The sequence below is a fragment of the Chenopodium album genome, chromosome 14 (genome assembly GCF_948465745.1).
Source record: "Chenopodium album chromosome 14, dcCheAlbu1.1, whole genome shotgun sequence".
Classification (NCBI taxonomy): Eukaryota; Viridiplantae; Streptophyta; class Magnoliopsida; order Caryophyllales; family Amaranthaceae; genus Chenopodium; species Chenopodium album.
Window position 1 is genome coordinate 47,000,858 of NC_137847.1, and position 72,089 is coordinate 47,072,946.

Below are 72,089 nucleotides of genomic sequence, written 5' to 3' on the forward strand. Positions count from 1 at the left end.
CCATTTATAAATTAACCTGCCTATTGAAACTAAGCCTAAACACCAATTCTTATCTTTCGAATCTCGAATCAATATTGCATAACTCATATAATTAAACCAGGCCTAATCTAATTGCATAGCATTAAATCAATTAATAGGAAATTAATCAAGCATTAACAATCAACAATAATAAATTACCCCTTCATATTACTTATGGATCCCCACAACCCTAGAAAATAATCTACTCATACATAATTAAATCTAAACTAATCAAAGCAATTAAGCAAAACATGATGAACAAAAGCAAATAAATTACTGAAATAAAAAGGGAAGAAATTGTTACTAAAGTTAACGGAAATAATGAATTGAATTAAAACCAAGAGTTATAGAAAAAGAAAACAAGAGAGAAGTCTAAGCTTAAGAAAGAATTTAGCTAATGAAAAAGAGGTAATTGTATCAAAACAACTAAAACGTATTTATACAAAATATAAAAAACATCCTAATTAAAATCTAAGTAAAAGAACGTCGTCATCCTCCTCTAAAACACGCGCCCAGTCGAGCGCCATCTCACCCGGCTGAGCCTGCCTTTTTCCTCGATGGGCATCTCTCGCGCCCGGTCGGGCGCGAGACAAGGCGAAGGGCTGCTCTTCCTTCTTCCCCCCCCCCCCCGGTCGGGCGCGCCTCAGGGCGAGGGCCTGCCCGATCGGGCAGGGTACTTGGACACTTCTCCTTGGATTTCAATTGGGCTTCAATACTTAGCCCAATCCGGATTTCCTCTTTGGGGCTTGATAACTCGGTCCAATGCCTTGGCTTCTCATATGTCGAGCCCTTAATCACCAGTTTGATGACTCTAACCGACCTTGGGCTATGAAAGATGGTCGTACTCCTCCAATGTTCGTAGTTGCTCCAAATAATCCCAGGAAAAATGCTCCAAATATGCAATTTCCTACAAAACACTACCAAAACTACGAAAACACTAGAAAATACATATGTAGTAATAAAAGTGGCTCTAAAGAGCCAAAAATACTCCTAATTATGACCAAGGGACGGGGGTAAATTACTATATAAAATAGACATATTAATACTCCAAAAGTTGTTCTGTTTTTCCTACAGAATACAAGATATGTAGTAAGATATTTTTTTTATATCTCCTTACTTTACCTTGCATGTGCATATGTATAAAATATTTTGAGAATTTTAAAACCTTTTTTTTACATTATATTGTATGTAGATGACGTAGTATCATCAAGAGGTCGATTAGTAGTATCATGTAATTCTAAATATAATTCTTTCCTTTGCTCACTACTAAATATAATTATTTTATACATATGAAAACATAAATATATAATAATAAAAAAAATTAATAGAAGACATCGAATCATGATGAGACATTTGTCAGTCTCTCATTGAGTTGCTTATCTTTTAGTATAGTATATAGATTAAATAACCTAAAACTATGTGCCGATCAAAATATAACACTTAAAAAATAAAGAAGGGAGTGTAAAGCAATACTCTCTTTCTGTTTTGATAAGTGTTACACTTACCAAACACAACCGTGTTTTAATAAGTGTTACATTTCTTTTTTTTTTGTTTTTTTTGCTAATTTGAACATATTTTTTCTTATATGATAAGTAATACTTCCTCCGTTCTTTTTTACTTGATCTGTTTTGACTTTTATACTATTCATCATCTCTCCTTTGACGGTCTTTTGTGACAAGCATGTAATGAAAAAACATATTCATGTGAGGTCTTGTTAAATTTGTCTCAATAAGTATTATCATAATATATAACTTTTATAATTTTTACTTAAGAAGAATTAAAGTTATTGATCGTTAAACTTTTGCATTGATAAGTGTGATAAAAGAAACAGATCAAGTAAAAAGAATAGAGGAAGTAAGATATTTGGTAAAACCGTAAATCGCCGGAACCCAATTACTAATTTTATTCTTGAGTCGTTTGAAGTTGAAAGTAATAGACTATAGACGACAAGCTTACTCTTAATGGGCTTGATGATACCTTCACATAAATGGGCTTTTCATAAAACAATGCATGCTTAGGCCTTGCAAGACCCAAATGTTTGAGTTTTTTTTTTTTTATTGTTATCAATCAATTGGGCCTTGCAAGACTCATTTTCCCCTTGTTATACTCTTGCAAATCCATCAATCATCATAACCTTAACACACACTATCATCTTTCATCAATTATTACATTTATCTGCCCTTTATTTCTTTAATCATCACAAAAAAAAAAAAAAAAATCTCATCAACATGCATCATTTCAGGGTAAAAAAAAAATTATTGGCATGTATGAATACGCATGGTAGATTTGTCGTTGTGGTATCTAATCAACTATAGTAAACATTTTTTTACTTGTTCTACTAACTACAATCTACCTCATATAGCCATTTTTTCGGAGTAGGAGATAGATAGATGTAGCAATGTCTATCAAATTAAACAATTTTTTTCAACTAACAATATTAATTGGTAGAAGCTAAAAAACACCCACACACAGTCACACAGACCTTGGATAAGATCACTAAAAATGGAATTATTAATCGAAATAAACATTAATTATCCCGATCAACGTATGATTTGAGAATACATTCTCAAATTAATGCCCCCTTCGTTTTTTTATGTGTCCCACTTTCCAAAACGGCGATTGTTATTTAAATACTCCATAAATTTAGAAACCTCATTTACAATATACTCATATATTATTTTTCTCTCTTTCTTTTGACCTCATCATCATGTTATAATATTTCTCTTCCTCACATTATATCTAGTGGTCCTACATTTATATTTCTCTCTTACTTTTCCAAAATTTTTATTCCTAACTATACCCACTTATATACTACTTCTTCCGTTTTTTTATAATTGCAATAGTTTGACTTTTATACTATTCATGTATTTTATTTTGACAAGCTTTGATGAATTAATTACGTAAAAATATAGTCATGTGAGATCCTGTTAGATTTGGCTCGATTTAACCTATTTAAATGTCAAATATTTGTAATTTTTACATATTGGTAATTAAAGATTTTAACAATTGAAATCATGGATCGACAAGCGTAAAAAGAGAAGTGTTGCCACTATAAAAAAGATAGTGAAAGTATTATTTTACTCTTTTGCCGAAAACTCCAAGAGTCCACACACATCCCCTAATAGGATCGGACACTTTAAAAAAAACAGATCGAGAGAGTGCCATTTTAGGAAATATTTTTAATTGTTATCAAATTCCCCAGGGCATTCATTAGTAAGACACTTACTATTAAAAAGCTCACAAATATTGCGTATTGTTTTACACTTTTATAGGCAAAATTAAGCCAAAAAAAAGTCATACAAGCAATTTTTAAAAGACGTGAAATGTAAAAGTGGACAATGAGTATGTTCATGAAATCTAGTTCAAATTTAACTCTATAATTTGGTTTTAAATTGTCTACAATTGAGTTGTATTTATGGCATATGATGTGTGCCTTAAACTTAACAATTCAACTATTTACTATCACCTTCTTTTTCTTTTTCTTTTTACAAGATACTATCACCTTCTTTAATCTTAAGTTTTGCAATGGTGTCCAAGGCATCAAGTCAATATACATCATTAACATTTGTGATTTGTACAAGGAGAAAAAAAAAAATAATTAAAGATCAATTGATGATAATTGCTTGGTGGATTAATATCAAACATAAGTCATATAGCGCATTTTATCATTTTATGTGCGGCTAGCCACACCATGTGGCCACTTGTTAAGAAAAAAATAAAAACTATGTAACCCCTATTATACTGATAGAGTATCCAATTTCTTAGCTTTATCATAAATATTGTGTAACCCTTAAATAATAAAGTAATTCCTATATTACTTAGGGTTGACAAAAGTTGACCCGACTAGACAACCCGACCTGAACCCAACCCGAAATAATTGGATTTTGATTAAAATTTTCAACCCGTTTATGTAATTGAGTCAACTCGAACCCGACCCGAATATAAACGGGTCAGATTCGGGTTGGAAATCCCAACCCAAAAATAACCTGCCTAACCCGTTTAACTAATTTGGGTCAGATACAGGTTGGGTCAACCTGATCATGACTCGTTTAACCCATTAGCATATTCAATTTTTTGGGCCTAGCCCAATGCAATACATCAATAAATCTATACTAAAGGCGAAATCAGGAATGACATTTGTCATTTCCTGGTTAAAAATTTTCCCGTCTTTTTTTTCCTTTCCTTTTTAGTTTTTTGACAACATATTTAATTTAATCCAATTATATTCAAAAAAAAAAATTTACATATATTTTATATACTAGGAAACTTTTAGTTACAATAGTACTAACATTGATTAAAAATAATGTATTGGAATATATTCTTTTCCAAAATTGTTATAATATTATCAATATCAATTTTTTTTCACCAACTTTTATCATTTGATGATAAAATTTATTTTAATTAAAAAAAGAAAAACCATTTTGGTAGCATACTTTGTATTAATCTTAAAATTATACTTAACATTTATAAGAACAAAATAAGTTTGTTATAGTATACTTTGTACACAACATATATAATTGGAATATTATTTAATTATTCTAAACATTTATGTCATTATTTAAAAAATAAAAACCCCTACTACTCACTAAAGATATATTTAAAAAGTTGATTATTGAATACTAATTATCCTAAAGTAAAATGAACTCAACTAAATTTTCATATTATGTTGATCAAAGTGTGTCAACAATTTAAGGACAAATGTATATGAGTTCGTATATGGGTACTAACCTAAGCTAATATTTTAATTTTCTTATATAAAACCTTATAGCTTCTAAGTTTCTATTACTATATTTATTTATTTAAACAATCCAATTCAATAACCTTTACGTATTTAGTATTAGTATAAACTAATTAAAATTCAAGTTATTTTATTCCAAATAATTTTTTTGGATAAATTATCGTTGAATTAACACCATAATTTATTGTTTATTTGTTGTAAAATTTAATTATGAACGTGCATGGCACGGGATTTAACCTAGTAGTCATATAAGTATAATCTAAACCCTAAATCAAATTGATCCCACATTTCTACAGCCTCTCCTCTCCTCATTCTCGCTCTCTCCTCACTGGGCTCATTCTCTCTACTGATCTCCTCTATGGTGGCTCACTCAATGTCACTTTCCTCTAACTTTATTCTTTTTCACTTTTTAGAGAGGGTTCAAAATACACTTATTGAGGTAGTCAGGTAGTAGATGAGGTGAGGGTTTATTTTTAACTTCTCTTCTTCAATTTCTTAGCTACCCATGAAAGAAGAATCGATGGAACTAAGAAAAGCCAGAGAATATTGATTGCTGGTTTCTGCAAAAGTTAATTTTTGTTGAAAATTGTAATACTAAAAAATTATACGAAGTAGTACAAGTATTTGATTGTGATTGTAAATATGTATAAAATGATTTAATTTTTTAAGAATATTAACCGTTACAGTATGTTAATTCGAGTTGGGTAAATAAAGATTTTGTTTGATTTTAACTTTTAAGACTCATAAATAAGCTTTAAAAAAATTCAGGTTAAATAGGTTGGGTTCAGATCAACCCGTTTACAAACAGGTTGGGTCAGGATAGAATTTCTGGCCTGTATATGTAAACAGGTCGGGTTCAGGTTTGGGGGTGTTGACCCGTTTATCTAAACATATTAATCTGAACCCGACCCGACCCAACTTGATTGCTAGCCCTAATATTACTAACTAATAAACCTTATAATCCTAACAAAATAACCCCTATAATTGGTTAACTTCAAGCTAAGCTAAGGTGATTGACTACACGGTATGGCTAGCCATAGATAAAAATTAGTGTAAGTTATAACATATTTGAGTAACTTTTGGTCTATAAAACCTCAATAAGAATGGACAATTTTATTTATTTAATAAATCAATTCATGTCAAAATTTATCTCCATATGATCTCACAAGAACCTCATTATATAGTCGTAAAACCAAGACAGCAAAAATTTCCAAGACTAACCAATTCCGAGGAATTATTTATTAATGTATAAAGTCCGTTAAAATCTAGTTATATAAACTCTAGTAATTGTCAAAAGATGTTGCTTCGTTAAACAACCACCATTTCCTTTTTATCATCATTTTTTCTACCTTTCAATCACTTTAACCACCAAAAAAAGCCCTACTTTAGTTTTTATTGGATAGTACTAGCAACTATCAAGCCTTGCACTTAAAGGAAAGCAAAGTCATTGGTGTTATAATCATCAATTAGAAACAAAACTTTATATTATAATTTTTTTTTTTTATAATAAATCTACCTATAATCCTATATAGTGGTGGTTGTTTAAGTTGTTAGAACCATCAAACTCCACCAACACTTCTTCTTATAAACATGATATTATATATCAAGTTATAATATGATTCTTAATTAAATAAAAATATATGTGATAATTTTTGTTACATTTTTCCTAGGATTCTCTTTTTTGAAATGGGTTGGAATATATACAAGATCTTACTCTTAGGAAGTTTGGCTTAGTTTTTTAGTAGCTTAGGTTACATTGATTTGTTCTTTCAATATAGATTTACCCAAAGAAATTAATTACAAGGTAACTAATATGAGTACTGCTAGATTTATCAAGTGTGTTACTGTTGGAGATGGAGCTGTGGGAAAAACTTGCATGCTTATTTCCTATACTAGCAACACTTTTCCTACGGTACGTTTGTCATTTTTGACGAAATTTATTTATATCCTGTTTTACGCCTAGTTAGTCCTTATAATTAACTTAATAAGTGAGGAGGATCGGGTGTTGTAAAGACTACTTTTTACTTAAAAAAAATAGTAATTTTTATGATCAACCAAACAAGCAGCTAGTGTCGTTAGAGACATTCTAATGAGCTTTCGTCGCATGCATTTAAAAATCGATCATAGAAAGATTTTCAATTTCATATTCTTCATACTTATTCTTTTTACAGGATTATGTGCCAACAGTTTTTGACAACTTTAGCGCAAATGTGGTGGTGGATGGTAACACTGTGAACCTTGGCCTTTGGGATACTGCTGGTTAGTCCATTTCTTCATATTTTTGATATGATGATTAATAATTAAGTATATTTGCTAAATCATAAAATTGGGTTATGTAATATTAGGACAAGAAGACTATAACAGATTAAGGCCTCTAAGTTACAGAGGAGCTGATGTGTTTCTCTTGGCTTTTTCTCTGATCAGTAAGGCTAGTTATGAAAATATCTATAAGAAGGTACATTTCAAACTTTTTGCAATTCTCTATCTCAACCAATATTCTATCATATGTATTAGCCGCGTAATTGTGATGGAGTAATTAGCAAATTAATTAACTACTTCATTTTTTTCATATTTTTTTTCTTTCATTTTCTCTAAATATTTCATGAAAAATAATTTCAGATAAAATTTGAAGGATTTAAATATGGAGTAAGATAAATTTACTAAAAATAATATTTAAAAGGGCCGGGGTTATATAACATGAATGCACAAGTTTGGAATTTTTTTTTAAAAAAAAATGAATGCACAAGTTTGGAATTAATTATTTGCATCTAACATTAATTTAAACAACCTTTTCAAAAAAAAAAAAAAAAATCATGTAAAGTTTAAATATGTTTGAATACATTAAGGGTCTGTTCTCTTCATCTTATTTTCAGTTCAATTTAGTTCCTAATTTCATCCTCTCATAAAATATTCACTTCATTCAGCTCAGCTCAATTCAATAAATCAAATTAGGCCCTAAGATAAGTGAAAGTCGGGTGAATAAAATACACCTAATTAATAAGCAATTACACAACTATTTATGCTATTACTATCTTTATTCCATGTTATTTCATGTGACATATTGACTCTAAAATGAACCAAGGTAAACAAAGCCTTATAATTCATATTAGACAGATCGATGAAGTATCATATACATGAGTATAAAACTCACATTATGCATGCATGTTTAATAACTAATACTACCTCCGTTTTTTTTAGTTGACACGCTTTGACTTTATCACTATTCACACATCCACTTTTAACCGAGTTTTGTGATTTATACGTAATGAAAAACATATTCATGTGGGATTTTGTTAGATTCGTCACGGTAGATATTTTAAAAATATCAACTTTTTATAATTTTTGCTTATCAATAATTAAAGATATTAACGTTTGAATTTGTGCATTGACAAACACGACTAAAGAAACGTGTTAGTTAAAAAGAAACGGAGGAAGTACATTATATAGTCGAAGGACGCATATTTTAAAGAGAAATTTGATCTAAGATTAATTTTAAGTCAAATCAGTTCAGTCTTTACCTTTTTATTTTTTTGTATTTCGTGTTGCTATAAATAATGGCATGTAACAACTTGTTCTAGTGTATTTTCCAAGAAATTTTGTTTTAAGTGATAATCATTAGTATAATTTTCAATTTGGAAATCTATATAATTATTACTATAATCTTCCATGCAAACCATGAACAGTGGATTCCAGAGCTGAAACACTACGCCCCAAATGTGCCAATTGTGCTAGTTGGAACCAAATTGGGTAAGTTAAACACAACAACCTTTAAATCAGGTTATAAGCTTTTGTTAATTGATAGCTTAAGTAAGCTATAATAATGTTGTTCAATACAATAATAATGATATATAGATTTGAGAGAGGACCAGCAATTCTTAAAGGATCATCCAGGGACAGCAGCTATTACTACTGCTCAGGCAAGTTGGTTTTTTAATTGTAGTACAAGTTACTCCAATTATCATTACTTGTACAAAACCAATGTTTGATAAACAATTATCTCTAGTTGTATTATATATACTTATTTTTAGGCAAAGGGAAAAAGTCAAATCTTTTTGGGATTTCAAAACAATTTTGTACAAATAGCATTTTTTTTTTTTTTTAAAGTCGACCACAACTAATTATTATTAAGCAAAAATCGGAAGCAACTAAATGCTCCACCATACTTGGAAAACCCCCCACCCACACTCGAGTCACATAATTGAGTTGTACAAATAATTTTGTACAAATAGCATTGTTATCCTGTAAATTCTTTAATTTAACTTCTATTAATCTTTAATTAACTTCGTTCTATTGACAAGTTTTAACATGGTCAAGCAGGGTGAGGAGCTAAAGAAGATGATCGGGGCCGTTGTTTACATTGAATGTAGTGCCAAGACTCAACAGGTATTACTATGATATGATCGAGTTACAAGCTAACATGCACTCCGTATCCAATTATCCAACATGTTAAACTAGAAGTCTAGAACATTGTTCAAATTTATTTGATATCTATATTGACCTATAATTTGACCTAATCCAAATTGAAATACTCATTTCTTCATCATGATTAAAACTTGATTTAGTAGATCCAAAAACTTATGTGTAAGGTCTTGTTTTAAATTTGACATAGGAGTATCTGAATATTTTCCCCTTTAAGAATGATCTAGTAGGTTGGCAGTTTGGCACCTTTAAACATGAAGGTAAAAAAAAAAAAGTTAAGTGCTGTATTTCTTTGGGCTATTTGGTTTGGTAATACTACCAAGCATCAAATAAATTTATCCTGAAAACATTCCATTTCTTAAAAAAATACAAACTAAAGGCCCAATTTGAGATTTGATAAATGGACTTGATCAGATGTGGGCCTATGTAGCATGTGCTACTCTAGAAAGCGAGTCAATAAAATGATTTTATCAACAACTTGAAAGAGACTCCAAAATTAATTTCAGTTTCAAGACTGTGAAATACTTCTTCCGTTCTGGATTAGTCGAATAGTCCCACTAGTTGGTAGTAGTGTAGAATTTAGTTACCGGAATTTGTCAAAAAAACTTGAAAAATCAGGTTAAACGGATCGGGTTTAGGTTTGAATTTTTGACCTATTTATAGAAACAGGTCGAGTTCGAATTTAGGGTGCTGACTCATTTATATAAACAGGTTGACTTGAATCCAACCCAACCTGATTGCCACCTCTAAGAATTTAGGTCGTCATAGCTTTTATATAGTGAGTGAATATAATTTAATTTTTTTAAAGTAATAATTAAAGTGCCCTAAGGATATGAAAAAAAAATAATAATAAATAAATAAATAAATAAATAAATAGTGGGTCGATTTCTTTTATGAAAGTGTCGCTAAAAATTTAACACAATTTTTACAAGAAAATTTTGGTGCAACCGTGAAACTTATCGAAAATGGAAGAAGTATATTTTTATTAATAGTTGCACTATTTTGACTTTTACACTATTTAGTAGAATAGTATAGCTATTAAAAAATGATTATGAGAAGTAATTAGTTAATTATAAAGTGTCTCTAATGGAGGGGCATTATTAGAGCCTTTAGAGGTTAGATCAATGAAAAGAGGTTGTTAAAAGAGAGCCTCACATTTGATGAGTCAACAAAAATGAGAACATTTGGTAGTAATGAGAATTCATACTTTTTTTTTTTTTTAAGTATACATATACGATGTATAAGTTTATTACAAGGGAGTAGTAGATGATTAATTAATACTTAACGAATGATAAATTTGAAAGTGAAAATGAGATTTATTATTTAATCAAGAAATGTTCACTGTTGCTTAAGAACTTTGTATAAAAAAAACCCTAGAAATTAAATAGTTGATCGATTACAAACTCCTAATAATATGTTTTATTGGGTTTTAAAATTTCAGAATGTGAAAGCAGTGTTTGATTCAGCAATAAAGGTAGCATTGAGGCCACCTAAAATGAAGAAGAAGCATGTAGGTCGGAGGTTCAAAGCATGCACGTTCCTTTGATACTAAACATTGCTTTTATATATCTTCTTATTATTGTTCGTCTCCTATAGTCAAGAACATTGTAAACAAGCAATATTATTTTTGCTAGTAAAATACCTTATTATTCATCACTTTTTATTTTTATTTACTTAATAAACATGGCTCTTAGCATTTTAGTCCTTAAGTGATGAAATTAATTAATAGAGAAATATTATATATTATTATAATAGATGTGTTTTTGTTTTTGTTAGTTTGTAGTAGTATTAAAGAAATGTTAATTAGGAATTTCCCTCTTATAGCTATAATTGAAATTAGGTAGCCGTTTTATACAAATTCAAATTTTGATCTCTTTAATTTTATAAAATGCAAGGATCTAAATAGAATTCTACAAAACTATATTCCTTCAAAATAACAATACTTAGCAACCAATAAAGTCTGAACATACGAGATAGATTATGATGAATTTATTACAATGAGGATACGTACATGTCAACCATGGAAACTAAGGGTAAGTTTATCACTTTATCCCCAGATCCAAATACATTATTCAAACTCTACCACGTCAGTTTTTCACTAAGGTTAAATTAGTTTTTTATTATTTAGACTCACACCAGACTTTCTTCACTTTAACACATTATTCCAAGAGTCTGTCCAAATTTACTATTTGTACATCTATTTCTTATAAAAATCAACAACTTTTTAAGCTAATGAGTTGGCAGCTCCTCATTGGCTAACAAAAAAAAAATCAGATTGCTTTTTGTGAATTTGTGAGTCTTAAGATAACTTTTGGATTCCAAAACTCACCTCAAGACTACCTATAGTCTTGCATCACTTTATTGCAAAAAACATATAGTCTTGTATGTGAGTCTTGAGTCAAGACTCCACTCAAAACTCACCAATAAACTCACCCCAACCTTGAAGCTTGATGTAGAGAACAATAGAGGATAAACTATGGTACAAATTTAGCAAATAAAAAATATTAAGATAACAATATGCATAGAACAACTTAATAATAGAGAAAAGGAAATTTTGACATTTGCTACCCGCAAAAACACCTTGTGTCACATTTGCTACTCGTTTAATTTTTTATTTTACTTTACTACCTCCCAAATTCCCTAATTATATATTTCACTACTAGGTAACGGTTTCTGGCAATGTCACCGTTAAGTGGGGCCTAATTTATCCATCACCACACAAATTATTAACCTACACCACACTAACCACTCGCCAACACTCCCATGCTCCCAACTCTCATGCAAACACCTCACTAACCCCTGCCAGCTACATCTCTAGCATTACCACCATTCACACCATCGCTGACATCACATCAAACCACCGCAACTGCCACTAACGCACCCACATCACCGAACCACTGCAACTCCCCTGCTCTTTCCAACATCACCAAGCTCATCCTACACTTCAATCCCCGCCGCAATGCTGCAGCGAGTACTGCCTGAACCAACACTGCCGCCAGCAGCACCACCGCAAGAAGCGCGCTCCATCAGCAGCCCTGCACCATCATCAATGGAATCCAACGGCCCAATCGAACAAATAGCATCCCGTAAGAAGCTCTAATTCAGCTCGCAATTTCAGCATTTGGAGCCCCGTAATTGGCAATTTACGCCCCAATTCAGCCAAAGAATCAGTAACTCTCTAAAGCGATATTAATGAAATTGGGCGGCTGAGATGCATTGAATCGAATCAATGGCTGCGATTTGATGATGATTGAAGGTATAGCATTTGAAGCCGTTGATTTTAGTTGATGGTGGATGATGAAGAAGTGAATCAAAGTAGCCAAAGAAAACAAACAGGGGAGAGCAGTTGATGATGTAGCGGTGGTAGTCGCCAGCAGGTAGAGGCTTAGCGCCGGCGACGGGAAGAGGCTGGCCGGTCGTCAACGAGGGGAGAGGGTGGCAGTGAGGCCAGGTTTCAGGGTAGAGTTGATGGGGAAAGGGAGGTTGGAAGGTGGCAGTGAGGTGGCTTTGGTGGCAGTGAGGTGGTTGAACAATGGTTCATATGCACTCTTCTTTTCAGTAACGGCCATTGAACCTCTAATCTCATGGTTGATATGCACTCTTCTTTCCAGTAGATCAGACCCAGCTTGATGACTTGGTAAGAAAATTATACTAGTAACGTATGTAGTAAAATTATACAAAATATATAATATGTATTCGCTTTGAGAAATGGATAACTCCAAAGTTGTACGTGGCATATACTTTTTCTGTTTTTTTTTATAGTTGACACCTTTCTATTATCACGCTTGCCAACACATGTTTTTAACGATTAATATCTTTAATTATCAACATTGTAAAATTATAAAAAGTGGATATTAATAAATATACATTGAAACGATTCAAACAAAATCTCACATGAATATGTTTTATCGTATCTATAAATCAAAAAAGCGAGTCAAAGCGTGTCGTGTGAATAGTGTAAAAATCAAATGGCGTCAACTAAAAAAACAGAGAGAAGTATATGTACCCCGTAACAATTTTATCTCCACAAGACCACAACACAACTTACTCATTGATTAATTCATGATGCACTTATTATCAAAAAGTTAGACCATGTCGATTTGTTAGGTACGCTAAATCATTTATAACCATTAATAGTTCCTCTCAATAAATGCTTCACAATATATGGTGAAAGCTAAGAAAAATATTTCAAAGCATTAGTCATGGTCATTAGTGTAAATTTAGCATAATTCATCTATTTTCTGATAGATGGATCATTTTTTTTTCTTTTTAAATAGAATTTAACACATCTAAGTTATTTAATTATGAGAGTGAGGAATAACTCAAGTAGGGGTGTCAGTTCGGATGATCGAATCGGGTCTGATAAAGTCGGGTCGGGTCGGGTAAATTTTTGAAGTTGAATTATGCTAAATTATTATGTCCACACCAATCTAAATCTAAATCTGATATTTTTCGGGTCGGTTTCGGATCGGGTCGGTCAGATGTGCTTTTGACACCTCTAAACTCAAGTGGTGTTCCAGGAGATCTTGGAATCGATTCTCACCCCGCCCTTGTGGCTCTCTAAACACACAAAAAAATAAATAAATAAAAATAAAATATTTACCTATTATTATTCTGTACTATATAAAAAAAACAAAAAAAAAAGAATTTTCATAATTTTAATTGTTGTATGTTAGGTATATCTCAAAAAAATAATAAAAGATTTATTTTATTTTATTTTTCTTATAATGTTTACTTATCATAAGAGTAGATATACTAATGGTCAAAATAATATATTTTCACACATATCTTATACAAGTATTAAATATATGATGCAATTATTGAAAGATAGAATAAGTAATTACATATATATTACGGAGTACAAATATGCATGGCTTGCATTGTATTTAAAAAAAAAATTCTTAATACAAAATTTTTAAAAAAAATATTATAATTGTAAGAAACTAGCAGCATGATTTAAATAGAACTTAATCTCGTGTATGAGATATTGAATACCACCCTTGATATCTTTGGGACTCATGCACTATCTCAGTTTTTTAAACTATGCAGTTGCAGCTTATATAGGTGTCAATTTGATATGATCGGGGTAGGGACAGTCGGGTCTAATCAGGTTTGTATGCTAAATTATTAGTCTTCATATTGATTTTGGTCACTTTCGGATAAAGTTGTCATGTCTAGTTTATTTTGATTAGTTTTTTACCGAAAAGGGTACACATATAGACCTCTATGTGTACCCTACATAAACAATCACCTTTTTCAATTTCTATTGGCTAAAAATTAACCCCACTGTTATTTCATCTAAAAATTTTACTTTGAAACTTTTCAGAATTTTTAATTTGAATTTTAAATTTGAAAATTTAATTTAAGTGGTGCAAAGGTCAGTAATTGTGAATTTGTATTGAGTAACACCTTCACTTAGTAATTAAAGCTTGCTTTGGTGAAGAACATGAACTCCTGTTAGCCATGGAAAATTTGGCATACTCAGCTATGATAAATGGGCCTAGGCCACACTCGATACACCTGTCCACTTTATACGATCAAGGAGGTTTCACCTCAAAACCATATGACAATGAGAGGAGTAGCCCCTTAGCCTTATAAAGTGGACACAACTTTCTTAATTCTTCAATGTGGGATACACATCCCAATACAAACTCTCACTTATAAACTCAACCAATGTGGGACAACACACCATTCACATGTTGGTTTTCTCATGGGCTCAACACAAATATTGGCCCAGATCACAACACAACTTAACCTAACTCTGATACCATGTTAAACTCAAGAATATTGTGGAGAAAACGGCTTAACCTTTACATTGATAATAATCACAAATATATACTCAATACAATAGGAAATCTAACTTGCCTAAAACTTCTAATAAGATAAACTTAATATAAATACAATATTAACAAATATAACCAAACCAACTCTAATACTCCCCCTCAAGTTGGAGCATGTAAATCGCGAATGTCCAACTTGCGTAACAGAAAACCAAACTGCTGATGTCCAAGAGTCTTAGTGAGAATATCTACCAATTGATGACCTGTCGAAACATATGAGGTAGTAATATTACCGTTTAACAACTCATCACGAACAAAATGACAATCTACCTCAATATGCTTCGTACGTTCATGAAACATCGGATTGTTAGCTATATGTAAGGCCGACTGACTATCACAAAACAACTGCATAGGCTTAGAGTGATTGACACCAAGAACAAACAACTACTGCTTCAACCATTTCAACTCACGAGTAGTGAAAGCCTTAGACCGGTATTTAGCTTCTGCCGAGGATGTGGATACGGTAGGTTGTTTCTTAGTATTCCAAGAAACAGGGGAACGGCCTAAGAACACGAATAACCTGACAAGGAACGCCGAGTCAACGGGCACGCAGCCCAATCACTGTCACTAAACGCCGTCAAGCGTAAATCCTTCAAAGGTTGCAACAAAATACCTTATCCCAGACTACCCTTAAGGTAGCACAAGAAACGAATGGCCGCATCCCAATGAGAAACATGTGGAACCCTCAAAAACTGTGCCAAAACATGCACTGAGTAACTCAACTCTGGTCGAGTGATCGACAAATAGACCAACCGGCCAACCAAACGACGATACTGTTCTGGTTGAGAAAATGGCTCACCAGAAGCATGTGCAAGACGATCATTCTGCTCCAACAAAGTGTCAATGGGTTTACAACCCAACATTCCTGGCTCGGTCAACATATCAATAGCATACTTTCATTGAGAAAGAAAGATGCCCTCCGAATTCTGAGCAACCTCAATGCCTAAGAAATAGTTAAGCAAACCCAAATCCTTCATATAGAAGCATTTGCACAAATAGGCTTTGAACCTAACAATAGCATCATGAGAGGAGCCTGCAATAATGAAGTCATCGACATATACAAGAACATGCAAAGAGACACTGCCTTGTACATAACTAAATAGGGAGTAATCAACATATGAGTTTTTAAACCCAAAAACTCGCAGAGCACTAGGCAACTTTGAGAACCACTGTTTCGGGGCTTGTTTCAAGCCATATAAAGACTTCGCAACCTGCAAACTTTGCCAGGTGTTGGAGTACCGTACCCTGGAAGGAACTGTATATACACTTCTTCATCCAAATCACCATGAATAAAAGCATTATGAACATCCATCTGATGTAACTCCCAATTCAAAGATACAGCAACTGCTAACAAAATATGTACCATACCTATCTTTGCAATAGGAGCAAACGTCTCATTATAATCAACACCTTTAACCTGTCGGTTGCCATGAACAACCAAACGAGCCTTGAGACGTTCCACCTTCGATTTCTCGATGTACTTGATTTTGTACACCCAACCACTACCACTAGCCCTCTTGCCGGGAGGAAGATCCTCAACGGTCCATGTGCCATTACGCTCTAGAGCGTCAATCTCACCTTGCATCACCTTACGCCAACCGACGTCTTTAACCGCTTCTTTGAATGAAGACAGTTCCTTTCCCTTAGTAATCGTCGCCAGAAAACACCTGTGTCTCATAGAAAAACGATTATATTCAACATGACAAGTTATAGGGAAAGGTTTACCTGAGAAACGTGATTGAGGAGGGACGACAGTTGATGTAGAAGGGTCTATATTTTCAGTAATAATATTATGAGTAACATAATTCTAATACCACGAAGGAGGACGTTTTTCACGATGACCACGACCCAAACTATCCGACGAACTCGCCCTCAAATATTCCGGCGAAATATTCTTGCTCAACAATATTGGACGGTCGCGCCTTATTAAATAAAACATCGGAAGACGGTGAACCACCATCGAGAACCACCGCCGGCTGCCGGACCACCGTGGACTGGGGTGGTGGCTGCCTGGCACTGGCAGCAGGCTCAGACTGCCCAGCCAAGCCAGCCTGGGGCGCTGCCTGCCCAGCACTGGCTAGCTGGGTGCTGCGGCAGCGTGGGTTGCTGCCTCGCTGCTGTTGCTACGCTACTGGCCAGCGAGCGCTGGTATTCCAGCGGGCTGACCAGCAGCTCTTGCTGGAATACCAGCGTGTGACTGCTCGGGCGCTGGCTGCCCTATAGGGGGTTGATGGGCAGCAGACTCCACAGCCCGGTTGTGGTCGTGCTACTGCTCCCACAGTTGGGTTGTGGGGTGGACTGTTGTATCCGCAACTCCCCTATCATATACATAATTCCTAATTCCCACTAACTCCAAATCATCATCCCAAACTGGTGGGTTTGAAAAATATTTTTCCCAAAGCAATCGTCGTTCATCGAGAAGCGAATCTAGATACGGAAACTTGTCATCAAAAAATTGAACATCCCGACTAATAAAAAACTCATTGGTATCCAAATCAAACAAACGCCAACCTTTCTTACCATGTGGATACCCTACAAAAATGCACTTTCGGGAACGGGAATCAAACTTATCTTTAATGCGAGGACGATTCGCAGCATAAGCAAGGCAACCAAAAACACGCAAACTATCATATAAAGGAGACTGACCAAACAAACACTCATGAAGGGTTTTGCCTTTCAAAATCGGAGTAGGTATGCAATTAATGAGATGTACAGCCGTCATAACACACTCGCCCCAAAAATAATTGGGCAACTTTTCCTGAAACCGAAGAGCTCGTGCCACATTTAAAATGTGACGACGTTTACGCTCAACTCTACCATTCTGTTGAACCGTGTCAACACACGAAGTTTGATGCAAAATGCCTTTCTTAGCAAAGAAAGAACCCAAATTGAGAAACTCCTGACCATTATCACTACAAACCAGCTTGACCTTACCGCCAAATTGAGTCTTAGCCATAGCACAAAACTCACGAACCAACTGAGAAGCTTCATATTTACCAACCATTAAGAACACCCAAGTAGAACGCGGAAAATCATCAACAATGGTAAAAAAAAATCGAGCATCACAACTAGAAAAAATCTTATTCGGACCCCAAATATCACAATGAATTAAATCAAACATACCAGATGCTCTATTCGTACTCAAAGGAAAAGTGTTGCGGGGTTGCTTCCCCATAAAACAAATATCACAGTCAAACGAACAACCAGAAGAACTACTATGACCATGAGTACTACGAGAAACTCCCGGAAGAGAACTAACCACTTGCATCGATGTATGACCAAGACGTTTGTGCTACAACAAACTTGCATCTGAAATTACCACTTTATTTGCATGAGAATTCCGAGCACGAACCGGATGGAAAATATAGACCCCATCACACTGCTCCCCCGCTCCAATCAAGTTCCTCAAATTGCGGTCCTGAATAATGCATAGCTTGGCAGTGAACATAACAGAATAGTATTGTTTTTCTAACAACTGAGACACAGACAACAAGTTGCATTTAAGAGCAGGAACATAAAGAACATTATCAAGAGTTAAATTATCAGACAGAATAACTCTCCCTTCTTTTGTAGCAGTAGTGCTCTTCCCATTGGGCAAACCAACAGGAGACGAAATATCAACTAAATTGGTAAATAATGCAATATTACCAGACATATGATTTGAAGCACCAGTATCAATAAGGCAATCGACAGAATTATAGATGCGATGAGACGAAGAGCTCGAGCGCTGAACGACAGCTAGAAGATTTTTCCAATGCTCATCAGTGATAGTAGGAACACTCCTACGATCTTCTTCAGTAATATGCTCAAAGGTACGAGTAGATTGAGCCCCCATTGTAAGAGAACACTGGGCCAAATCAAGAAAACGACAAACCTAGCACCAACCAAAAATAGACCACCAAACTAGCTCAATCAACAAACTAGAACTCGAGCTATTGAACCACAAAACAATAGCTCAACAATAAACCAAGGCACAAATACCACCAAATTGCACCACCAAAAACAAATAAATACACCAAACTAGCTCAACAATAAGCCAAGGCAAGATACGAGCTATTAGACCACAACACAAGGATGAGACGTATTGAAGCACAAATACGACCAAATAATGTACCACCACAGTACAAAAACCAAGGCAAGAATATAAGTAAACCAAGGCAAGATGAAAAGGCAAGCCACGTACCAATTCGTCCCTCGAAGTGATAAAGAGCAATAACTGTTTCTTCCTCTAATAAAGGAAAAAAAATAGCACAAACCAAACCTCACAATAACAGGAATACAGCACGACAACACCACACAATTGCCGCACCACACACGCCTCACAACCACACCACACACGCTGCCTAGACCAAGCTACCGCAACAACATAACAGCAACCAACACCACAGCCGCAACAACGCAGCAGCTAGCACAAACCAACAAGTGCAACAACACTATAACCCAATACCATGTTAAACTCAAGAACGATTGGAGAAAACGGTTTAACCTTTGTATTGATATTAGTCACTTATATATACACAATACAAAATATAACCCAACTTGCCTAAAACTCCTAACAAGATAAACTTGCCAAATATACAAACATAACATAAATACACCAAACCGACTCTAATACAGCTCATGTCCCGATACAAAGGCTATTCCGACTTGTGGGGAGTTTTGTATGTGAAGATCTTCTCGTCACATACCCTTCATATAATAACAATCTCATTAAGATCTGGATCCTTTCTAAAATACACCCTCTAGGTTTTCCATTAGATTAAGATCCTCTGCAATTATCACAAAAATACTTTATAGTTTACGGTCCTCATATTAAAAAAATAAAAAAATAAATAAAAAAAAACCCTCATGGATACCAAATTACATACCCAGTTAATCAAATTGATACTAAAAATATTCATATAAAACTAAAATAAGTGCAACATGTTTTAAAAAATACTTCTATATAATTTGACTACATTATATTAATCATGTTTTAACCCATTATCATCAATCGACACTATAAACTTTTATCTTGAACTACCTTTAACTAAAATCAGTCACCATTCATTGCAAAGCTCTAGTTCAGCAACAATGTCAAATTCCAGAACTGAATGACAATTAATTCCTTATTACAACCATGCAAATTAAAGGTAAGCAAGTAATTCAAGCTAATCGATCGCATGCTAAATTATATTACTCCGTATCTCTAATTTCACTTAAATTATACCTGAAACAAGAAGATGATTATTGCCTACCTCCAATTCTAACTACTATGGAAATATTTTCACACAGTTTCAATTACCATTAATGACCGCTCAAAAGATTAACATACTAGATTGCTAAGGAGTATTATTTTCATTAATTTTCAACGAAATTTTTATCCCTCCAATAGAGCGCCAAATTTCCCTCTATTTCCTCTGTAAAAGCGGGTTCTACCAGAAAATTATACCGCCATAATCTCCCGCTTATCTTTTTCAAGTAATGATGTGTTGTCACCATTTTAGTGTTTGTCTATGTGGGGATACACATAGACTAAGTCTATGTGTATCATCTCCCGTTTTTTACACATCTGCAATAATTATGTGCACTTGGATAACATACATATTTATATTTAATTTAATTAATATTCCCTTCTTTTTAAATACTTGCTCCATTTCTCTATGCACGAAATTTTAGGAGAAATTGAAAAAAGTCATAAAATATAGAGGTAGCGGGGTAGGTAAAAGAATAAAAATTGTCAAAAAGCAAAAGTAGTGGAGAGAATTGGAGGAAAGAAAATATGAAATTAATAAAATATAATTTATGGTGGATCCACTAGGTGAGAGAAATGAATAAAATATTATAAAAACTTTCTAAATAAGGAAATGGAACAAGTATTTAAAAACGGTTGAAAATGAAAAGTGGAGCAAATATTTAAAAATGGAGGGAGTACTACAAAGTCTCATGTACTAAAATAATACTCCCTTTGTTTTTAAATACTTGCTCCACTTTTATTTTACGGCCGTTTTTAAAAACTTGCTTCATTTTCTTATTTGAAAAGCTTTTATAATATTTAATTCATTTCTCTCAACTAGTGGAACCCAATTTTATTATTTTTAGATTCTCTCCCATCCAATTTACCTTCCACTAACCCCACTAGGCCACTATCTCTATATTTTATTACTTTATCTAATTTCTCTTTAAACTCCGCGCATAGAGAAATGGAACAAATATTTAAAAACGAAGAGAGTATTGATATGTCTCTCAACACACAGTGTATATGTACTAGTATAGTATACTAGTACCCAAGTTCTGATGAGCTTTGATCCATAATACGCACGAATGAGGAGTTTACAAGAGACCGAGAAAAATCGGTAAATCTTTGATATGAGAAATAGTGTAACATCTGCAGCTATTTTCAACTCCAGTTTGGTAAAAAAATATCGACCAAAACAACTAATATCCCTCCATTTTGTTAGCTTCTTGTACCATTTGATATGACTAGAGATCCATCGATCAGCTATTTTGATTAGATGTTAGATATTAGATGTTATTCCATGTGTGGTTGAGTGATGCAGCATATGTTTTTACGTGCTTACTTCTAACAACAGTTTATGTCTCTAGTCTTTTTAGATTGCATTTATAGCTACCAAACGGTCCAAGTTAAACCTACGTCTATCAAACTCTTTTCATTTATTGTAATAGCACTAGTATCTCGAATATGTACCCGTGTTTATCGGATCTCTTCATCTAACTCCGATCATTGGTTTGGACACTTAACGTTTCATTTTTTATTAAACATAAATATGAAATACTTGAGTCGTATGAACTCAGTCCGAATAAGGCCCAGTTCTTTTGACTTTTTGGGCAAGCCGAGCAGAGCAAATTGAATTAGCAAACCAGCGCAGATTGAACAACTTAAAACAACAGAGCCTAACACAGATGAATACAAATAGCTAAAGGTGACATTGGGCCATACCGGCCCATAGCATGACATAACACAATACGAAAATAAATTGTACAACAAGTGAATACAATATGTAATCATAACATGTTATTTTATATCATGGGCTTTTTTTAATAGCTCACAGCCAGAACTATATAGCACAACAAAGTACATTAAAAGTTAGTTAATCAAATTTAGGCACATAAGTATAGTGCAACACAATATAATGCCGTGTGGCTGAGACGACACACACTAAGTGTGAGTTCGGCTATGACCAAGTTAACCTATTAAAATCCAAGGCACGCAAGCTCAACACAATCAAGTGAGTCAACAGTAGTCATCTATACAAATGGCGGGTTCTAAAAAGGGAAGTAGAAAAATAAAGGTATGATTGATGGAAGTTATATTAGAAGCTAAGCTTAGGGAGACAGATAGATGGGTAGGGTGTTGAGTGATGGGAGATGGGAGATCTATCGAAATGAGATAGCACTGCAAAGAGTTAAGTCAAAATATTAACACCAAATTGCTTCACTCTTTGTCACGTTTCGTTACTGTTTTGCATGAACCGTCACGTTTCACAAACATAATTTATGTTCATGCCTCCACCACTACGTCCCCTCAATCAATACTCCTCTCGTACCACTATTCTTTCCACCAAGAATAAGCATATCCAATTTTATAATTGCATAATATGGTCATATGGAGATGATAATATTCAAATCATGTACATGAAGCTAAGATGTTTAGGATAAGCTTTAACCACATTTATAATACTTGTTTGGGACAAATCTTAGAAAGGGTTTTCTAGGAATTTGTTAAAGGTTTTACGGGTTTTAGTAATCAAATCTATTAAAAGAAAATAAACACAATCTACAAAATGAACGAGTTAAGAGCAATAAATAATAGAACTATAATAATAATAATATTATAAATCAAAAAAATAAAAACCAGCGTAAAAGAGGCATTTCTGATTAAGGACGAAATATTTCTGAGCAAGGCTTAATAATATCAGATATTTTAATATAAAAGTGTTAGAAATTGTATTAGACCATGTATGAATGAATTCTATTACAAAGAGCATCCTATTTATAATAACCTGTAAAATCTTATAAAGGTAATTATTAAGGAATCTTTGTTGTTTTGACAATTAATACTAATAATACTGATTGGCCTTTTTATCTGTTAGAAAATATTGACTTACTTGTTTTCTTTAGCTTAATTTTAGTTTAGTTCAGTTCCTAATTTTCTTCTCTCTTAAACAATTCAGTTCAGCTCAGTTCATTTCAGTTCAGTTCAGCTCAGTTCAGTAAATCGGAACTGACCCTTAGTTGATTGATATTTCCTTGATTCGTTCCTTCATTTATAGGACGTTATTCTGCTTGTTGCCCAAGCATTCATTACACGTCATCAAATGGTCCGAGCTTTGAAGGCAAGCTGACTTCATTTCTTAGAAAGGCTCAGAAAGGCGGCCGACTTACTTAGAAAGGTGCAGTTAAGTCTATACAGTCCGTACTTAGTTAAGACCACTGCGCGAATAATATTTCGCCAATCAAGTGATTCGTTTTCTGATTTAGCTTTGATTGATTGATTTTAAAGTCTTAATTGATTACATAAGATCTTTAATTAATTGTTGACTTCTTGATTGGACCAATCAATCCTTGATTGATGAGTTATGATTCCGTTTGATATCTTTGACTATGCATATTTTGCTTTTTCAACTTATTTTCTTATTATGTATAAGTGAAGTCATATTTTGTATTCTATAATTGATCATTTAATAATCTTTTCCTAATTTGTAGGTTTATAGAATTTGCTCCCAACAATATTGAGTTTTAACTACCTGCTATATTTAAGAAGTTTTCCAAGTTGTGGCAAAAATATGTTACGTACGTACTTCTTCCATTCCTTTTTGTTTTTATGTTTTGACAGTCATTTTTAGTTTCTCTTTCAAAAAGATTCTAAATATTAAACATAACACACAAATTAAATAATACAATCCTAAATATATTTATATACACAACCACTTTTTCCAAACTTCAACTTTAACTAACCTTATACTTTGTAGTTGGTACTATACTATGTATTATTTTCTATAAAATTAAATAAATAAATAAAATACAATTAGGCAATTTATAATTTATGAGATCTATAGAATATGTCAAGCAAAAACTATCAGTATAATAATGATGATTAATCAGCTATTTAGGGCATCTCCAATAGATAAGCAATACGTACCACTTATAAGTGTTATAACCTGAGTTGACACTTGACACATCATGTGTTTCAATCACTAGGTGAAAAAACGAAATAGGCACCGGTTCAAAACCCCTAAATACCACCGGTTTTGAACCGGTGTCAATGTGGGGGGTGCCAATTACTTGAATGAAAAGCCACCGGTTCAAACTGGTGGCAAAAATGGTTATTGGCACCGGTTAACCGGTGCCAAAAATGACCCAAAAAATTTTTTCATTGCTTTTGGCACCGGTTAACCGGTGCCAAAAATGCCCAAAATATTATATTTTTTTTTTTTGGTACTTTTTCACTTAATCGAATATCAATCAATTTTAATCGAATCTCTACAATATATAATCAAAAAATTTTTACAATATAGATCAATAAAATAGATCAATTACAACATATAAATAAAAAAAAATACAATATAAATCAAAAAAAAAAATTTACAACATCAAAATAAAAAATAACCCCATACAACATCTAAATAAAAAATAACCCCATACTTGCATCTTGATTCTTGCATCAATATACCTGCACCAATTAAAACAAAAAAATCGATTAAAAGAAATTACAGTAAACACCCAGAAAATAAAAAAAAAATCAAAAAAATCGATTAAAAAAAAGAAAATAGACTATGCTCCGAATTAAAATAACCCAGAAAATAAAAAACAAAAACGAATTAAAATCCAAAAAATAAAAAAAAACGAGTAAAATAAAGAAAAAACCCAGAAAATAAAAAAAACGAATTAAAATCGATTAAAACAAAAACGAAATAAAATCGATTAAATTTGAAAAAAAATCGATTAAAATAAAAATAACCCAGAAAAAAAAACGAATTAAAATCAATTAAAATAAAAAAGAATCGATTAAAAAATCGATTAAAACAAAAACCCAGAAAATAAAAAACAAAAATGAAATAAAATCGATTAACATAAAAAAAACATCGATTAAAATAAAAAAAAAAAAAAAACCCAGAAAATAAAAAATAAAAAAAAACGAATTAAAATGGATTAACATAAAAAAAATCGATTAAAAAACTGATTAAAACAAAAACCCAGAAAAAAAAAACGATTAAAATCGATTAAACCTCGAATAATTTTGGACTACACCCTAACCTTGCTCATGCATGTGTTCGTGGTGGTCTTGGTGGTGGTGGAAAAGTCGGTGTTGCATGTGGTGGTTTTCGTGGTGGTGAAAGTGGTGGTCTTCGAATGAAAGAAAGAAGGAGGACACGAGGGAGAAGGAGGTGAGGGAGAAGGAGATCGAGAAAGAGAAAGAGAAGGAGGAGATCCAGAAAGAGAAGGAGGAGATCGGGGAGCAGGAGAAGGAAGGAGGAGGAGAGGAGAGAGAATCGGCTAGAAGAAGAAATAGGGTTGGGGCTAAGAAGAAATAGGGAGAGAGAAAGGGCTGCGTTTTTTTTTTTAATAAATAAAAGGGCCGGTTCACAAAGGCACCGGTTCAAACCGGTGGCCTTTATGTTTTTGCCACCGGTTTGAAGCTAGTGAACCGGTGCCTCATATCCTGGTTCAGCTTCCCATCAATTTTTTAGGCCATTTTTGCCACCGGTTTGGACTGAACCGGTGGCAATTAGGGGGTGCCTTTTTGATATTTTCTACTAGTGAATAGTGAACTACAATACTTATAGTTTTATAACCTGAGTAGTAATTTGATTGACTTTACATTCAAGAAATACTCCAAAGTTTATTGGCATTTCATTTCTCAAATAACTGTTCGAGGTATATTTTTGTGAAAATGGCTTCAAAATAGACTTTAATTTGAACATATAACCTTTGTATGGTTATAGATTGGATTTAGTCGTACTAACAACTACTACTAATAATTCAATATAAGTTAGCTAGGTTTAAACCCAAGAACAACATCAATTTACATTCTTCAACAAATTAATTAGGTCAGCAATAACAAATATCACGGATTTGGCTATTAAAATGAAGGGCTAGCTAAGATAAGCCAAACTCACCATCCCCCTCCCGACCTTTTAAGTTTATATTAATTTATCTTTTATATTTCCTCTGTTTCCTTATAGCTGCAACACTCCTCTTATCACGCTTGTCGATACATGATATCAATCATTAATATCTTTAATTACCAATATGTAAAAATTATTAACATTTGATATTAAATTAGTATAAATCGAGACGAATCTAATAAGATACCACATAACTATATTTTTGCATAGTTATAAATCATCAAAGCTAGTCAAGATAAAAGACATGAATAGTGTAAAAGTCAAACTGTTACAACTATAAAAAAAAAACCGAAAAAAGTAGTAAAAAAGGAAATTTCAATCAAGTTCTAAGTCCGAAGGAATAGAGAAGTAAATTTAGTCCATATAAGAGATGTATAACGTCAATCGGCAATCACTATATTAGGTATCCCCAATACATTGGAAAATGGAGAGTGCGAATCTATTCCTATAAGTCCATCATACCATCTTTACACTAGCTACTTGATAGATAATGTGATCTTTATACAACAACTATCGTCCACAATAATAAATATTATGTACAAGTAAACGAGTACAACATTCGAATGTTTAGAACTAAATAAAATTATACAATTAAATAGAATTAAGTACATGGTATATCTTCTAATAACAAAACCTATTGTAACTTTCAAGTTTAAACTTTTATTAGCCAACTCTAAACCAAGTTTTTGCTTAGCAATGAGGTAAACTAGATAATTTATTCTATTGAAATTATTTAAATAATTAATTAACATCCAAAGAGTAAGATTTCTGTGAAAATATGAGATGGATAGAGTAGATCAGTGATCGGATCTCCACCCTTTTCTCTACACCACAAGTCCGCAACAATATAGATGATCTAAGCTAATTACTGTAAAATAAATAAATAAATAAATAAATGCCCAAACATAAAAAGCACCCGCCCCACAAAAAGAAGTGAAAACGTACCAAAAAAGCAAGGAAACGTATAAGTTGCCCTAAAATACTGGCATGCATCAAGATAGTGATATCACCCAAGTCTGTTGGAATTGAATGTTTGACGTTTCACACACATCAGTCATGAGTTCATCACAAAACACACTCCATCCCAATATCTATTGTCGTATTGATAGTGTAATTTCAATTTGTACGTGACAGTTAAATCTAAACAAAACAATATCTGAATATTTGCTACTTGTTGATTTGTAATGTTGTTTCAACTAATAACGTAAATTTAAATAGGAACCAAAGTAAAACGTATGAAAACTTATAAGTAATCAACTTGTCAATCTCAATTTAGGGCAAGAAAGTGTAGCAATCACTTTATTAAACAAGATTATATGTACTAGCTGTCTAGCTCACAAGAAAGGGAAAAAAGTTCATTGATCCATACATAATTATCTCAAATTACACAAACTAGCTATAATAAGAAACTTGTAAAACTAAATTAAATCTATAATAGTCTAATACTAGTTCCAAAGGGGGTGAAGTTCTTTCCATCTTTATAGTATTGATCCTCATTCGTCGCCGGTGTCGAAAAGTTCCTCTAGATCTGCACAAGATGAGAAGAAAAACATTGTTCTCAAATAAATGGCGCATCATAGCTACGGAGTACTTAGCTAGCTAGCTAGCTATGTCCAATTCATTGTATTCCACTGCAAATGAAGATGGCAACAATAATAAGCGTAAATTAAATATTGATTACTTAATCAAAACTAATTAATATACCCAAATATATGATTGAATTGCAAGCTGGAAACTATGGGATGAAATTAAACAGATATAGTATTGTATACAAAAATAGAAAGCAATCAAAACCTGACAAATTCGACTTCAAGTTTACATGCACTGTTTCATTCAACGTACCAAAGAATTTTGAACCTTTGATGTAAGTTTTTTTGCCTAAATCATTGAATAAATTTATTGCTAATTTAGATTGTTCTTTTTTCACTTCATAAAAAAATAAATAAATATTAGTCTTTTATACCATAAGAATTTAAGATGTTCCTATAGTTAATGTTTCAAGCAAATTAAAGTATTTTAAATTTAATTACTAATAAAAATAAACTGTGATCATTATAGTTACACATAAATATAAAAATTATTTTGATTCGATAATATTGGAGAAACTATGATCATCTACAATAAAATTTAACTTTACCATATGAAAGAAAAAAAATGAATTTGAATGATGTGTTCCATTGTTTTAATCAATAGAGTATCCCTTCAATCATAAGTAAATTACTTATCAAATTAAGACGTGTTATAAACAGCATTAAATTTTCCCACATGGTAAAAAAATATATATAGTGATCGATATGTGTTCCATTGTTTTCAACACTAGAGATATACCCTTCCATTATAAGAAAACTCCTTACTAATTTAAGACGTTTCATAAGCCGCATTTATTTTGTCCATATGGTTAAAAAATGAATTGAATGATATGTGTTCCATAGTTTTCATCATTACATAATCCCTTAGATCATAAGTAAACCTACTCCTTATGAATTTAAGACGCGTGTGAAAAAAGTTGCCACTTTTCATATTAACGCCTATAAAAATTTAGGAATAACATGTGAAAATATTTTGGGGTGGAAGGAGTTGACATAATTATATAATATACTTCGTAAGTAAATCGACAAAGTCACAAAATTGATTATATATGTACTTGTGGTAGTACATTCATAAATCACATTATAAATCAGTAACATACTAAAAATGCAAGTAAAAACACATAGCACTATGGTTTTATTAATACCTGGTAAGGAAACCCCGGAGCAAGAAGATCCGAGGTGGAATCGAGCTTATGAAGCAACGGGGAGGCGGCAACACTACCAACAAGGTAGTAAGACGCACCATGCTGAAGTGGATGAACCGTAACACCCCACTCATTAGTCATAACCGGGTGTCCGGAACCAGAATGAACAAGAACAGCATTCTCCCCAAACTCCTCCTTAACATTAAACGGTCCAACCGGAAGCTCGAACACCATCCCGTTAATAAACACCGTTGATTTCCCTAAAAGTCCACCAGACTCACCTACACCTACAAACACACAAACATTTTTCCATTGAAAAATTTAAGCAAACAAATCAATTATAACAGTCAATCATAAAAACTGGCCATGCACACGTCCGGAGTTAGGAAGAGGGTGTTCAGTCTGCTGATTTTCTGTTGGGAAAAGACAAATTTAGCCCCTATTTGAAGTTACTATGACAAATTTGTCCTTAGTTTTTATAGGTGTGTTACATAAGTTTCAGTTCAACTTATATGTTATGTTACATTACATCAATCATGTCGTATCACATTCAATATTCTTATAGTTGTCTACCCAAATTTATTGGATACATATAATTATGAAATGATAAGTCTAACTAATAAATTTCCTAGCTTTTCATTTACCTGTCAAATCTCTCTAATAATAGAGTCAATAGTTTTATGGTCAATGTAAATTACTCTATCCTACCTAGTTTCTAGTTAGATTAAATACTCTCTTCGTTCGTTCTTTAATAACCGTCTTCTGAAATTGTACACACGAATTAAGATGTTACATGTTCTTTTTATACAAGTTAAAGCAATGTTGATTCTTTATATGCAAAAAGAGAAATTATTAGTTATTGCATGGATATTCAAAATCAAGTAATAATATTTCATAGCGATCTTAATTTCAAATATAAAACAAATTAAACAATGCATTAGTATTATTAGTGACACATATCATGTGACCAAATACAAAACAATAAAGATTAGGGCTGAGCAAAATTACTCGAAAACCCGAAAAACTAATCCGTAACCGTTTCGAAAATTAGGGTACTCGATCCGATAACCATAACAGTTCGGGTACCCGTTTCAATAATTTGTTATCAGGTATGGTTATTAAGTATCATTTTAAAATTAACGGTTACTCGATCCGATCCGATAAGCATTTTTTTGCTTTTTTTCCCTACTTGAATCTATTTTTTTTAAATCTGAACTCTTACTTTACTTCATAATATCAATGATTAGTAATATTATTAATAATTTGGTCAAAATTATATGATATTGTTGTTAATTAGTGATAAATTATGTCATAACAACTACATAATTAAGTTTAATTATCATTATTGGATATCTTATTGGTTACCCGATAACCGATCCGAAAATACGGGTATCCGAACTTATCGGTTTGGGTTATAGATATTACTTTTAGGGATTTTGGTTATCGGATACCCGAACCATTAGTACTAACGGTGCGGGTACCTGTCCCATGCTCACCCATAATAAAGATAACAGATTAATTAAGTGATTAGTACTCTATAATCGTTACAAACTACAATTAAGGTCAAGCATTCAAATAATGTGTAAGTTTTGTTAATTTCAACTAAGCAAATATCATGTGAAAAAAAGTATACTAAGAAACGAAAATAAAAACGCAGTCAATTAATGTGCAAGTTTTGTTAATTTCAACTAAGCAAGCTATGCAAATATCATGTAAAATTAAAATTTCTTTTTTTAAAAAAAAAAAAAATGTATTGAAGTTAATAGCAACTTTCATGAAAAAAATGCATCAAAAAAAAATTTAAGCGTTACCTAGCAATTGACCAAGACTACCCGAAATCGCGTTAGGAACAACAGGAGAAGAGGAAGTAACAGCACAAGTAGAAGTATTAGGAGGATTAGTCACCAAGAACCTCAACTCTTGTTGAAACTTAAGCTTCTCAACTTCATGGTCTTTCTTGGAATGATCACCACCAAACATATCTCCTAGCAAGAGAGACGAGAACCCGCCTACGGCTTGATCGGAACTAGCCGGGACATTGATTGTAGCCGAGGCATCGTCGTGGTGGTGTGTAGGTCCAAAGCATAACCCTTGACTAAAACTATTACCACCACCACTTTGGTGCAAGGGAAAAAACAAAGGATCTTGAGGAACAAATTCATGAGTAGTAATATTAGTAGTAGTAGGAGGAATAAGTTGGTGGAAATAAGGGTTACATTGGTTAACACTAGTAGGAGAATTTCCAAATTGATCAACAACAACATTATTAGTATTGTTACTATTATTATTATTATTATTATTATTATTATTATTATTATTATTATTATTATTAGTAATGCTATTGGTACTACTACTATTACCACCATAAGATGATGAGCCTCCTCCTGACCTAGAAGGCGGCACCTTACGAGGTGATGCCTTATCGGAGGAGGACGAGGAGGAGGAGGCTGGCATTGGTTGCGGCGGGCTGTGGTGGTGATGGATACTAGTAATGACATTATTGTTGGTGGCAGCGGCAGCGGCAGCGGTGGCGGCAGTGGTTTTAGCTTGGAGTGTGCGTTGCTTATGCTTACTTCGGGACTTACGGTTTTGGAACCAATAGAACACGTTGGCGTCACCAACTTGACCATACTCTTGGAGTTGTGCTCGGATCCTCCGAATCTCGTCTCGTGGCGGGTTAACCATACCCGAGTTGAATATCGCCTCTAGGATCCGAATTTGTTCCGGTTTCGGGTTCCACCTCGGCTTTGGCTCCGGACTCCTCTCTTCACAACCTATATCAAAAAATAAAATTCATAAAGAAAACTACACATATAAAACCCTAGAGAAATGATGAATATAATCAACATATATTTTTTGTTAGGACGAATACTTCTATTGTCCAAATTTAATTTTCGGTATTCATTTTAAATTAAACTATTAACGTGACTATTAATTTCAAGTAGACGGAGAAAATATAATACCGGAAGAGAAAGGGGAATTACTCGAAGATGATCGGCCACATGAATTGGAGAGAAGAGACGATTGGTGATGATTCGAGTCATGTTGTTGTGACCATGGTTGATTATTACACGGCTTGGACTTGAACATGCTCGGCCAGTGTCTATTCGACGACGCCATTTTTTATGATGATTTTTTTGTAAGAAAATTATAAAAGAAAGCAACAAAGGACTTGAAATAGTTGTTGTTGATGAAGTTGCACTTGAAGTAGTTGCTAGGTTTATAACAACCCTTTATATAGTACTCCTTGTATGTACCTTCAATTATACATCAACAAATTAATTAGACAAAGAACCGCCTGTAAATTGATTAATAATTAAGCAAATAAAATACAAGATTAATCAAACTATATATTAAAAAAATTGTTATGGGAAGAGAAGAGGAAACCCATCATTTTTTTGAAAAAAAAAAAAAAATAGAAAAAATTGAAGAAAATATGTACCTTTTTAGTTCATATATTTGGATCTATATTTTTGTGTTTGTAAGTATTTTTATTTTCTCTCTCCTAAGTTTGGTTTTGGTTGCAGAAGGAAGAGGTTATTGATTGAGGGGTGGGATTATTCTAATGAAGTGGAAGAGGTTGTTGCAGGAATAAATAGGGGGTGTGAAGAGTTATTGCATTTTGCAAACATAACACTAATATTGTTTTTATTTTATTTATTTTTTAAAATTTTTTATTTAAATTTTTTTTAAATAAAAAGTTGGGAGTTGAAAGCCTTTTGGATTGACTCGAGAGGAAAGATTAAATTCTTCAAAGATGACAGTTATAATCCTTTCTTTTTAAACAAAAATAAATAAAATTGTAATTTTAATGTTTGAAACTAATAGTAGAAATTGCGTAATTAGGTGAAAAAAAGAGGTAAAAGGAGAGAAGTAAAGTGTGATGAGTAGGATTAGATTCTCTTACTTCAAAAGAGTAAAAGAAGAAAGACTTTTCGAGTTTTCAAAATCAATAGAAGTTCATTGAATAGAATGAATGACAAATCGATCAATACTATACTTGTTACTTTTGACTCAAATGTGAAAAAGAATAATTTGTTCTTTCTTCATAACTAGTCATTTGTTCATAATTAGGGAGTAATTATGATACATGCATGGTTTTTTTCAATTTTTGGTCAAGTTAGTTGAATACAAATGGAATGTTAATTAAATGTAATTCTTAAGGTTATGCTAATATAGTAATATGTCCTTCAAAACAATAAAAAGTAATACTCCGTATGTCTTTCTTCAAAAAAAAAAAAGAAATAATGTAATACAAGTATTTATATTTATAGAACAATATTAAGAAGTTCGAATATTCTAAGAATTATACTCGTGTGATAGAGTAAATTTTGTATTAATTGGTGATAGACTATTAGAAATGCCATACATGTGTTTTAGTTTTGAAAATTCAAGTATGAACCGTGTGAATATGTAGTTATAATACGGGGCATTAAATATAGACTCATACTTTTTATAATATCTATCAAAAAAAAAATGTGAAGATATTATTAGTAGAAAGGTACTTTCATTTATATTTGACATAATCAGAATAATTAACAACTTTTATCAATTAATAAGAGAAGTATTATCAATTAAAACTTAAATGTGAAAAATGGATTAGTGTTTGAATGGTATGTTTTGATGTGTTGAATGAATAGTTTGTACTCGTACATATAGTAAACAATAATACGACTATTAAACTATTCATATTTTAGACTTAAAGCTATTAGTAAATTCAATTTAGTGACTTTTGTCCAAAAGTATGGTACATTACAATCATCTGATTAGTCCTATTCTATATACAAAATTTTCACTTAACCAAATTGATCTAGACTTACTTTAATTATCCTTTTAACTGAATTTTTTAAAACTAGCTTATCTCGCTATTGTATTATTCTATAAGTTATCTATCTTATCCGAACCTTTTATTTTTTTATTTTTTTGTTGTTTAGAGTCACAAAGACGGATGATGAGAATCAATCCCGAATTTAACTAAAACAAAGGGAAGCTCTACCAAGTAAGTTATCCCTTACTCTCTCCAAATCTATTAACCTTTATATGAATCATTGAATCTAGTGGACCTAAGTGAAAATAGGATGAACAAAATAAGAACTAATTGAACTTATTGTAATTTATATAGGAAAATGCTATAAATAGTCCTTAGGGCTACATAATACACACTAGGAAATCGTATAAATTTAGAAAATCGTAAAAATATAAACACTGATTATACTGATTTACTAGTGTTTTTGTCATGAATTCCTAATTTTATACAATTTTCAAGAGTGTATTTAATGCTTATATGTAGCCATTAGGACTACAACTACATATACCCATTTATAAAAGACCCTGTTCACTTCACCTGAAAAAAAAAAAAATATTCAGTAAAAATAGTTTAAGTTCAATAAAAATAAGTTTAGCAAAAATAATTTCAGTTCAGTAAAAATAATTTCATTTCAATAAAAATCAGTAAATTTAAAGAAGAAATATAATAGCAAATCCGTAAAAATAATTTCAGTTCAGCAAAAATAATTTCAGTTCAATAAAAATAATTTAAGTTTAGCAATAATAATTTCACTTCAGTAAAAATAATTTTAGTTAATAAAAATAAAGTGAAATGAATGGGGCCTAAACATAATTAATTAATAGGCGGTAATTTTGTATAGCGTTATTAATCCTAAAGTAACAAACACCCAAAAAAATGTTATACAGAGAAACTAAAGACAAATAAAAGAATATAATAAAGAGGCAATAAAGCCAAAAAATATGGTTAACGTTCATCAAAGACAGGAAAAGAGAGACTAAAAAGGAATAAGGAAATATACAAATACCAGAAATTTTGTTACAGAGTACAATTCAATTTATGAAGGAGAAAAATGTGACTGAAAATTATCATGTGACTAGATCATTAGATTAAGAAAACAAAGGATCGATTCAAAGTTGCACCCATGCTAATTATATTAATTGGCCAATATCAATAATACGGGATTTAACGGTCTTAACTTATGCACTTGGCTGGTCTTTTAATTTAATGTTTAATCGCAATGAATTTTTAATCGGATTGAATTTTGGAGATAGTAAGTAAGTTGATATTTATACCAAATAAGCAACTTTATTATGGTGAAAAGTGAAGAACAAGTATATATTTAAGTCCTATATATATGGTATTGTACTCTGTAGAAAAAAAAAAAAAAATCATTATTTGTGATTTACTCCACATTATCTGATTCAAAGTTATATCAAGATGAAATTTTGTAACTTAGAGCTTGTTCTCTTCAGCTTAATTTCAATTCAGTTCTGTTTAGCTCCAATCAGTTTATTTCAATTCCAATCAGTCCAGTTCCTAATTTCCTTCTCTCATAAATAATTTAGTTCAGTCCAGCTTCAATCAGTTCAGTTCAGCTCAATTCAGTAAAATCAGAACAAGCCCTTAATTTAACTTACAAACATACAAATTAAAACTTTGTCTACTGTCTTGAAGTTTACTTCTCATCTCTTTCTTTTTTTTTTTTTTTTTGAAACATCTCATCTCTTTCTTTAGCGGGGTGAGTTTAGACCTCAAATTCAACCTTGCTACACACCGATCAAAAGTGTTATGTAGAGAATGTTTAAGATTGGTTGCTTTCCTACGGGTAGTGGAATTTTCCTTAAGAAATACTTATATCTAAGGATATGTAAGTAAACAACTCCCTATAGTTTGTGAGAAGTTTATATTCCTATAAAGTACGGTTTCTTTCCATTATTTTGCTAACCAAATTAAACAAATATACATAACATACTTTTCTACTTCATAAGAAATTGGACTTTCATGATATTTGGTGTTAATGAAACAAGCATAGAGTATACAATTAGTATATAAGTCAAAATGTTGTTTAAAATAATCAAATGTAGTATCCCCAAATAATTGCATGTCGGTTTTAACCAATAGTGGTTATTATATTTACTTCTAATTTATTTTTTCCTGGTGAAGGGAAGAAAACTTCTTCACATATTACTGAATACTCGCAACAATTGTGATTATTTGAGAACAAATGGAGTATTAGGTAAGCCCTTAATAAAACACCAATTTACTTAATCCTCGTAGATGATCAATAAGAATACATCACTACAAGAGTTAAACGGATCATACAAGAAATAACTAAGGCGATTGTGCCTTGTGCAAACTTTTTTTTTTTTTTATCTAAATTTATTAATTCATTATGAGATATACTGCTTATTTAATTAGCATTCCAAAAGTGGTTCCCTATACTTTCAAAAGGCGAATGAAGTTGTGAATTTAATTCAAATTAGTCTAACACACACACTACATCACTTGTATGATTTTCTCATCAGTGATGTATTTGCTCGATCTCACCATCGTCCACAAGACCACAATAATGAGTTAGTTTTAATTTGTCATTTATTAAGGTTTGGTTCTTCTAAGTTTATTTTCATTTTAATTTTGTTTGATGTAATTCAACTCAGTTTATTATTTTAGTTCAGTTCAATTCAACTTACTCTCTAATTTATTATTATTATTATTATTATTATTATTATTATTATTATTATTATTATTATTATTATTATTTTTTCAGTTCAATCTTAAAAGGAAAAAGCCCAAGTAACCTAAGCTTTGAAAAAATTATAATGATAGTGATCTATTCCCTGAGAAGCAGGAGACGGCCTTGAGCCTCCATTGTATAGCAAAGCATATTTTTGTATTTGTTGAATGCTAGGAAAACTAACAATAGAGCATGTCAGATTATTAGTGTAGTGTCTAGTCAATCAATTTCATGTGTATACGTACGATTTAGATTATTTATTGCTTCATATGTATACGTACGATTTAGATTATTTATTGCTTCATATGATAGTTAGGGAAATTGATTTTATCATACCACTTATTAATTTTGTCATACCACTTATTGATTTTGTCACACCCCAGGGTGAGAAGAGTATGAAAAATTATGCTCTCACATAAAGGTTTATCAAAATCAAATTTGGTGTATCAAAATCAAATTTGGTGTATCAAAATCATTTCCCATAGTTAATTTATGGAGTAAAAATATGTACATTTTACTTGGCATCAAAACATATACGAAGTATGTATACAAGCAATACAGCAAATATTACTCAAACTTTCTGAATAAATATAGAAAATTTTCTTACTTTGTTTTATTTGATCGGTTAATTAGGCACTAAGACCTTGTTCACTTCACATTAAAAAAATAATATTCATTAAAAATAATTTCAGTTTAGTAAAATTAATTTCAGTTCGGCAAAAATAATTTTAATTTTGTAAAAATAATTTTAGTTCAATAAAAATCAGTAAACTTAAAGAAGAAATATGATTGAAAATCCGTAAAAAATAATTTCAGTTCAATAAAATTAATTTCAATTTAGTAAAATTATTTTCAGTTCAATAAAAATAATTTAAGTTCAGCAAAAATAACTTCAGTTCAGTAAAAATAATTTCACTTCAGCAAAAATAAGATGAAGTAAACGGGACCTAAGGTTGCCCTATATATTCTTAATCTTCTTCTGATTTATATTTTAACTGGAATTATTTTTGTTAACCTTTAATTATATTAACTAGACTAAATTATTTCAATAAAATAAAAACGCACAACTTGGCTTGTCTCAAGTGCCTTATCTTTTATACATGGGGTTGATTTTGGGCTCGATTCTTGTGGATATTATTACTTGTTAGGAGTAGGGGTCTTGTGCAATTCGAGAAAAAGGTGAAATTGTGTATTTGTGTTTGTGTATGCATTTATTTTGGAGGTAAAGAAAGTCAATAGAATATCAAAAGAATTTCCAGGTATCAACTTCGTTGCTGTTGACTCAAGCTTATCACTTTCTCAGCAACCAAAAGCTAACCTAGCTGCTCATATAGCAGTCGTTGTTTGGTAGCGTAGTACTCCAAACGGCCATACTTGGTAAGCTATAACGCCTAATACTTGCAATTTTATCGTTGGATTAGTCTCGATGCATATTTTCATTTTTATGTAAATTTTGTTTTGGTAAGCATAAAATTTTCATAGTTGTTATAAATAAAATATGGAAACTGTGAGTACTAAAAAGATTGGTCGACTTATGCAATCTTAGATTATTTGTGTAACTACTACGAGTAGCATGTACAACAGTACAAGAAGTAAGAAGTAGTACATACAAACTAACAAATAGATAACACGAGTACAAAATATTGTAAGAATAGTTGCTTTAAAAAAATTTACTTCCCATGACATGCAAAAATAATCTACTGAAAATCATTCGTCTACTAAAATGCCAAAGATGAGTGTCTTCTAATCTACTTAGTTACTTCGTGTAACATAAAAAATCGATTTGGTGGTATCCAAAATTTAACTAAGATCAAATCTTGTATATATTATTATTACCCGTGATTTTAATTGAAATTCTTGCGATGTACTCCTTTCGTTCCTTAATATAAAGCCTCTTTTGGTTTTTGCGAGGGAATTAAGAAAGTTGTAAATTCTTTAAAACTAATGATTAAAAGTACGTATGTGCATATGGGGTTAGAGAGAGATAGAGAGAAAGAAAAAAATAGTTGAGAATAATTGAAGAGATAGAGAGAGAAAGTGTTGAAAATTGATGTTAAATGTACAAAAAAGTAAAGGAATAAAGATGACAACTCATCAAAAAAGGGTAATAATGTTAAAAAAAATATAACTTTTAAATAGAAAGAGGCATGAGGTTTTGACGGAAAGAGTAGTTACTAAATATGAAAGGAAGGCAAAAACTAATAAATTAAAAATAAAAAAAAAATGGAAAAAAAATTGGAATAGGAATGAGATTATTATGAGGTGTGGGTCTACACACCTCCAACAAAAAAAAAAAAAAAAACCAAAGAAAAGATAATTAGGGTAAAAGATTGGCATTAAAACCCCTCTGAATTTCAACTGTTTTAGATACCATTGGCTTGCTTATTGCGAGGCAAGCAGCAGCTAATTTGGCCAAATGTAACTTCTTTGATAATTTAACCAATAATTAATATATGCCCCTCCTTTTTAGGAATTCAAGTTTTTTAGATGAGATTGTCCATCTTTTTTTAACTTTTAAGATTATTAGTTTTCTTTGACTATTTTGTTTCACTTTACTAAGGATATAAACTTTATAAAGTGTATATGTTTTTATAGGGGGAGCCATGTTTAAGATAAAGTAACTCACTCTTATAAAAATTTGTTAAATTATTCAATTATACTACTAGTACATAACAAGAAAAGAAAGCAATTAAATTGCTTATCATGGAAAAAATAATTTGTGTATTCAATCCACAAATATAAGGTACCCAAACTTAATTAAATGAGTCAATTTAATTTGTTGATGTTGTATGTGTCATATATGTACATATACTATATATGATATATGTGCAATATATGTATGATATGTGTACAAAAATAGAATAATTAACATGATTAAGTTTAAATAGAATTTAGTATTAATTTATTTGAACTCACTTAAAAAGATTATTAGGTTCACCACTGCTTAATCTTAAACTATTTGTCACTTTATACATTCATTTTGGCCATTTGTCAAACATAAAACTACGGTAACATTGGTGGAGCATTTGAAATATTAGTCCTAGATTAATCTTTTTCCGGTCATATTGACTTGTTGACTGCAAATTGATTTGAATTAAATAATAATTTTAAATGAAATAAAATAATATTTGATCTCTATTTTATAAGATAGAGTAGGGGTTGCGGTGCCATGCTAAAATAATCTTCTTCATTTTAATATAGGATAAAAAAAATAATTAAATAAAGTCAACCAATTATCCAAAAAAAAAATCAATTGATATAGCCATGGAAAAAAAATAATATTACTCTGTAGCAATCAATTTACGAGTATTTGAATTACACAGATATATAAAATTTCATTCAATCAATTAATTTAGACAACCCAAATATATATCTCCAATTGATAGAGGAAAGAAAGGTTGAAGATAGGTAGATAGGTCATTTTCAAAAATTAACATAAATTATGATTATTCAATATATTTAATAGAGTAGTATATATATATATATATATATTTTTTTTTTTTTGAGAGAAACATAGTTAACAGTTTTGATACTATTTGTATTAGTATTGAGTTTCATGTATATGTTGACGCAAAATTCAAGTCAATGAAATCCAATTACAAAAAAAAAAAAAAAAAAAAAAAAAAAAAAAAAAAAAAATGATGACACTAAAAACCTCTATTAGTTTCTTAAAAAAAAAAAAAAAAAAAAAAAAAAAAAAAAAAAAAAAACCCTAACAATCGTTACTATAGTTGATGTAGCAAGCTTAACTACGTTTCTTCCCCATTAAATAATTGTGAATTTTATATATTTTATTTTCATCTATTCTTTTATCTTTAATATATAATTTTATACTCAATGTATATATATATGTGATAAATAATTTTAGATATTGAGTACTTATTAGACTCTATTTGTTAACTAAGCTTGATTTTATTTGATGCAAAGTGTAGTACTATTATCCTAAAATAAAATATGTTCATATAGAGTATAAAATAAAATTAATTTCAGAAAAATCAGATGAATCAAACATAGTCTAAATACCACCCAAGTGTTTATGCGCTTATGTTGTCTTCAAAAAAAAAAAAAAGTGTTGTCCAACTTCTAAACAACTGTAATTGATGCTTTTTAAAATAATCAATACTCCAATGAATTAATATCTATCCCAAATATATATAATTTTCAAAATATATATTTGACAGTCAATATCTTCAATACGTGTTATAAAATTAAATACATAATAGTGAGATGAATCAAATTTGAATAAACATTATTAAAGTTGACTATGAAACAAAAATAGGCGCTATATTATGAGATGACAGTGTTTTTTTTTTAATCATTATTTTGTCATAATTAATTTTTTCAAAAATTGATTAGTTTAATTCAAGTAATTTCAAGTTAATAGATAAATAATTTCAGTACAGTAAAAATAATTTCAGTTCAATTTAGTAAATAAAATTACACTTTAATAAAAATCAATAACTTTAAGGCTCTGTTCACTTCACCTTAAAAAATAATTTTAGTTCAGTAAAAGTAATTCCAGTTCAATAAAAATAAGTTCAGTTCAGTAAAATTAATTTCAGTTCAGTAAAAATCAGTAACTTTGTAGAAAGAATATAATAGAAATTCAGTAAAAATAATTTCAGTTCAGCAAAAAAAACTTCATTTCAGTAAAATTAATTTCAGTTCAGTAAAAATAATTTTACTTCAGTAAAAATAATTTAAGTTCAGCAAAAATAAGGTGAAGTGATCGGGACCTAAGGAAGAAATATAACAGAAAAATGATTAAAAATAATTTAACTTCACAAAAAATAATTTCAGTTCAGTAAAAATAATTTAAGTTCATTTAAAATAATTTCAGTTCAGTAAGAATAATTTCAGTTCAGTAAAAAATAATTTCATTTCAGCAAAAATTAGATGAAGTGAACGAGGCCTTATATTATCTTATCTTAACTTACCTGAACTTATTGGACCTTATGAAAACTTATTCTAGTTATAATTTGTACTAGAGTAACCCTTACCAGAACTTATTTTTCTTGAATAGAATTTAATTGAACTTATTATTACATCTAAAATAAGTGAAAACAAGGTGAACAAAACAGACCCAACCCTGATTAGTTGTCATAAGTGTTTATAAGGGTTACCAAAGCTTCATACTTGTCTAACTTCATATAAGTCCGTAAGACCATATAAGTTCATATTTGAGTTCAGATAAAATAAGATAAATTAGGATAAATTATGTTCATTTTTTTCACTTATTTTAGCAAAAATAAAGTTCCAATAAGATAAGTTCAAGAATTATAAGTTCCTTGTCAAAAAAAGAATTTCAAGTTCTCTTTAAAATAACTTGCGATAAATGTTGATGAGATTTACTTAATTTTAATTACAGCTAAAATAAGTACATATAAGTTTAATGAGTTCAAATAAATTTGGATAAGATAGTTTATAATAATCACTTATAGGGAAAAAAAATTGAGTGAATTGAATACATCAAAATCAAATCCGAAGTAAAAAATACCGCTAACCACATGAATGAAAAGCATCGGAGAAATTAAACTACTAGTATATAAATAGAAACAACGGGCGGCATAAATTTGATCTTACAACATTGGGCAGCTCATATGACTCTTAGGGCCTGTTCTCTTCCGTTGAAATTCAGTTCAGTTCAGTTCAGTTCAACTCAGTTCAGTTCAGCTCTTAATTTATGTCTAATGATATTACTAATGATATAAAGTCAAATTTCATTCTTTTAAGCTCTTATTACAACAACAACGACAACAACAACAACAACAACAACAACAACAACAACAACAACAATAATAATAATCAATAAGTAATAAATAATAATAATCATCATCATCAATATATAATAATAATAATAATAATAATAATAATAATAATAATCAATAATTATAATAATAATACTAATACTAATAATAATAATAATAATAATAATAATAATCAATAAATAATAATAATAATAATAATCAATAATTAATTATAATAATAATAATAAAAATAATAATAATAATAATATTGATACAATTCGTTGTTCAAATGGTTCTATTTTTTTAATACACATTTCTAATATGTACATTTGTATATACACATATGCATAGTAATAAATAATCAATAAATAATCAAAGATCACTAATCCGTAGTTAAAAATCACTAGTTAATAAGTTCAGTTCAGTACAGCTCAGTTCAGTTCAGTTCACTTCACTTCAGCTGAGTTCAGTCAATCAGAACAGGCCCTTAGGGTTTGGTAGTCTCATAATAAGTTTTAAAAACACTAACAATGACATGGGATTAATCATAAATGAGAAAATTGATTTCTCCGATCCATATATAATTCTCCCTGAGTAAATAGAACATCTCATGAGAATCCTAAAACTTCATGGTCAATTGGATAATTTTACTTCCTTTTAGAGTTGGGAGAATAACTATTTGTTAAAAAAAATAATAAAAAAAAGAAAAAAAAAAAAGAGTTGGGAGAAATAACTTATAATTTGTTATATACACCTGGGTGTACTGTACACCCAACTAACTCAAGGTTAGTTTTTGCTCTAAAATGAAAAACAATCATCAAAATAAAAACAAAAACTTATGGATGTACGGTATACCCGGATGTATGTAACAATTTCTCCAAATAACTAATTTTGATTTTTTGAAAAGTTTGGTGGAAAAACTACATTTATTGAAAACGGAAAAAGGTGACTTTTCACACTTAGAGTTCTAAAAAAAAAAAAAAATTTATTACAAACTTTAGGCCCCGTTCACTTACCTTATTTTTGCTGAACTTAAATTAATTAACTGAATTGAAATTATTTTTGCTGAAATTAAGTTATTTTTACTGAACTGAAATTATTTTTATTGAAATGAAATTATTTTTACTGAATATTTCTTCTTTAGAGTTACTGATTTTTACTGAACTAAAATTATTTTTACGGAATTAAAATTCATTTTACTAAACTGAAATTAATTTTACTGAATATTATTTTTGTAAGGTGAACTGAACAGGGCCTTAAAGTAGTAAAAGTGTTATTTACTCATAACTTTAAGTCAATGACAACATTGCACATTATTAAGACTATACTAGGTGTGTGACTTGACTTGTGATCCATAAATCTTCATTTGAAGTCATCAGAAATTTCAGTAAAAGTGCAGAAAAAAGTTTGAGTTTGAGCTTGAGTTTTTAGTACAAATCAGACGAAATCAGGTTTTTACTACACAAACAAATGAGTAAGAAAGATAAAAATACGAGTATGAATAACAAAAATTAATTGACATCAATCCAAATGTTGTGCACGTACTACCTCGTTTATTGCACATTTTTAAGAAGGGACCCACATAACTTAACTTGCCCATTCTACTCTTTACAATTTTTACAGTGGTAAAAAAAAAAATCATTAGCTAATTAAGTCAAAATAGTTACCTAATTAATAATCTTTTTAATCAAACGTACACACTTAACATTTATGTTTACTTTAAGCTATTTTCATGTCTTTCCTTTTCATTAATCTATTATAAGTATTTAACCTTTTCTGTTTCTTTCAATTATTTGTCTCCAACTAGAATGGTAAATTTCGATTTGATTTTTTACCATCTTTAACCACTGATCCAATCTTTGAATGATTTCATTTATAAGGTCTAGCTATGGCATTGGTCAACAATATTCTAGCTAAACTGTATGTCTTGCATTTACTGGCTACAACCCTACAAGCATTATTTGGAACTTAGAATTAACAATTATAAAGTTCTCCAACTTGATATTTTTGCATTGTATGGTTCAATAATTTGTAAAAGAATCATTTAAATAAGTAGACAAGTAATTAATGTTTGGAGAATAAATGTATAAAGCCCAACTCATTGAATTAATAGAACTGGTTACTGTGGGCGATGATACAGAAGAAATTTGATCTCATATACTTTAGGTGATTGCCACATTCAAGGCTTTATCAATTGAACATATACTAATAATATATATATAGTCAGCGTATTATTTTTTTTTTTCTATTTTCACTTCGAGTTCGCTCTTGAATCTTGACATATCTAACTATTTAAGCTATGCAAATTTTACATATAGTAACAAAATGTTTGATCCAATTAACACGTGCAAAAACAATCAATGATAACATGCAGTCAAATTAGTCAAGTTAAATTAGCCGACGACCAAAACCCAACATCGAATTGTCAAACAAGGCCATATCTTAGAAAAATAACTTGAAATGACATGTGAGGATCGTGGGAAGAAGCTCATAGAGGATAGACTTGTTGCTAGCATATACTCCGTACATTGTTGTGGCGGTATATGATATGGTTTCAAGCTATTTTCAATCTACAATATACATCGTGCTACATTATTGTTATCTTTTTTGTAAGTCGACAAGTTACATTATTGATGACAATGATTATAGCTGGGCCAAAGTTAGTTTGTGTCAATGAAAGTTATTCTTGGTTGTATTAAATTACACAACACAAATAATAGTATATACTTATGTTGTATGCTCTTAGCAATATGATTAGGATAGGCCAAATCAATTGTAATAATATAGATCAAAATTCAACATCAAGTTGCTACTTGCTAGGTTACTAGTATTTCCTTAGAGAAAATCGTAGTTAGAGGTAGGTATATATATCCTTAAGTTTTTTGCATACAAGAAATCACAAGTTTTTTGCATGCAAGAAATCACAAATGAATATATTAACCTATTAATATATCCTTAAGTTATTTTTTGCATGCAAGAAATCACAAATGAATACAATATATCCTTAAGTTATTTGAGGTGTTTTAATTAGCATGTCCACAAGTTTTTTGCATACAAGAAATCACAAATGAATATATTAACCTATTAATCAAACTCTACTAACAATGATCTGATTACTGCGTAATTGTAAAATTTAAAAATCATATTAGAAAATATATTTAATGCTTATGAATTGGCCATAAGAAATGAATGTGTCAAAATCGCGCAAAAATAGTAAAATTATCTATGTGACACCAAGCTACTTTTTTATTCCTTCTAAAAGACTAAAACCATGCCGATTCTTGGGCTCTCATTGAGCATAAACTCTCATTCGATCTAGCCATCTAACCTTAATAACTATACAGAGAAAGCATCCTATCAATATAATCAATCTTCATATTTAGGATGATAGAAATTAAAGGATACCAATGCTTTATACTTCAGACTTAATTAATGCTAAACTGCTGTCCAAATTAATGGTTGAAGCTAAAATTTTTTGTTAGTCTAATATATTATGCTACTATTGTATCAATTGAAAAAGGTACTTGATAGAATATTAGATCACTCGAGGCTCTATAATTTGCTTGAAAATTAGTTTGGTTTGATATCAATCCCTAGTTCAACTTCTAGACATGAAATTCTATCTAATTTAACATATACAAAGAAAATTTCGCTCAAATATGAGACTATTTCAACTTGTCTCTTTATTATATCAAACCTTTTAATTATAAGTAGTTTATTCCAATCTATATTACATGTTAATTACAATATCCTAGCATTCTTACACTGTATATATGTTAATATATACAACAAATTTGAGCATACCTTTATATGATACATACAAGGCAACAGATGTATTCGGGTTGTGAATCAACTAATTAGGTCGTTAAATAATACATACAATAAATTTGTGCATACCATTAAACGATGTATACAGAGCAATGTAAATCGAGTTTTTATTGATATAAGTATACAATTACAATGAAGAAGTAGTATAATCTAGGGGAAACAAGCACATGATTTCAATAAATGTTGATATTAGTCTATTGCAAATATGAAAATGGGTATGTGTGTCTTAGGCGCAAAATGCGCTTACAAAGATCAGTTAATGCAAACGTGCCTGTAGTAAATAGGGGACATCCTAATGGTTAAATTCATAAATTTGGGGCACATGCATGTTAACTATTTTCATGTTTAAAAAATTTCTGATTTTCTATACTTGAGTATTGTTTTTATTATTATTTTTGTGGCACTAAATTTTGCAAGATAAACATATGCATATATTTGAGTTAGAATGTTGTTAGGAGATTCTTCGGCACAAAATTTTGCTTGTCTTAGTTAAATCTACCCAATGCTTGCTTTCATGTGAACATCTCATTGAATTTCATGCATGATTTGATTAGCATATCAAAGACACAAGTCAATTATACTATATAATATATCATAACTATCTTAGAAAATTGATTTGTGTTAATTAATTAACTTATCTATTTGTAGATTTATTAAACATAAGTTGACCTAAGTCTAGATTTTTATACATTAGGTTAATACAATTTGATTTAGTCGATTTATCTATTCCAATTAAAACTCGTATTGTAACATTAGTTCTATTAATTATTTTTCCGTGTTTAACAAATATTTCAGGTGGGAGGAATATTTATTAAGACCAAGTACGTACAATACCTGGGGGAAATGTGGTGATTAATAATATATTAAAATTATATACATAGTAGTGTTTAGAAGAGATAGATTTTGTTGAATTGGTTAATTATATGATAATACTATAGTGAGCAGTGTTTGAAAGAAAGTACCAGTATATAATTAACTCTTCTGGTATCAACCAATAACATTTACAAATAACAGCAATTGTAATATTCGCAAATTATTTTAATATCTAAGGAATTCTACATGCCACAAGAATATACAAATAGAACAAAGTTATCTATATTCGAAATTCAATGGAGAATCTCACCAAAAAAAAAAAAATTCAATGGAGAAAATACATCTTCTAAAATGATCTTGAAAATTGAGAGCACACTCCAATTAGTATGAGACCTTATGGAAAAGAGTTTAAAAGTAAATCCGTGTAAATTAGACCTTAAGAAAAAGAGCCCAAAAATAAATTTGTGCGGATTAGGCCTTAAGCGGACGGCGATATCATACTAAATATAGAGTGGAGTAATGAAGCTCAACAAGATGGGTGACCGGGACCCAACACTAATGTCAATATGTTACCATGAAAGAATTAATTCTTCATGTCACAAGAATTATTATGACCAATTGTATATACAAGTAGAATATACTTAAATTAAAACACCTCTTATATAATGATCTTGTAATCTATACCTGTTCATGACGTTTAAATTTGTGTACTACTATAGATAATTGAATAGAGATATTGTAAGTTATCCATGACATACAAAATGCAAAGATCAATATATAATACAAGTGAGTAATAGTAGTGTTAGAAAAATAATTATATACGAAGTATATAGTTGACTTACTATTCATTTAATTGAATTTTCATGGTCATGACTCATGATGAGGTTCAGCCATGCGGCCCAATCGAATTAAGTTTGTGTAATCTTGTGGGCCATGGGCCGAAAGGCCTGGGAAAACAAGCCCAATCATCCGATGTATAACTTGAAACCAACATTCTTTGTAATCTGGGCCCCATTTCATATGTGGAAGTATGAAACTCCTAATTAGCTCCCAACATGCATTCATGAACTTTGGTATCATCCATGCTAATGATATGTAGTTCTTATTTGGCTCCACTTTCAATTCCTACAATCATCCATAACATAAACAAATATGTCAATAGAATTGTACATCAATGATATAGTTAAAAATCATGAATCCCTTCAAAAAAGATTCAGACTTTATTTGTAGGTGTAATATGACTTTTTTACATAAATAGTTACTTCGCAGTAAAAAATATGAAGACAGATGGAGAAATTTACCTTTCCTTGGTAAAAACTATCGTAGTAGAGGCACGGGCCAAAATGTTTAAACAAGAGAGTCTTGTTATCATAAGGAAGTCTAGGAACCATATCATTGCAATAAACATACCTACAATATTTCACATTGTAGGTCTTTAATTTCTTCTTCATAAAATCTCCAAATTCCTCATCTCCTACTCTTGGTTGTCCAAATGTATAAACTCCCTCCAATCTATCAAGCAATTCTTTCTCTTCATGTAATATTAGAACACTAGTGAATAAAATCGCTAATGCACCACCCAAACTATGTCCCGCTGCTACAAATTTTGCGTTCTTGTTCTCTTTAATTATGTTTCTAAGGACTTGTCGAATTTTGTAATACGCAAATTGTGGTTGTTCATCGCTCGTTTCGATCTCTTTTGGCCATCCGACACCGGATTTAGTGTTTTGAAGGCCTAATGCCTTCATAAATCCGCCGTGAACTTTTCCTACGTTCGTTAGCCTAAACCAAGAGATATCAATGTCTGCGCAACAGTCGACTGTATCGAAGGGGTTTGTGCCTCTAAATGCAACCACTATTGTGTCTTTGTCCTTGCTTATGTTGCGCGCCATGAATGCATCTGTAGAATTGCTCGCTTGGAAATCTGCAACAAATGATTCACGAATTAGTTAATTGGTGCAAAAAAATGTTTCAGGATATTATTGTTTTGTATAGTACCCTTCAATATAGGGGATGTAGTAAGGGTATACTTTCGGGTGGCACATGTCTTACCATTTTCAGAATTTATAATATTTAAAACCAAAATAGAAGTATAATAAAACAAGCATATATGGATCGAACTGATAATTTTAAGTTCCTCAACAACTTAATAATCCTAGATCCGTCCCTAAAATAAAAGAGAGTACACAATAGATAACAAAAAGATATTCTTCTAGTACTGCTTTAATAATGCTTACCATTTCGAAAGTTATAAGCCCCTAACAGCTCCATCTGTTAAATATTAGACAGAATCAGATGTTAATATAAAAATATTAAAAGATGGCGATCATACATGATTACATGCGGACATATAAGCTAACATTAAAAAAAAAAAAAAAAAAAAAAAAAAAATTGTACATTACCTTCCAATTTTCCTCAACAACATTTTTTATGAAGTCTGAATTTTCATAGGATAACTTAGCAGCCATCCAAGAGAGTGAAGCTTCATAATTGGCATGCCCCGGTTGTATTTTTGGGTCCAAATCCACTCTTGGATCAAGAAGTGCAATAATTGATCTATATGTCTCGCTTGACTCATTTGGCATATGCACTTTTCCTGTCCAATTTCATAAAATTTTTAAACAAAATAATAATATACGGAATATGTAAATTAAAAATGGTGTATATATATATCAGTATATGTTGTATGCATCAATAATTTCGTATTAATAATAATAGTTCATGTACAAAAAATTAAAAGAAACTTAAAGAAGAAATTAAGTATTGTGCTGAAATTTTAACCCAATGTAACATAACCTGTAATTACCCCACATTAAAAATGAAGGGGTCTTATGCGTGAAGGGAGGGGTTAAAACTCTAACTTCATAAATCACTATCACATGAACGCATTATTTTCAACAAGTTTACTTTTTCCACAATAATATACGAATAATATATTTATTTTACAAATAATAGCCCTTTATTACAAAATTATTTCATTGATTAATACACAATTGTGTATTATTTCATTTATTAAAAATCTTGTCACTAATTGAGGTCTATGTTAGTAAGCATCCTAGCTTGTAACAAAGGTGAGACTTGTGAAATAAATATATTAGCACAAGCTAGGATGCTTACTTAACATAGACCTCAACTAGTGACAAGATATTTAATTAATTAATTCACTAATTACAGGGGACATAATTATGTATTATGATGGTAAGCATTAGTTAAATTAATTTAATAGCTGGCATAACCTTCATTATCAATTTTTGAATCATATGCTACCAATTGGATCCCATCTAACTATTTTCTGTTAACTAGATGATTAGTGCAGATTTAACCTAATCTTTTAGATTTATGAATTATGTAACGAGTCCATTTTAATTATTAATCAATGAATTAATTTCTAATTACACAATCGACCTAGTTGGCACTTGGCAGTAAACGACCCTCTCCAATGGCGAGACTTGAGTGAGTTTTTTTAGGAGAGAGAGAGTAATTTTTCAAAGGATACCAATAAGTTGGTATCTAAACTTAACAACTCCAAAAGAAAGTTGCTAAGTTTAGATACTCAACTTTGAGTCTCATTTGACAAAAAGTGTGGGCCCTTATCAATATTATAATATGTTTTGTAATTTATTTAAGTTTTAATTTTATTATTTTTTTCAAAAAAAACTTAAAATATGATTTGTTGGGCCATAAATTGAAAGTGACATTAGTATATTTTAGAAAGTCTCATCATTGGGAAATTAGACTTCACATGGGTTGCTAAATTGAGAAGTAGGTTGGGTATCACCATTAACTCATTTTGTATTTCAATACTCAAAGTTGATACACTATAAAGAAATTTGAATAAATGTGTTACAATTTTTTTTGTTTTATTTATTTAATTTTTTTTTTTTTGGTGAAATAAAAATAGAATATTTATCATACGTGTAAACCCGAAGCTTCTCCGTAATTCATTGTTGAATTGTAACCTTTTTTTTTTTTTTTTTTTTTTTTTGACAAGCTTTAACTTTTAATAGCTAGCTAGTAATTTCCATTATGGCAATTACTCATATTGTATATTGGAAGTCACAACCTGTCAAATAAAAAAAAAAAAAATTATATATTGGAAGTCACAACAAGATTATACATCGATTAATGTTTGACATTTTTACATTTACCTTATTCTTAGCCCTTAAATTATGTATGTTATTTCTGTTTAAAAAGCGCTCTTATTATCCTTAATTAAATTATTATCTCTTAGGTTTGAGCATGCATATTAAGATCATCAACTTTTGTGTGCGGCTGGTCATATCGTGTGGCCAGCTAACACACACCAAGTAATCCCTAACCGACGAGTAACCCCTGGCCGAATAATCGTTGACCGACTGAGTAACTCTAGACTGACTTAGTAAACCCTGAACGACCGAGTAATCCCTAACTAACCAAGTATCCCCTGACCGACTTAGTAACCCTTGATCGAGTGAGTAACCCATATAACACTAACAAAGTAACTCTCATAATGGTTGGCCACACGATATGGCCAACCACATTTAAAAGTTTATGTATTAAGATTAGATTTTTTTTTTTTCGTGTGTGTGTGTGTTTAGAGAGCCACAAGGGCGGGGGTGAGAATCGATCTCAGGTTCACCTGAAATCGGGAAGAAAGCTCTAACCACTTGAACTATCCCTCACTTTCAAGATTAGATAATAGTAAGGTGGTGTATGTTTTTGTTTGTAGATTGGCCAAAAGAATACACGGACAATTAGTTGAGGATGAATATCACATTACTTATTTAGTATTGTTTGGAAAAGTAACTGTTAACTGACTGTTATTATCTTTATTTTGGAATAGATAGTGTGATTCATAAAAACTAGTCAAATTTGCATCAAAAGCATCTTTTAAATGGATTTGTTTGTAAGGAAGGATCTTATAAATCGAAAGTGGCATAGAAGGACTTTTTAAACGTTTTAGGTGGTGGCGAGGGACCTTAATGTCGGAAAGTGGAAATTGATCACAAAAGTCTAGCGTTGACCACTACATGGGTGGCACGTGACTACTTAATACCTTTTTTTTTCTTTTTTCCCACGTGGTCAATTCCCACTTTCCGACGTGCCACCCACGTGGTCTTTTGTGGTCAATTCCCACTTTCTGACGTCAAGGTCCCCCGCCACCACCTAAAACGTTTAAAAGATCCTTCTATGCTACTTTCGATCTACTTTCGATTTATAAGGTCCTTTCTTGCAAATAAGTTCGTTTAAAAGATTGTTTCATGCAAATTTGCCTAAACACTACTCCGAAATGATAGTGAAAAACATAAGTAATAATTAAACTAATTATCAGAAATGATCATTAATTAATTAATATTTATATTGCTAACCTTTGAAAAAATTTAACCACAATCTGAGCAATCCACCATTCTTTGTTAGTAGATTCATCCATGCTACGATGAAATAGCCAATATGAGCCATTGGTGTCTTCATGTATCGAAACAACTTAAACAAAACAGCTGAAACAAAAATGAGCCATCGATAGTTAAAACTTCTTAGGTCTTGTTCGATTTCGTGAGGGCAAAGCTCTCTCATTAAAGAATAAAAGGCGAAGAAGATCGTAGAAACTAGAATTTTCTGGGTATAATTCAAGATAATCGTGGCATACTAAGCTCTCTGAAGAACAATAGTAAGACATGTTTATGCCTAAGCTAGCTTAGAAGAAATGAAGAAAGAATATGATGGATATGTTTGTGGTGTCATTTGGTAGATATCACAACTTCTATTTATATATTCATACATTTTGTACTTTATGCACGAAAGAATAAAGGGTTTCAAAATTGGCATGTTAGCGTTATAACTTTACTCAATCGGTCCACTTTTACCTACTCTATATATGGGTATAGTTATTTATTATTATTATTATTAATTTATGAGGTTTATCTATAAATAGAAAGTAAAACATGGCGTTCCCTCAAAAAAAACAAAAAAAAAAAGTAAATCTTTATGTTTTTTGTGTGATTGATCATACCGTGTTGTCGACTGATAGTCTGACACACACCAAAACTAACCTTGATCGAGTAATTCCTGATCGAGTAACCCTTGACTGACCGAGTAATCCTGAACCGATCGAGTAACTCCGGTCACACGGTGTGACTAGTCACATATGAAACTTTGTGAAAGTAAAATTGGTAAAGGATATACATGTTGTATTTACCTGATTTTATTAATTTAAACTTATGGAGCATATATTTATTTTACTTGAATTTATCTAAACTTATCATGCAAAACTAATTTGAATAGGTAACATCTTATTGAAATATGTTAAAACTATATTTTAGTAGTAAATTGAATTTGGTACGTTACCCTTATACAAGTAATACTTGTATAATTTACCAACTAATAACTTTATCTGGACTCATTACTAATAGTAAAAAATCTGTAATACTACGTATAAGGTGAACTAAACATACATTAGTGAATATGAGAATAAAGTGATGAATACTTATGAAATTATGATCAATTGTAATATGGGACAAATTTAAAGGTACAATAAAAAAAAGATAAACAAGATAATTTTAAAAGAATGAAGAAAGTAAGTGATCTTTTTATTTGATAATTTTAATGTCATCTTTTTGGTGGATAATTTGAAATTGTAAGTTTGATAGGGGCTTCACTTTATATTTGTTGGTTTATAAATTTTGTACTTATTTTTTTGTTTATTTGTATTTTGAATTTTTTTCCGGTTTGACAATTAATGAATCATAAGATGATTAATATTTTAATCTTCTAAATTAAGTCTAAAAAAAAGTACCATATACTCCATATAAAATACTTGTATTCTTGTTGTTTATTTTAATATTAAGACATCAAAAGCTATATAAACTACAAGGTTGGTATTAAGCTTATAATTGTCAAAAGGCCTATATATAAATTTGAATCAAAATGTGTGAATACTAATCCAATTAGTGTTAGGGCAAATCATCAAGCATGGTAGGTCTAGTGATTATTGATGATTAAAACTTAGGATCGGAGTACTTTGAATGTTATATTTTATTCCCAATTATTATCCCTTTCGAGAACGATATGATGCTTGAATTGGAAATAATATGCAAGAGGCATTACCTGAGGATCTAAGATGTAGATGTGATCATGTGTATTTTGACTTAGTAGTAAAGGGAGTGGCAATTATTAGTCATACCATATCATAATTTATTATTTGGCATGCTTTGCATTCATTGAAACATTTTTTCTTTGTTTGGTGTGATACTCGTGAAACACTACACTAAGGTCTAAATCGTGTTAGTTCTTGATGTGTTATATCTAGCTATGTGCCTATGTCCCATCACTCCCATGTTTTGTTTGTAAGAAAGTGATAGTCGAAAAGCTAATTAATTACGCGTTTACACGTTTGTTTAGTTTTTTATTTTGTTGCTTCACTAAACATCGAAATAAAATAATTAACTTGTATATAAAAGTAGGTATATTCTAATAGTTTTATAATAATCCTGCTGCATGTTTATTTAATGCATAAACATACTTTATAATTTTATCTAATTATTGTCAAAAGGACAGTGGACACCTGGCCCTTATTATCGATCTGTTTTTGTTTTGGTTAAAGGATAATGTAGAGTAATTATGCACTTCACCGTTGTTATCTAATTTATTTATTTATTTATTTTTGGCCGGTATCTAATTATTGAAGAGGGAAGATCATGAAATAAAGGAGAAGATCAACTAATACGATAATTAATTGTGCAGATCAAGACATTATTAAAGAGGTAAGATCAATATATTATACTAATTAATTGTGATTTCGATCATCAAGCTAAATCACAATAATTAGTCAAATGCGTTGGACATAACAATTAGTAGGGCATATTAGCCTTATTCAATTAGACAATGGAATAATATACAAGTAGTTAAGTAGGGGCTTTCTTTTACTAATTATAGAAGATGAAAGCTTAGTAGTTTGTACTTTAATTATTAAATTATAATTTATAATTCACTTGTCTTTTTACTCAATCTATTTCATGCACGCACTTGCACTAGTTCACTACCTATTAAATATGTTTGTCAAATACTATTATAATTTAGCGAGCTATTAAATTTAGAGCACCAACTCAACCAAAAGATTAAACTGATGGTTGAGACCCATGAACATGTTTTATAATTTATCAATTTATATATTCCCTCCATTACGAATTACTCGCACCAAATTAGGGAATTGCGGACTCCTAAGAAAAAGATCTTAAGCTTGATTATTGAAAAATAAGGGTATATACTTAAGCATTAATCCAAAAAAAAAAAAAAAAATTAAATCCAAATTCACAAACCACCACAACCTAGCACCATGAATTCACGAACCACCACCACCATCTATCACCACCACCTAGCACAGTAGCACCACGGAACCACCCAACAACACCACCTATCACCACAACCTAGCACAGTAGCACCACCACCTAGCACAGTAGCACCACAAAACCACCCAACACCACCACCTAGCGCAGTAGCACCACGAAACCACCCAACACCACCACCTAGCACAATAGTGTAACACCCCGTACTTTTATACGTATTTTAATTTGAATAAGTATTTTGTGAATTATTTAAATAATTCGAAATAAATTATTTATGGCATTTTAATTATTTATTTTAATAATTTTGAAAATATTTTTATAAAAGGAAAGTTTTATAAAAGGAAATTTTTATAAAAGTCAAAATCAAAAACAAGTTTGAATGGGAAAGGGATTAGTAAGGATAGAAAAGGAATTTAAGTCTAGGAGGGTTTCTAGAGAAAAAGGGGGTATAAATATTCAACACATGGGCAAATTAAACTTTGCCCAGAGTGGAGAATACCCAAGGTAATTTTCTCTCCCTTCTCTCTAATTTTTGTTTTCTTTCTTAATTCCCCTTCCCCCCTTTTTTTTACTCGGCCGACACCACCACCACGCACCACCGGTCGACCACCATAGCCACCAGTGCAAGCGTCAGCAGCCGTGACGACACCAGCAGGCGCGACAGCAGCCCAGTTGCGTGTCGTGGTGGCTGTTGCTCCTTGCGGTTTCCGAAAAAAAAAATTATTTTTTTAAAATTCTTTTGCTTTAATTCCTTAATCTAATTATTAATTATGGGTTTTGTGTTGATTTTCATGATGTTTGATTATAGGTAGTATGTAAATAAATTTTCAGATTTGATTTTTAATTAAAAAGCCCCAAATTGAAAACCCTAGGTTTCTAAATTATTGTATATTAAAGGAATTTGATTTAGGGTGGTTTAAATCTTTGATTTGAGGGTTTTAAAACATATTTACAGCAAGTTTTAATGATTTGATAAAGTTGGAAATTTTGTTAGTAAGCTATAATTAAGTTTCTTGAAGGAAAAATTAACTACCCATTAATTGGAATTAAAGTAAGGGATTTTAAATTAATGTTCAACATTGTTTTAAATAAATTATGAGTTATTTAATGAGGGTATATATTGCTGGAAATTTGTGTGAAATAGATTTTAATGCCTCTTTGTAATTTTGGATTGTAGGAGACTTCCAAGTGAGTGATTTCATATAGTCATGGCGATTTAAAGATCGTATTCAAGGTACGTTCGCGTACTTGGTATTTATTTGGTGATGTAGGAACATGCTAGGCTTTGAATAATTGATTCCAAATAGCATCATGATATATTTTGATTGGAATTTGTTATTTGGTTGATGTTGGTGATTGAATTATGAGGAAAAATTAGAAATAATAATCTCTACTTTCACGAATTTTGTTTCAATAATCCCAACTTTAGATTATTGTGGAATAATTCGAACTTTGGGGGGTGTTAATTTTCTTCAATCCCTAACAGGTCAATAGAAGTCAATGACCTATTATATCATGTCACTTGATACATGTAAAGTCTTGATTGGTCCAAAAATTAAAAAAAAAATAAAAAAATAAAAAACAAAAAAAACCCAAAAATCACAAAACACCAGCCAACCTCTCCTTCTCCACCGGCCCACCTTAACACTACCAACCGGTGCCCAGACTGCCACTTAATCCTTACCGGCCAACCCCTTTCCAACGCCGACTTTCCCCCTCCTTAAAACCCCCTGCCATTCCCTCAAACAACCACGAAGTAAACCCCTCCCCAACTCCCAAAAACCCCAAACCACCCTTCCTTCACCTCGAAACCCTAGCGGCTAGGGTTTTCGATGGTGGGGTAGGGGTGTTTGGGGGTTTCCGAGAGTTAGGGAGGGGTGGAAAAGATATTTTGAGTGGTGGTGGTGGCTGTCGCAGCCACCGAAACCGTTAACGCAGCCACCGAAACCCCAAAATCCAGAAATCGATACCCAAATCGCAAATTTTAAGGGAGTTTCGCAAATTCAGGGGTGGGTTAGGCGTTTTCGGGGGTAGGGGAGGGGTTTCAATTGAGTTACGTGACCGGATACTAGTCGGAGTTCATGGCTAAGGGAATTGAGAGGAGAGAAAAAATGAAAAAGGGTTTGGGCGGATTTCGTGGTTGGGGCCAGATTTCGTGGCTGGTTGCTGGACATCGTGGCTGGTGGTTGGGTTTCATGGCTGGTGGCCGACGTCGTGGCTGGTGGTCGGATTGAAGGGTAATCTGATTTTTTTTTAATTTGTTGCTTTTTTATTAAATTTTTATTAACCAATTAACTTGTGACACATGTCACTTTTAAAAAATAAAAAAAAAGAAAGAAATAATTGTAGACACCCAAATGTGTCTCCCCAAAACTAAACCCAGTGATGAATACCTTTCACGTCATTTGATTATCGAACGAAGTGAAAGTGTGGAAAGTCTAGTGATGAGGATGTTTTTATTAAAATATTTCTCTTTCTGTTTTCAAAAATATTTCTTTTCTTACTCTAATTATATAAAAATAGCCAGTCCAATTTGGTTTGATCCATGATTAGGGTCCAATAATAGTGTAGTTGGATTGGGCTTGAAAAGAGCTTTCCAATGATATATTTTAAGCCCAATTCCGATGAATTATGAGGAAGTTATGGATTAAATTAAATTAGGTCTAATGATTTTTAATGTGGCCCAATGATCTAGAGGAGGGCCTATTAATTGTTATTCCTAAAGTAATTATGATTGATTTTGATATTCTAGGAATATCTGGAAGGTTCTCTTTAATTCTAATAAGATTAGGATTGATACTTATATTTTTTTTTATATAAAAAAAGATGTTTTATTTTGAATAAAATATATTAAGTCTGATTTTAAATCTGCTTGGACGCAGAATTACCTGTAACCAGTTTAAAAGGTGATTCCGCGTGTAAAAGCGCGTTGTACTTTAGAACCAGCGCGAGACGACAGAGTCGTCGCCTGGCGCTGACTTTCGTCGCCTGGCGACGAGCTTGTCGTCTGGCGCTGACTCTTGTCGTTGGCGACAGGAGGTATTTTATTTCGAATATAATTTTCTTTGATCCCGTGCTATTTTTCCTATAAATAGGGGTCGTATTTCCCCGTTTTTAATCATCTACAATAATCATTCACAATCATTATTATTCACAACAATCATCTCTCTCTAAAAGCTAGAAGCTTATTCTTTCTCCCTCTTTCTAAACCTTTCCTCTTACGAAATTCCTCATACATTAGACTAGACACACCTAGTCAAGTTTGAAGTTGCCTTTGCCCTAGACGTGAAAGGTTGATAGTTTCTGAGGGTTTGGTCCCAAATCCCTATTTCAATTATTTAATTTAATTGTTTGATTTTATTATTTTTCCTTGAAGTTACTAACGTGTGTATTTTGTTATTAGAAAGAGATACGAGGCATCCAAGTAAGTACTTTAATTATTGATCTTTTGATATAGAAATCATGCTTAGATTATCTTGTTGATTCTTAGAATCATGTTAGGATGTCTTTATGATTCCTAGTATCATGTTTAGGGTTAACTAATATTTATGATATTATTATGATGCTTCCTATTTCTTTCCTAATATCATGTTAGTGTCGTGTTAGGGCTAATTGATTTTTATTGTTTAGTGACATGCTAGGGTTTGTTATTAATCTTGTTAGTATCATGCCTAACTATTATTATTAAGCTTTGATGAGATTATGATGATTATGATTGTGATTATTATGTTGCTTGATATATTATTATTGTTATTGCTTGATCACGCCTTTTATGAATATTTAAAGGGAATTTATACTTGTAATCACGCTTAATAAGATAATTAATAATCTTGTTTAGGTTAATTTGATTATAATTCAAGTGATCGCCAATAATAGATTTATTTGTGCATTAAATTCAACCAACATAGATTAAACATGTTTAGGGTTAATCTGTTGATTGTATATTAGCTAGAAAGCGCACATGAATACGAGAAGAATAAAATAGAGGCCTATTATTAGGGCAGGTTCAATCTCTTTTAGGTTGGATTTTTACCTTCATCCCCGAACTTCCAGTTATGATTCTAGACCTATTGGAGTTAACGATCTCCTGGATCGTTAAGGGGTGTAATCTTCACCCCGTGAACGGTTTACAAGTTCCTAAAACTTGTTGGCGACTCTTTTACTCTAGCTTCCTTCCCTTTGGACGCCACCATGCTTAAGTGTATGATCACAGTGGGGCTCAAGTGTGGGATGCTTGAAATATTCCCTACAATAACCCATTTAACCGGTCACCGGTTTTTGGGATTGAAGAAAAACAACAAGCCCCAAAGTTCGGATTATTCCTGAATAATCAAGAGTTGGGATTATTGAAACAAAATTCGTGAAAGTTGGGATTATTATTTCTTATTTTTCTGAATTATGAAGCATAAATTGTTTGTGATGGATTAGTGAATGAAAATAATTAATTTGGCATGATTGTATATGAACCACACTTTTATTATTGGCATGATAGAGAGCATGTTTAATTAAACTAAATGTTTAATTTGGTTTGGAGTATTAAAAAGGAACTTTATTATGGTTGATATAATTTTTATTGATGCTATAAGTATGAGGAAAGAGCTATTTAAGTGTCTATGTATACGAGGAATAAATTATATATTGGTGCCTTAGTGCACTTAAGGTGTTTTTAACACTGAGAGATAGGAATTTTGGCGCATTATGCGTTAAGGTGTCTTTGACACCGAGGTAGATTAAAAAGGGTTCAATATTAAATATTATGTGGTCACTAATTATTCAAGAATTAAATTGGTATGTTTAATTGTTTGAATAATTGTTATGATTGATTGTGTTATGGTTTGAGAGTCATCACCAAGTCTAATAATATGTAAATAACGTAAAGTGAGAAAGATTACGGACAAAAACTCTTGGAACGTATATACCTTGAGTATGAACATATGGGGGGAGTTATGGGGTTTTATATTTAACCATAACTTCTACTGGGAGTACAAGACGCTATATATTCCTTTTCATTATAATGGGCAGGAATTCCGCCACTTACGAGTGGTTCTTTTATACTGGCACGATTAGTTCCCGTGTTAGTACCCCTTTATTAGGGCAGGTTAGGGGGGAAACCCGTTCGATGCATAATCAATGCTAAATGAATCAATTAGTTGTTTATTTGAGGGTCATGTTGTATGTTGTATGCTTGTAAACAGGTGCAACAAGGTAACTTGTGTGATGATAGGTTAAAGTATGTTAGTGTGTGCTTTAATTACGCTTATGTACTCAGCATTGCTGATTGTGTGTTTGTATGTTTGTTTGGCCTTGTCTTTACTTTGGCCCTACGATGACCTATTTCTAATGGAGAGTAGTGGGGATAAGTAGAGAGAAGCTTTTCAGGTGATGAAACATATTCATGATGTGCATGAGTGAAGAGCGAACCATGCTTAGTTTCCATAAGTTTATGATGTGGTTTATTGCTTTGATTATTTTATTATATTATATTTGTGAGACTAACGCAAAGGTTTTAAGTCGGTTTGGTTTTGATAAGGGCCTACAATGGTTCCAAGTTGTAGGTTGACTTCGTTTTACTTTGGTTTGACTTACTTTCATTTGGTTGACTTTTAAAGTTGAATTGTTTTGAATGTTTTTAAAGGTAGTCTTCCGCTGTGTGTCTTTGATAGTTGCCTTAGCCGTTTTCACGGTGGCAGTAATGTTTTAGATTTTCCTATTTTAAGTTTTAAAAGAGCAAAACAGGTATTTTAAAGGAAAGAAAATTCTAGGGTGTTACAAGTAGCACCATGAGTTCACCTGTAGCAGTGCGAACCCACGGAACACCGAACCCACCACAAATCAGTAGCACGAACAACCACAACCCACGACCCAGAACTCGAACCCCGCACCACAAAACCCACAACCCACAAACCTTCAATCTACAAATCGACGAACCCAAAAATCCCGCCCCTGAGAAAAACACAACCTTAAAAATATGAACGAAAGGGATGTAAATGACAAACTAATGCCTTCTCCATCTTCAATTAAAGCTATAATTGGTCAAATTTAACTAACAAAACTCTAGATCTAGAGTTTTCATGGTCAAATTTGACCATAAAACCTTCAAATTTGAGTTTCAGCGGCAATGACGAGACAACAAGAAAATAAAGAGTAGAGAGAAAACGAAGGCGGCAACAAGCAAGGGGATGACGTCACTGACTTCCGACAACGGTGGCGGTCTCCATAGAATATTGCGGTCGAATTGAGGGGAGATGAAAAAAGAGAGAGAAATTTCTGGGTTGATGAAAAGAGATTCGTGGTAGTGGTGGTGGTTGCCAACGAAGGTGATGGTGAATTTAGATGGAAGGTGAATGATTTAGGTGGAAATGGTTAAGTTGATTAATTTTAGGGTTTAATTAGGGTGTTTACAAAAAAAATTAAGGGTAATTTTGTAAAATTACACAAAAAAACTTACTATAAAAGGAAAAAAAAGTTTGTAGCGAGTAATATGTAACGGAGGGAGTATTTAATTATCGATATCAATGAATAATATAAAAATATTTAATATTTAAATACAAGTACTCCTTAATACTTGTATTTATTGGGTATGTGAGTGAATCACAGGAGATAGTTTAAGTGACTAGAAAAATTTTAAACTTATCAAGTAAACGAAGAGATCGAGTATAGATATGATTGTGTTAACTGTTATTATTACTGAGAACACTAACAAGAACATAATGTAAACATAAACAAGGGATATGACAGATATGAGTGTCCTACACTGATTAGAAAAACATTTATCTTTGTAAAGATATTTATGACTTGGCAATTCTGTATTGATTTTATTCTTCTTTCTGCATTTATAGGAAGATTGTTACTCCGTAGAATTTTTGTTGTGTAATAATGATGTTTATAAGCATTTAATATACTACTTTTTTAGTATTAAGTTGAGAATTTATCGACAACTTACGAGTAAGTCGGTGTAATAAATGTTTATTTATTGCCAATTCTTTCTATTTTTAGCTCCTTATACACAACTCTTAAGGCTACATATATCTTTTTCCTAAAATTAACTCGTAATTTTAAAAATTTAAAAATTAAGGGATAATATCACATAATAAAATTGACTCGGAATTTTAAAAATTTAAAAATTAAGGGATATTTAGCTAAATTAAGGGATGTCAACTCATAAAGATTCAAATGTGATACGTAGCATTATGTGATTAATGTAGAACACATGTCAAGGCTTCACTAAAGTCGAGCCATTATTCCAATATTACAATGATATTACAAAAATAAAAGTAACCCTAATTTTTTTGGGGGTACTTATTAAAAATCATTATATTGGTAATTCTTGGCCAATACACTTTGCCAATACTAACTCCTAGCATATTGCACGATTGTAAGTTGCCTATTTTTGATTTTTTGACAAGAAAGTTGTTTATTTTTTATTATTCTTGTGTAATTTATTTGTGCCAAGATTTTATGTATGATTTATTGATTTGAATTACATTCATTTAATTTTTTTTGTCATGATCACGAGGCAAAGCCATGCGGCCCAATCGAGTTAAGTTAGTGTAATCTTGTGGGCCGTGGGCCGCAAGACCAGGGATAATCAGCCCGAACACTCGATATAGAACTTGACACCAACATTCTTTGTAATCCGGGCCCCATTTCATACGTGGAAGTATCATTCCCCTAATTAGCTCCCAACCTGCATTCACGTACTTTGGTATCACCCATACCAATGATAAGTAGTTCTTATTTGGCTCCTCAATCAATTCCTACATTCATCCACAACAAAAACAAATATGTCAAAAGGGATGTACATCGATGATGAAGTTGAAAATCACGAATGTATTTGTTAGGTTCAGATTTCATTTGTGGATGTCGTATAATTTTTAATCGATAAGTTAATTTATCTATAAAAAAATTTATAAGTCATGATATGCAAGTGAACTTACTAAATCTAGATTATGATGTAGTTGTTTTCAAAATACTTTATCAATTTATAGTTACTTAAAAAAACACTAATTTTCAAGATCATTTTGATGACACTTTTTGAAAAAATAAATACTCTATGTAACTCTCAGGATCATATAATGACTCTCGTAGTCTCATACGAACAAATGTAGATATGAATAAGAAAGACCAAAAAGAAAAAAAAAAAAAAAATAATACCCTTCCTCGGTAGCAACTATTGTAGTAGAGGCACGGACCGAAATGTTCAAACAAGAGAGTCTTATCATCAAAGGGAACTCGAGGAACCATATCATTGCAATATACATACCTACAATATTTGACATTGTAGGCCTTCAAATTCTTCTTCATAAAATCTCCAAATTCCTCATCTCCTACTCTTGGTTGTCCAAATGTATAAACACCCTCCAATCTATCAAGCAATTCTTTCTCTTCATGTAATATTAAAACACTAGCGAATAAAATCGCTAATGCACCACCCAAACTATGTCCCGCTACTACAAATTTTGCGTTCTTGTTCTCTTTAATTATGTTTTTAAGGACTTGTCGAATTTTGTAATATGCAAACTGTGGTTTATCATCGCTTGCTTCGATATTCTTCGGCCATCCAACGCCGTCTTTAGTGTTTTGGAGGCCTAATGCCTTCATGAATCCGCCATGAACTTTTCCTACGTTCGTTAGCCTAAACCAAGAAATATCAATGTCCGCGCTACAATCGTCTGCGTCGAAGGGGTCTGTGCCTTTAAATGCCACTATTACTGTGTCTTTGTCCTTGCTTTTGTTGCGTGCCATGAATGCATGTGTAGAGTTGCTCCCTTGAAATTCTACAACAAATGACATTCTAATTAGGGCATATAATTATTTTTCCCTCCATTAGTTAAATTTTTTCTTTTATGTACACTTCAAATTTATAACTTTAGACAATATATAAAACATAACAATACATAATACTAGTTTTATAATGCTTACCATTTCGGAAGTCGTAGGCTCCTAACAACTCCATCTGTTAAAATATTGGACAGAAAAGGTGGTAAATGTAAAAACGCATATGTGATAAAAAATAAAGTAACAAATAAATGAGTGTATATATAAATATAGTAAGAACATATAGTTACAATAACTACCATAAGTCCACATTTTTTAAATTGTGATACTACTGAGACAAGAAGTATGGGTTAAAATTCGAATTGACTTACCGTACTCCAATTTAAACTTAATACAATAAACAACTCATTTAACGACTCTACTTATATTGTTCGTAATACTTGCATATAAACTTGAATTAAACCGATGCCAACATCTCATCATCCCAAACCAAAACCAAATAAGAGAACATATGAAAAGTGTACAATAATACCTTCCAATGGTCCTCAACAGTAGTTTTAATGAAGGCAGAATTTTCATAGGCTAACTTAGCAGCCATCCAAGTATATGAAGCTTCATAATTGGCATGCCCTGGTTCAATTTTTGGGTCCAAATCAACTCTTCTGTCAAGAAGTGCTATCATTGATCTATATGTGTCGCTTGACTTATTTGGCATCGTCACATTTCCTGTCCACAATTTCATTGAATTCTTAAATCAATACTATGATACTAATTATAGATGAAGATTGAAAAGGATATACATATGTGATATATGCGTGTACATACCATCATTTTTTTGACACTACATATGTACCATCGTATTATTCCTAAGAACTAATTATAATGAGCTAAAAGCGGAAATATTGAGCATGAAATAAATAAACATGAAATATGAATAATTCCAACTAACAAAGTAACAATTGACTCTTCCACATTATGTTTAGAGCAATTCACATTGTACAACATGAGATAATAATGAAAATTATAAGTTAAACCTAAGTCAATTATCTAAACCAGTTAGGGCACGTAAAACCTAATATACATAAACATAATAAAAAAAAAAAAAAAAGGAATAAGTGATTATCTATCAAAAATGATATGAAATGAGAACCTATATGATTAGAAAGTTATTATGTTCTTATGTAGTTGGATAATAGGAATAATGTAACGAGTTATTTTTTAATCCAATATCACAAAACAAGATGAAAGTATACTACAAAAGATAAATTCGCTAATACTATTTTGTTTTTACAAAAGTCGCATGAAATTATTTTGTCACATCCATGCAAAATGCTTCATATAATCTCATGCAAAATATTTTAAATGACCGATGTAAAAACTTCCTATAAACTCATATAAAAAAAAAAGTTTTAAGCAAATTGAAATTAAGATAATAAATATTATTGCTAACCTTTAATAAAATTAAACAACAACTTGAGCACACCACCATAATTTGTGATTAAATTCATCCATGTTATGGTGAAAAAACCAATGTATTTCAATGGTTTCTTTATGATACGAAGCAACTTCAACAGGACAACAGAAGTAACAACAAGCCATCGATAATTAAATTTTCTTAAATCTTGTTCGAATTCCAAAGGGCTTACAATGAAACTTTTTCTATTATTAAAGAATAGAAGGTGAAAAAGATCTTTAAAACTAGCATTTTTTGGGTCCAATGCAAGATAATCCTTGCATACTAAGCTATCTGAAGAACTATAGTTAGACATGCCTAGCTTCGAACGAAGAAATGAGAGAATTTGAAAATGATGCAATGGATGAGCATGTGGTGTCATTAAGTGGATATCACAACTTCTATTTATATGTTCATTCTTGTTGCTCTATAGTCTATACAAACGACGAAAGAATCTAGGATTCTAAATTTGGTGCGTTTGTGTCATGATAATATTTCATTAAACTATCCACATAAGTAGAGTGTAGTTATTTTTTAACTCTTTGGGTTTTTAAGTAGAGTGTAAATTTGCCGATCTTGATGACCAATCATGGTTTCACTTTCTCGACTATATATCAATGGAACTCCGTCTAGAACGATGCAAAGACATCTAAAATTATTTAGGAGCAGTTCAAAAGCAATGTCATTAGTTTAGGGGTGTTTAATACTACTTGTATTAAGAATTTAGATATCCTAAGAGATAATTGTAAGTGCCAAATGACTATTATCAGTATTAAATAAAATCACCCCTCACTATTCCATTAAAAAAAATGTTAGTGAATATAAAAGTAAACTTGTAGACTCTAATAAGGGCCTGTTCACATTTACTAAAAACTGAACTGGACTGATTGGAGCTGAACTGAACTGAACTGAATATATATAGCTTAAATGAATATTTTATGAGAGAAGGAAATTAAGAGCTGAATTGAATTGAACTGAAATAAACTGATTGGAGCTGAACTGAATTGAACTGAATTGAAATTAAACTGAAATGAACAGACCCTAAGTCTTATTGTTAGTCATAATATGAGGAAAATTAAACACAAAGGGATATTCTAAAAATAGTAGGGCTGCAAACTAAGACAAAGGGAGTATTCCTTACGAAAGTTTTATTACTTGATTGAGAATCATAGTGTCATTTATGAGTTGTAATTGTCTTCATATATGAGAACAGTATTGTCATCTTTGTGTTGCATATTTGAAAATGCAAGTTCTATTGGGATTTCATTTTGAAGTAATGATGTTTTTTAAAATTTGGGCATACAATTTGTTTTCTACTGAATTAGTGGTTCATATGATATACAAGTATTTTGCTTACATAAAACTCTAATGCTCTAAATAAATGTCTATATATAAACTGGTATAGAACCTAGCTAGAGAGGATGAAGTTTTAATTTTAAGGTGTCAAAAGTTACATGTGTATATAAGCCTGACATTATTATTCCGTACCTAGCTAAGCGTGGTCTAGTAAGTGATTGATTGAGATACCGTAATATGCGAGAGTCATAGGTAGGCATAAAGGTGTCAATTTAAGTGTCTAGGTCAAGTTCAATAAGGCCAGGTGAAGTTGGGTCAATCTCAAATATGAATCATGCTAAAGCTAAATTATTATAATCGTACAAGTAGAAATCTGAATCGAAAGTTGCTTAGGTTGGTTTTAGATCGGATTGATTGGGCTAGACTCAAGAGTCAAGACTCTTCAGAGTGGCAATTAGTCGTTAATAACGTAGCATAAATAATCATCTTGCATGCTTTGTCATATATAAAATAATACACTTCGTGTTAGTTCTTGGTTTACTAGATTTCTGCCCCACGTCTAACGTATACTCGTATTAGTAAGCACAGAGATAATTAGTCAAAAGCTAATTACGTGTCTACACGTTTTCTTTTTTTGCTTCACGGCTTCACCAAACACTGAAAAGAAAGTATTTTGTATGTCGCACATTCTGAAATTCAATACCCAAAAAATCATAATCATAAATAAATACAATTTTTTTTTAAAAAATAAGGAAAATTTGTAAATTGCAACCATTAAAAATTAGTATTTTGCAAATTGCATCCATTTAAAAAAAAATTGCAAATTACAACCCAAAAGTTGTTATAAATTGTAAATTGTAACCTAATTCGATTTTTTCATCACTTTGAGTGTCGAAAAATATTCGGTTAAGGTTATAGCGGTCATTTTAGGTCTTAAGGAATCAAATTGAGCTCGAAATTGACAAAAAAAAAAAAAAATTAAGTGCCTCGTTTTTACATCAAAAAATAATTGTCCACAAATCGATACATTTTTGTTACGCAAAACGAGACACTTACGTTTTTTTTGCTAATTCCAAGCTTAATTAGGACCCTTATTTTGAAATACTCCTTGTTTCTCATGTCGAGAAACTAAGGCTCTCTCCCTATGAAAGCTCACCAAAGGACTTGATGTTAATTATCTTGTTGTCTGTGGCCATCTCACAATCATCTAGATACCTAGTATAATCATTAGAACTACTTTAATTCCCACCTGATTTTGGTTGTCAACAACAGTTAAAAACCCCTAAAATTGTGAAAACACATTAGACACATTAGGCCCTGTTCTTTTGAGTTGTTTTACTCTACTCTACTAAGTTTTGCTCTGCTCTGCTGTAATCTGCTCAGCTTAAATCTCCTCTGCCTTGCTTGAATCTGCTCTGCTGAAATCTTATCTGCTTTGCTCTACCCAGAAGCTCAAAAGAACAGGACCTTAGTCACTTTTAATCTTAAAAAAAAAATCTCATACATTTTATCCAGATAAAATATCTCAAATACTTTATCTAAATACAAGAATTAATTCTAAAGTAAAATTCAAATACTCTGTAGCATTTCAAAGCTAACAGTGTTATCAATAGAGGAGCCTATCTCAGATAAAGAGAGACTGAGAGTCAGAACACATTTTATGCTAATTCTATCTTCTCAAGATTGTGCTTACCTGGATCTTCTTAGTGCTAAACAAACCACTGAAAGCACCACATAGTGTTTCAATACCAAGAGAAAGGGGAGTAACATCCAAAAGAAGCAATTCCTTGGCATCACCCCTCAATATACTACCTTGGATGGTAGCACCTATAACAACAACTTCATCAGGCTTAACTCTCTTACTTGGAGACTTGACAAAGATCTTGTTGGGTTATCGTGGCCCAAATTTCATAGCCCAACTTATTACATTTCAAGGTTTATCAAGATTTCTAGAAAACTCTACTATATTCTTAAATTGATGGAGAATTGTGGAAGAATCTAGAATTGGTGAATGATCATGAAGATTCTAGATTCTTGTGGCAATTTAAAGAGCATGTGTATTGAAGATCCTACACACTTCTTCCACCTCGATACATCACTCATAAATAGTGGTATTGGGCATCATTTGGGAACATGTATCCACCTATATATCCTCCATTACTCTAATACTATACACTCTATGAGTGTCCCTTCATACATATCATGATCGGAGGAAAAATTAGGGGGGAAAGGGAGTAAAAGGATTAGGTAGAAGGATTAGGGAGTAAAAGGATTATCGCCGGAAAATCTTGGCAATGGTGGTATTCCAAACTAGGGTAGTCATTTACAACATTTACCCTTTTAATAGGTAATTTCTTACAACATTTTTTTATTAGGTAGTGTAGAGAATATTTCAAGCATCCCACACTTGAGCCCCACTGTGATCATACACTTAAGTGTGGTGGCGTCCAAAGGGAAGGAAGCTAGAGCAAAAGAGTCGCCAACAAGTTTTAGGAACTTGTAAACCGTTCACAGGGTGAAGGTTACACCCCTTCACGATCCATGAGATCGCTAACTCCATAGTGGTCTGGAATCATGACTGGATATTCGGGAATGAAGGTACAAATCCAACCTAAAAGAGATTGAACCTGCCCTAAATAGGCCTCTACTTTATTCTTCTCATATTCATGCGCGCTTTCTGACTAACATACAATCAATATATTAACCCTAAACCTGTTTAATCTATGTTGGTTGAATATTAATGCACAAAAAAATCTATTATTGGCGATCACTTGAATTAAAATCACATTAGCCTAAACAAGATTATTAATTATCTTATTAAGCGTGATTACAAGTACAAATTCCCTTTAATCTTGCAAGAGATGGCGTGATCAAGCAATAACAAAATAAAATATTAAGCAACAATATATATTGATACAACAAATCATCATCATCATCATCATAATAATCTCAATCTCAAAGCATAATAATATTAGCAAGATCCTAGACATGATACTAACAAGATTAATAACAAATCCTAGCATGTCACTAAACAAGAATCAAAACTTTGGCCCTAACATGATACTAACATGATAGAAGAAAATAGGAAGCAACCTAAACATGATACTAGAAAGCAATAAATAATATCCTAACATGATACTAGGAATTAATATAATCTAAGCATGCTTTCTATAGAAATAGAGCAATTAAAACAACTTACTTTGTTGCCTCGTATCTCTTTCTAATAACAAAACACACACGTTAGTAACTTCAAGGAAAATATTAAATCAAACAATTAATTTAAATTATTGAAATAGGGGTTTGGGACCAAACCCTCAAAAATTATCAACCTTTCACGTCTAGGGCGAAGGCAATTTCGAACTTGGCTAGGTGTGTCTAGAACCCGTGAATACGGTATTTTATTTGAAAAGGCTAGGCTTAGAAAGAGGGAGAAAGAAAAGCTATTAGCTTAAGAGAGAAGAGAATAGAATATTGATGATGATTGTGAATGAATAAAAAACGGGAAAATTCGACCCTATTTATAGAGAAAATAGTCTGAAAACGATTAGAAAAAGACCGAATCCTATTGGGAGTAAAACTGCCTCTGTCGCTTAGCGAGAGAGTCCAGCGTGATGCGACAGACTTGTCGCTGTGTGTTAGGCTTGTCGTTCAGCGCCAGTCTTGTCGTTCCGCGTTGCTTCATGCTTTTTCTAAAAACTTGTACGGAATCGTTAATCTAATTAAATTTGATTAACAACGCCCATACTTATCTTTTGAAAATCAGCTTTAAATCTCTTTAAAACACTTGTTTTAATCCAAATAGAATTCTTTATTTCCATAAAAGATATAATTATTAATCCTAATCTTATTAGAACTCAAAACAACCTTCTAGATTATTTTAGAATACTAAAAACAATCCTAATAACTTTAGGAATATTAATTAATGGACCCTCTACTAGATCATTGGGCCATAAAACCATTTCAGGCCCAATTTATTATTTTGGCCTATTATTTTGGCCATAACTTCCTCATTATTCATCGGAATCGGGCTTATAATATATCATTGGAAAGCTCTTTTTGAGCCCAACCCAAATACACTATTATTGGACCCTTATCATGGACCAAAATAAATTGGACTGAAAATTTTCCATAAATAGAGTTCATTTTCAAAAACAGAAAGACGAAATATTTTTATTAAAATAGCCGCATCACAAGACTTTTCACACTTTCACTTCGTTCGATAATCAAATCACGTGAAAGGTACTCATCACTGGGTTTAGTTTTGGGGAGACACAATTAGGTGTCTACAGGTAGTTTCTCGCAAAAAAAGTATTATAATAGGAAGTTTCTGACAAAAAGTCTTAATTAATTCAATTAAGGGAGTACATTTTAATTGATCAAATTCATGCCACTACTAGAAAAAGGTCCATTTCCGACGGATGTGTATCGACGGACACGAAAATCCGTCGGAAAAAATGAAATTTCCGACGGGTTTAAATTTTGTCGGAAATTTCCGACGAATTTTTATTTTCCGTCGGAAATTTATTAATTTTTGATGGATTTTCCGTCAAAAAAGTAAATAATTTACTATGAAGTTAAATCCGTAGGAAATTTCCGACGGAATTACCATTTTCTTAAAAAAAATAATAATTTTCGACGGAATTACCATTTTTTTTAAAAAAAAATAAAAAAAATCCAAAACCCTACATGAACAACTGCCCCCTCTTATTCCCCTTTATTTCACTTTCTCCTCTCTTTTCTCCCCCTCTCTCTTCTCCTTCCCCCTGCTCTTCTCCTTCTTTCTCGTCCTTTCCCTTCTCTTTCATTTTCTGATATTCTCTTTCTCCTTCTCCTCATTTCTCCTTCTCGTTTCTCCTCTCTACTTAATCTATTTCAACTCCTCCTTTTCTCTTCTCTCATCCACCGTCGCCGCTAGACACCGTCGCCGCAACTGCTACTCCCGCTGTCGCTTCGCTCTGTCCCTTATGCCATTTTCATATTTTATGGTTTTTAAGGTCAATTTCAACCAATAAAAACTCTAGATCTAGAGTTTTCTTGGTCGAATTTAGCCTTATTAACCAAGTTTGAGGTGAAGATTGAACCAATTTCAAGTTTTGAGGTATGTTTTTGTGTTTTTGATTTTTAAATTTTTGTATAAAATTGTGTGGTGGTCCACCTTGGTTGGTTTTAGGAGGGTGTTGGTGGGTGGGTCTGAGTCGGTGTTAGGTTTAGGTGGGTTATAGTAGGTGGGTCTAGGACGGTTTTATTTTTTAAGCGGGTTGGGGTGGGTCGATTGGGATGGTGGGTGGTTGTGGTGGATGGGTTAGGGTCGGTTTTAGGTGGATGGATTAGGGTCGGTTTTAGGTGGGTGGGTTAGGGTCGGTTTTAGGTGTACGTGGGTTTTGGTGGGTGGATCTGGGTCAGATTTAGGTTTAGGTGGGTTGTGGTGGGTTGATTGGGGTGGTGGGTGGTG

General features: G+C 31.6%; 3 protein-coding genes and 1 pseudogene across 3 annotated transcripts; 1 reads left to right on the top strand and 3 right to left on the bottom strand.

Annotated features, from left to right (window-relative positions):
- The first annotated feature begins 6,512 nt into the window (after positions 1-6,512).
- Positions 6,513-10,884, top strand: LOC145579365 (rac-like GTP-binding protein RAC9). The gene is made up of 7 exons (XM_081636604.1): positions 6,513-6,668; positions 6,928-7,015; positions 7,102-7,211; positions 8,440-8,503; positions 8,609-8,673; positions 9,074-9,139; positions 10,617-10,884. Exons 1-7 carry the CDS (start codon positions 6,570-6,572, stop codon positions 10,719-10,721), a joined length of 597 nt encoding a protein of 198 aa, XP_081492730.1. The 5' UTR covers positions 6,513-6,569; the 3' UTR covers positions 10,722-10,884.
- A 16,867-nt stretch (positions 10,885-27,751) lies between these two features.
- Positions 27,752-32,011, bottom strand: LOC145579367 (WUSCHEL-related homeobox 9-like). The gene is made up of 4 exons (XM_081636605.1): positions 31,842-32,011; positions 30,690-31,652; positions 28,879-29,165; positions 27,752-27,775 (listed from the first exon to the last, which is right to left on the bottom strand). The coding sequence occupies exons 1-4, from the start codon at positions 31,996-31,998 to the stop codon at positions 27,752-27,754; spliced, it is 1,431 nt and encodes a 476-aa protein (XP_081492731.1). The 5' UTR covers positions 31,999-32,011.
- A 15,645-nt stretch (positions 32,012-47,656) lies between these two features.
- On the bottom strand, positions 47,657-52,489 carry LOC145578189 (triacylglycerol lipase OBL1-like; annotated as a pseudogene).
- A 10,111-nt stretch (positions 52,490-62,600) lies between these two features.
- Positions 62,601-65,657, bottom strand: LOC145578190 (triacylglycerol lipase OBL1-like). Its single transcript, XM_081635553.1, has 5 exons — positions 65,339-65,657; positions 64,421-64,614; positions 64,033-64,066; positions 63,265-63,887; positions 62,601-62,867 (listed from the first exon to the last, which is right to left on the bottom strand). Exons 1-5 carry the CDS (start codon positions 65,655-65,657, stop codon positions 62,601-62,603), a joined length of 1,437 nt encoding a protein of 478 aa, XP_081491679.1.
- Positions 65,658-72,089: the final 6,432 nt, after the last annotated feature.

Bases quoted from the DNA above. Each gene is read 5' to 3' on its own strand.
- LOC145579365 (XM_081636604.1), top strand. From the start codon at position 6,570: ATGAGTACTGCTAGATTTATCAAGTGTGTTACTGTTGGAGATGGAGCT. The intron at 7,212-8,439 runs GTACATTTCAAA...AACCATGAACAG, and splicing joins ATGAAAATATCTATAAGAAG to TGGATTCCAGAGCTGAAACA. The intron at 8,504-8,608 runs GTAAGTTAAACA...AATGATATATAG, and splicing joins GCTAGTTGGAACCAAATTGG to ATTTGAGAGAGGACCAGCAA.
- LOC145579367 (XM_081636605.1), bottom strand. From the start codon at position 31,998: ATGGCGTCGTCGAATAGACACTGGCCGAGCATGTTCAAGTCCAAGCCG. The intron at 31,653-31,841 runs GTATTATATTTT...TTTTTGATATAG, and splicing joins TAATTCCCCTTTCTCTTCCG to GTTGTGAAGAGAGGAGTCCG. The intron at 29,166-30,689 runs GTAACGCTTAAA...GTGTGTTTGTAG, and splicing joins TAGTCTTGGTCAATTGCTAG to GTGTAGGTGAGTCTGGTGGA.
- LOC145578190 (XM_081635553.1), bottom strand. From the start codon at position 65,657: ATGTCTAACTATAGTTCTTCAGATAGCTTAGTATGCAAGGATTATCTT. The intron at 64,067-64,420 runs GTATTATTGTAC...ATATTTTAACAG, and splicing joins CTGTTGAGGACCATTGGAAG to ATGGAGTTGTTAGGAGCCTA. The intron at 62,868-63,264 runs GTATTATTTTTT...GGATGAATGTAG, and splicing joins ATAGTTGCTACCGAGGAAGG to GAATTGATTGAGGAGCCAAA.